Source organism: Vigna unguiculata, chromosome 1, assembly GCF_004118075.2.
Source record: "Vigna unguiculata cultivar IT97K-499-35 chromosome 1, ASM411807v1, whole genome shotgun sequence".
NCBI lineage: Eukaryota > Viridiplantae > Streptophyta > Magnoliopsida > Fabales > Fabaceae > Vigna > Vigna unguiculata.
Window position 1 is genome coordinate 24,729,972 of NC_040279.1, and position 72,089 is coordinate 24,802,060.

The following is a 72,089-nucleotide window of genomic DNA, read 5'->3' on the forward strand; positions in this document are numbered from 1 at the left end:
TTATTTCATCTTATATTATTGTTAAAACAAAAGAAAAAAAATAAAAACTCATACATGATCACCTTCCAAATAATTTTAACATCAATTAACTTAAAAAGATCACATTAAATCCTTTTAAATAAAATGGAAACTGGATTGATGACAAAAGATTAAAGAATCACACTAAATAAACGCCACAAATATTGAGAAAAACCAAAATACCTATTAAACCTTAATTAATTATGTTTGTGAATAAAATTGTTTGGAAAGTTGAACTTCATGTTAAAAAAGCTGCGTTTTCAAAGCATGAGTACTTCAACTTTAGTTTTTGAATTTGAAGAAGTCATTTTACATGAATGACTTTTAAATATATATATATATATATATATATATATATATATATATATATATATATATATATATATATATTTTGCTATATATATATTTTGCTAAGGTCATCTTTCACACAATTCAATTTGATTAATTATTTTTGTCATATGTTAAAGTTTATATAGTAAGCGTGATTTGTAATTGTATATATTTTACGCTAAATTGATGCATGACAAAAGTTACTTGTAATTTTTTTAACTAAATCATGTATGACAAACATGTTGTATGTTTTTTATGTTTGAATTAAAGTTAAGTGTGACAAATATGACTTTGTTGTATTATATTTGAACCAAAGTCTTACATAACAAGCATGACCTCTAATGTTTTTTTAAAGAAAAAAGTCATGTATGGTAAGTTTGACTTTTTCTTACTATGTACAACTTTTACTAAAAAATACCAAAAAAGTCTTTTTTTTTTCATGCACGACTCCAGTTCAAACATAAAACAATAAAAGTCATACATTTGATATACATTTTCAGTCAAAAAATAAGTTGTGTTTATTATACATGATTTTTATTTTAAAAAAAATATTAGACGTAATATTTGTCATGTATAACTTCAATTCAAATATAAAATAAGTCGTCTTTATCATGTATAATTTTAGTTAAAAAAATTATAAATTTTCTTTGATATACACGAATTTAATGTAAAAATATGAAAATTATGAATCATGCTTGCTATATACATCTTCAAAAGAAAGAATTATGACAAAATTAATAAAAGCAAAATCATATAGACTAACAACGAAAAACATTCAAATTTAGTTACACCAAAAACGATTTCTTATTGGAAAACAAAAGTTGAACGTATGCATGAGTAACATAAATGTTTTTTTTTTCAATACAAATTATGCCTTCTAAATAAAGACTTACCCATTCACATAAATTTAAATTTCCTTATTCAAGTAATTTTTTGTAAAAATTTATACCAGAATTCCAAATTTGCAGCAACAACTCTTTCTCATGTTATACCTTATGCATGTATTCTTCTACTATAATACTAAATACAAATAAATCAATTTTCAAACTATTCTAATATAAGTTATAAGTTAAGTGAGAGTTTACAAAGAAATAAATTTCTTTTAAAATCAATTGATAAAAAATAACCCATTTAACATTAATGTGTTAATATTTTAATCATATCTTTTTTTAATTTAAATTAGAGTATAGCGGGTACGAGTATCCACGAGTACGGATACCCGCACTTTTTCTGTTAACATGCGTTTATAAAAAATACGCGTACTCATTATCCACAAATATCCATTTACAATATTCATTTATATCCCTAGGTAAAACAAGTAAAACACTTATTTTTTTTGTCTCCAGAAGGCCTCAAATTATTTTCTATTATTCATATTTCTCAATTAAATTAATTATAAAATTATGTTAAAAAAAGTTTCAGAATTTTTTTAGTATTAATATATTTCTATTAAATTAATTATAAAATTATGTTTAAATAAAACCAATTTCCAAATAATATTTTATTATTAATACGTTCTATTAAATTATTATAAGTTTATGTTTTTTTTATTAATATTTCTCTATTAAATTAATTATAAAATTATGTTTAAGAAAAAAAAAAGTTTCAAAAATTTCTTTTAGAACAAATATACTTCTATTAAATTAATTATAAAATTATGTTTAAATAAAACCAACCTCCAAGCAATATTTTATTATTAATATAACTGTATTAAATTAATTATAAGTTTATGTTTGAAAATAAAATTTAATTAAATTATTATTAGTGTCGATTAATTTTTATTGGTATTAAAAATGATAATTAATAAGTTAAAATGTTTTTTAGTAATTTATAAATTTTTTTACAAAAAAAAAGATAATGGTTAGTTATCTTTATTTTCTTATTATTAATTTGAATTATATTTTTTTTATCTTTTATCTTTATGTGATTTCTCTTGTCTTCCATTACTTTCTTTTCTTCTAAAAGTCTTTTTGTAGGATTTTGGCATATTATATTCCTTGAATATCATATTGTTTGTGTGTATTAATTTTTTCATCTTCATTTTTGATTACTATTTTTTGTTCTTCTATTGTATTATTGTTGTTTTAATTCTGTTTTGAACTTGTATTAAAATTAGAAGTACATTTCTTTTGCCCCGTTTTGTTTCTCTGTACTTTACGATTTATGGGTTTCGAAAGTTTTTGTGCATATACCTTAAGGAGGATTTGAAAATTTTCTACAAAAATATTAATTATATTATTAAGGTTTAGTCTTTTGGTGGATAATAGATTAATTGGAGCATAATTCAATTTGGATTTTTTGTAAAGGAACAATTCAAGTTGGATTATTTGTGGAAAATTCAAGTTTAGAGAAGATGAATAATTTTTTTTAATTATTTTAATTAATGATTAATCTTAAAATAAACTCTGTAGGTTTTTAAAAAAGCTGAAACTTGAAAAGAAAAAAGAAACTTAAGACTTCAAGATACTACAAGTCTACTATCGAATTTACTTTATTGACAATTAGAACTAGGTTTTATTATTTTAACTTATTCCGTTTATATATATATATATATATATATATCTTTAGCAGTGTTTTATATATTATATTTTTTTCATAAATATGTGAACTAGAAAATTTAAATCAGATTATTCAAAAATATGAAAGAAGAGAAAATTTAGGCTTTAATTGCATTATATAAAATAGCTTTGAATAAATTTCTAAAAATAGATAAAAAAATGAATTAGAAAATATTGGTATAAAAGGATCTATTAAAATCATTGATAAAGATTTTTCTAAAAATATATATTTTATTTTAGGTATTTTACTTCATCAAATTACATATTACCTAATAGAGAAAAATATGAAAAAAATGACTAATTTTTTCTAAAGATTTAAATAAAGTATTCTTCCTTTGACACACAAAGATCAGCAACTATCTGTGAAATAAATTAAGAATATTTAAACTAAAAAGAGGTGCATCCACAAAAAAAACAACAATCTAACTAAATCAAACCCAAATCAATTACCACATTCTTCTCCAAACTACTCTTTAAAGCACCGTCACCCACTTTAATATTCATCCTACGCAACAACCTTGGAAATTCATTGCCAATGCGTGCACCCTTTCTTCTCACAAATACAAAGTGATCAAAACACCAAAGCTGAAAGTCCACACATAAAGCAAATGTAAATCGACATAAATAATTACTCATCAATGCTTTTGTAATCATGATGTAAGTAAATACAATTTACCTGTAATAAATAAACACAACCCACAACATGAAAGTGTTTCCTATGGCTTTCCATCTTCAAAAGCAATGAAGCATTGCACAAACTCCCAACCAGGTACTCGTAAACTGCACGACCCCAGTTATATTGGCATAAACTTTTCAAGTCATCAACAATCTTGAAAAGTATGGGGAATACGGTTGCATTTCTATTAGGCAAAAGAAACTCGGATATGCCTATTAGGATGTATAACCTGCAAAAATCATCTACAGCAACACATTCCGAGTGGTTCAAGAGATAGTTATATATGACCCCAACAGTAATCTTCTTCTCACTAAAAATATTCCTACATACACTTTCAATAACGACTTCATCCAAATCCACTACATCTCCGACAATCCTCAATCCTAAGCCTAAACAAACATCTAATAACTTAAATGGCACAATTATAGAGTTAAGTAAAAAACCACCTCTTCTTTCTACCCACAATTTGCACAAAACACCAAGAACGTTTCTACTTATCTTAACAGAATCATTCAACAAAGTGAACCACCAGAATGGTGTTCTTTGAATACAAAGCTTTTGTTCCTCACTTAAGTTCTTATTCAATAACGATAAATATGTGGTCCTACAAAAATGCCTGAACATAATCTGCAGAATAAAAAGAACATAAGACCACAATTAACAACATATTGTTTGAAATCAATATGAGTAAACATTGTTACCATTACTATATCTGAACAACTTACCTCGGTACTATCACTAAACTCTCCCACATCACCACCTTCACTCCCTTCACTATCATCACTACCATTGTTATGTTTACTTGGACCACTATCGTCACTCATGTCTTGTAAAAAAATAATAAAGAAACTAATGAAAGGTATCAAATCAAAACATTACAACACACATCCAACAAAAAATAAAACAACTACAGATATACCTAAATGAATGCAAGGGGACCACAACGAACAAATGAACAACGACGAAACAAATTATGTATCGTTCCACCTCCCGGGTGATTGGTCTGCATCGATAAAAAAAACACAACGGTCAGTTTTGGACACGAAAAAATAATCCTCCAAACCCTAGATTCACAATATAAAACTCATTTAATGAAATCAGATAATGCACGAACGCGATTGCTTTAAGCGAAAAGAAAACACAACCTTCAAAACGAACTGCGGACGTCAACCTCGATCTACGGCTACTTCCCTTGCCAAGTTCGGATTTTTTGTAGGGGTTCCTTCCTCCACCTTTGAGCAGGCACACGAACAATGCGCAAATGACGACGAATTCAATTTTTTGCACCAACCCTCCTCACTCTACCTCTTCTTCCACTGCTGCTGTTTTCTTTTGGTGTTGCTTCCGCTACCAACTGGTTGAGTGAAAATATCACCGCTTTAAAAACGCTGACGGCACCGCACCGCTTTGAGTGGGTTCAGACCTGGTTCGGGCGTTCTCAGAGAAAAGCGTTCAGTGAGGGGTGAGTGAAAAAAATTAAAACTTTGGGTAAGTGAGTTCGAGATCGCGTGTTGACTCCTCACGCGCACCGCAGGACGTTTTCTCTCTCTAGCAGTTCCATCAGAAAACTGTCAGAACCGTCACCTCCTCCCTTCATTTTATTTTATTCAAAAACAATTTTTTTTATCCACGTGTGATTGCCACGTAGGCGGATAAAAACCAGGTAAAAAAAACCAGGTTAGAGTATATTTTTTTTTTTTACAGATAAATCAGCCTAAAAATGTAGTACTAATTACAGAAATTTTACTACTCATTAGAGAATTTGCAGTACTAAATTGAAATGTTGTACTGATCGGAGAAATGTAGTACAGTTTGTGCCTCTGCTGTCAACTGATCCTGTCATCTCACAAAAGTAGAAAGAGCCACCATCACTATCATGATTATGATATATGGATCTCACTTATTTATTATTTGAATTTCTTAAAAACATTTTTAGGAAGAAAATTAAAAATAAAAATGATTTTTATATAAACTAAAATTATATCTTATACATGAAATAAAAGTAATAGTTTAAAAGTTTAGTAAAATTATAGAGAAAAACTTTTATAAACTAATCAGACTTTATATATAAGTTGAATTTCATTTTCTTTTATTTATGAAAATTTTTGTCGAAATATGCATTGTATATCAGAATAGGTATGATATGAAAGTAAAGTATGGTGGTTGATGTGTGATTTTTCTTCCAATTTCATGATTATGAAAACTGATACTGGGAGAAATAAATATAATAAAAACCCTGTTGAATTGATCAATAATACATGCTTTTAAGATAAGAAGAAAAGAGCGAGTTCTCAACGATATGGAACAAGTCATGTCAAAGTTGTCATCATCACAACAGTTGCAACCTGAAGATGTTAAAACATCCCTCAAAAGTTGTTGGGAATTTTTAGGGCTTTTGAAAATATGAGAGATATGAGATATATGAGAGATATATGTGATATGTTATACGGAGGAACATGTTTTTGTATTTTATTGATATACTCTATATATAGAGCAAAATATAACAAATATCAAGTATAAAATATTTATAATATCTCACTCCTAATCTAAAATAATAACAAATTTCTAAAACTGACACATATCTCTAAAACTGAAATATTTTCTAAAAACTAATTTAAATAAAAAAGATATTAAGTAATATTCTCAACATTCCTCCTTGCTTAATATCTGTTTATTTTATATCTTCAGATTTGATTCTCCATCTTTTGATGCTTGATTTTCTCCTCTTTTTGTGTTTGCAATATTTGTTTTTCTCCTTCTTCCATGGCATCACATCTTTCTTCAATTTGGCATCATCCTTCATATTTCTTCTTATATCAGCATCATCTTCTTTTTCTTTGTTCGGTGTGGATTTCATTGGAGTGGCATTGGACCTTTTGTGAATATTAAAATGTGAACCTCCATCTACTTTCTTCACTTGGACATCTACTTTCTTCCAAAGATATTTATCTTCTAATTTTGATCCTTCTTTCATGTTCACTTTCTTTGTATCAAATTCCTCCTTCATAAAATCCAGCGCAAATCTTTTGTCTTTCATGTGGACTTTAAATACCTCTATGTTGTTTGCATTTTTGATCACACATACTTTATTTTCAAAGGAGACCTTATAACCTTTCTCTAACAATTGAGCAACACTTAACAAATTCTGGGTAATCTCAGGAACATATAAGACATCAAAAATTAATTTGATACCTGAATGAGTTTTAATTGAAACTGTTCCTGTACCTTTCACAGCAAGTTGTTCTCCATTCCCAATTCTTACCTTGGAAATATTTGATTTATTCAGCTCCTTGAAAATTTCTCTATCATGAGTCATATGGTTTGTGCAACCACTATCTATAATCCAATCTTTTGAAGATTGGTTGGTTGTGACACATGATGTTGTAAAAAGTAGATCTTCCTCTGATTTATCCTCATCTGATTTATTCTCCACAATTTGAACATCTTCTTCAGAATCTTTAGATTTGCATACCTTTTCCACATGTCCCAATTGACCGCATTTGTGACATTTGACATCTGGCCTCCACCAACACCAATTGGGTTGATGACCTTTTCTCTTGCAATGGGGACAAGATGGAAAAACCTGTGTGTTGTTGTATTTGCTCCTTATATTTTTCTTGACTATGAGAGCATTATCTTCCGTGTAATTTAAATTACCTTCAACCGCCTCATGATCTTCTCTCATCAATCTTCGTTGTTCTTGTGCTTGCAAGGCATGTATCACCTCTGTAAAGGTGATTGTAGACAAATCTTTTGTATTTTCTAAGGAAGCAATAGATGCCTCATATCTTTCCAGCACCGACACCAGAATTTTCTCAACGAGTCTGGAATCTGAAAACTCCTTTCCCAACAATTTTATCTTGTTGGCAATACCCAACAATTTGTTTGAGTATTCTTTAATCGTCTCTGACTCTTTCATTCTTTGCATCTCAAACTCCCTTATCAAGTTCAAAACTTTCATGCCTCGAATCTTCTCGTTCCCTTCATATTCTGCTTTCAAGTATTCCCAAATTTCTTTGGGAGACTTTAGAGTCATGATCCTGGTCATAATCATTTGTGAAACACCTGCGAACAAGCATGATTTTGCCTTTGCCTTTCTCGTTTTCTTTTCTTTATGCGCTTTCATTTGAGCCATGGTGGGATTTTCAGATAAGGGAACATCATCTTCCTCCACAACTTCCCATAGATCTAGCCCTTCTAGATATGTTTGCATCCTTACCGCCCATAGATCATAGCTTTCACCATCAAAGAGTGGAATAGCGACGTGTGACATATTTCCTTCCATTCTATTGGCAGTAAGAACAATGGCTCTTGATACCAGTTGTTGGGAATTTTTAGGGCTTTTGAAAATATGAGAGATATGAGATATATGAGAGATATATGTGATATGTTATACGGAGGAACATGTTTTTGTATTTTATTGATATACTCTATATATAGAGCAAAATATAACAAATATCAAGTATAAAATATTTATAATATCTCACTCCTAATCTAAAATAATAACAAATTTCTAAAACTGACACATATCTCTAAAACTGAAATATTTTCTAAAAACTAATTTAAATAAAAAAGATATTAAGTAATATTCTCAACAAAAGTCAACACAACTTTTGTTTTGTCCGAAGGGATATTCATGCATCAGTTTGTTTTATTTTACGGATAATAATAATAAACTAATGTACTATTTTTTTGCTGTCGTTTCTAGAAATGGAATGCGTATGCTTCTTATTTTTGTATTAAAAAAATAGCACTACTAAAACATTAATATACTAATAGTTAATATACAAGTTAACATAAACAAGGAGGAACATATCTTAAATAACACAATAACATCTGTCTCTCATGAACCACGTTTTTTTCTATCAACAACTCGTTTTATTGGGGGTGTATTTGAATACATATAGTTTAAGTAATAATTTGGTTAGCTTATAAATATTGTTGCAGCTAAAGATAATATTAAAGTTAATAAATAAAATTATTGATACCAAGTAAATAATCATTTTACCTACTTTTCATCATAATAATCTTTTAATTGATTGAAAAAATCTTACGTTTTATTATAATTTTCTTTTCTCCTTATACTTAATTGTTTTTTTTTTCATATTCTTTAAGATAAAACATTTTGATCATGGAATCTATACCCAAAATAAATCATTAACCTTATGTTTATTTCCGTTAATTCACTGTTCATCAAGATGAATTTGAAAATAAAAATAAAAAACAAAAACATATAAAAAATAAAATAATTTTTAAGAAAAAACATTTTACAAATAAAACAAAAGAAAAACTGTGAGAGCCTAGAAATCTTGTTCTAAGAGAGAGTCATTGTTTTAAATAATGAGTCTTTAGTAATATTTTAATAATAAAAACTTAAATATAAATAGAAATTTCATAAAAATATTTCATTATCTAAAAAAAAATTATCTATCTTTTTAGAAAATAGTTTTAAGAATTCTCTCCCTTCTCTCTACAATATTTGATTGTGCGTTCATCTGTTTGACGATCAGAAACTGCTGAGGCGATCCCTGCAGAACGCTCTCTGATTCTATCCGATCAATTTCCTTCATGGAGTAAGTTGATTTTCTACCTTTTTTCTCCATCAAACGTTCTTAGGTTGCATGTGATCCATTAGGGGACGCATGTGGTTTTTGAGTCTTCTTTTGGATTCTCTGTTGATCAGTGGGTCTAATGATGTTCCCTGATCATGTCAATTTGATTTGTAGGTTGAGTGGTACGTTCTTAAGTGGAAAAAGGGATTTTTCCATTCTAGGACGTTGAGACTTGATCAACCAGGTAAGGGGAGCTAATAATAATAGATTTTATTTGATGAGTTCATTTGATGCAATTGTGTGTAATTAGAATTGACAACTTGACTTTTGTGAATTTGTGAATTGATTGATGATTTGTATGAGTTGAGATGTGAATGCATTGTATGAATTTGGGTTAAACTAAGAAAAATGGATTCTTGAGTCATAACTCTAATTGGTATTGTCTTTCTCAGTTTAAGAACTATTATGGAACCAAAAACCTATAATGGAAGTGCCAATTAGAGTCATGAAAAGAAGTAGCAGATTTCTCAAGAAAACTAAACATGTGTTGTCTACTAGTGTGACGCTAAGCGTCAGAATCGGCACTGAGCACTAAAAAATACGAGACGATTGGCGCTGAGCACCGACCAAGTGGTGCCTAAGCGTTGAAAAATGCGAGACGATTGGAGTTGAGCGCCGGCCAAGCAGTGCCTGACGGGGAGCACTGCAGGTTTGGAAGAGATTTTAAATGCAGGCACTAAGCAGTGACTTTAGCGCTAAGCGATGAAAAATGTGAGGCAAACGACGATTAGCGTTGGAACCTGACATTGAGCGCTGGATGCCCTATTTTACATGATTGCTTATTTTGGCATGTTTGAATGTCTTGAATGATTATAAATGGATTCTATGACCTTATCACTTTGATATGTATGAAATCAATGGATATGAGCCTGTTTTGTATGGATTATGGAAGAATTTCATGGAGAAATTCTAAGTATTGATAAAGTAGTGTATGCTTGGACATAAGGACTCAGTTTTGGTTGACATCCTGACACTCCAAGAATCATTAAGGCTCACGTAAAGCATAATGAGTTATGTCATGAGGAGTAGCAGGAGGCCTTAGTCACTAGACTCGATCAATTGTTAAGAAATTGATATGTATTGAAAAGTTTTCTATATGAGTTTGTAATAAGAAATTGTTAATTTGATTTTTGATCTAATTGATCTTTTCTTTAATTATCATTAGCTTACCTTGTGTGGTTTGTGTTTGCTTGATTTTGGTTTATTCTTTACTATGATCACTTAATTGTGTGAGCAGAGGAAGCTTCAGGTGAGAATGCTTTACATGGAGTTGTTAGAAGGGCTGAGTAGTAGTACCTCATTATGTTTTAGATAAATCTGTTTTGGGAGTTTAGAATTAGAACCTATCTAACTCTCCTTATAGTAGAGTTGTACATATAGTTATTACTATAATTTTTGAATGACTGTATTAATACTCTATATTAACCCATGCTATTAAATGAGATGTTACAAAAAAAAAAATATATACATAATAAATTACTCTATTTTGTGTAATATATTATGTATATAAACAATAACATAAAATATTTAAAATATAATTCATTATGTTATTTATATTTATATTATTTGGGTTCGTAAATATTTTATTATCATTTAACCTTGCATTTGTTATAAGATACATATTAATAAAATTTGACTAATTATATCATTAATATTTATTATTATATGTTTATATTGAAACAAAATAAATAATAAAAATAAAAATAAAAATGCAGAAATAGTTAACTAAAATAAACCTTTCTATGGTGGATTATTTTCAAAATAAAACTAATTAACTTAAGTGTCACCACGTATATGTGTGTCTGTGTTGACATTGTCAACTTTGACAAAAAGTAAAGTATCATCTTTGTGTAGTACAAATAGAAAATCATTATTTATATTATAATGAAAATTCTAAATTAATATTGTTAACAACTAAATCTAAAATCCACATTTTTATATTATTAAATAATATTCATTTTATCGTGATTTTATTATTTATATTTGTTATAAAATCTATAACATAATTTCTAATGAAACAAATATTCATTGTATTTAACCTAGGGATGTAAAAAAATCCATATCCAGATATCCGTATATAAAATGGATACCCGCAGATAATAGGTACAAATAATTTTTATACTGCTTGTTAATGGGGTGGGTTCGAGTATAATAGTATTCGTACCCGTGGATACCCGTACCCGCTATATTATGATTTAAATTAAAAAAAATTATTAAAACATTAACACATTGACTTTGAATGAGTTGTTTTTTACTATTGATTTTAAAAAATCTCCATTTATTTGTAAATTGTCATTCAACACTATTTAAATGGGTCATTTTCACTTTGTTTAAAATTTATAAATATTATGCATTGTATTTTTATTTGAATTTATTGATAAAATTTGTTATTAAATATTAAATATTTCTTTTGTAAATATCGGCGGGTACCCGTGGATATCCATAAATATTAAAACAGTATACATGTACCCGCATAATGGATACCCGCATAGATATAGATACGGGTAAGAGACGAATATTTATCCAGTGGGTAGAGTACGAGAGAGCTACTACTACCCGTACACTACCCGCCCGGTGACATCCCTAATTTAACCTTTTATTCTAATATTACAAAAACTAATTATATAAATTTATGAGTATACACCAATTTAATTATTATTATTAGAATTTTATTATTTATAAATATATTTATAATTAAATATTTTTACAATAAAATTGATTAATTATTTAATTTGATTTATATTATTAAACTCTTCATTTAAATATTATATCTAAAACTATACATAATTATAACACTCATATACAGTTATGTAAATAAATTATTTATTTAAATATAATAATTATATTAATTTTCTTAATAAAAATTTAAAAAATAGAAATAGAAATTGACTAGTTTTGTTAAAAAGCTTTCCATGATAGATAAAAACGAATTTGCAAAAGATAATATTTATTTATTATTATTTTCTTTAATATATTAAAAATGTAAATCTTGATAAAATATTTCCGTCATAATCAAGAATTACAATAGATTATGATATATTAAAATTAACCGTTACAAAAATAAAATATAAATATTTATAAAATTTAACTTATTATATTATTAATATATATTTATGTTGTAATAAAATTAAAATATCAAATAAAATAAATAGTTTAGTATAATATTTTTAATACATGTTTTATATTATAATATTTTATAAATTAATTAATATTTTTTTATTTTAAATAATATATTACACGTTATATTTTGAGTTAATGTAAACTAATTACATTTTATTTGAAATTAATTTTAATCATATAATTATAATTTTATTATTTTATTGATCAAAATAAATTTTTATTACTCTTTTTTCTTCGTTTCTCTTCATTTTTTATTTTTAATAAAACAAAATCCATTTTTTATTCTCTCACTCCTGAAATTGTTCTTCTTTACCCTTTCAAATTCTTCTTTGAATACAAAAAAACCTTAAATCTCTAATCCAATTAATTTTGTGCTCTTAACCACGTATTAAAATTACATGTCTAACTAATATTTCTGTTCTGCCAATGTAGCAGTGCTAACTCATATAATAACCGCCCTTATGTATGTATAGGAACATACATCTCTCTTTAAAAATGTTTCTGGTAGTTTGCCACAAGTCAACACAGTACAGTTAATTGACATGATTAGGTAATAGTAAAATTTAATTTTATTAAATTAAAATTATTTAAGCCACACTGAAAGGATGAAACTCATTTTTGCCGTTTTTTCACTTTAAAATAGGATGTTCTTTATAAAAATATTAAATATTGTAATAATTTACTACAATTATTGCGCTATTTAAATAAGGAGAGGCATTTAATGTTTTCTTATGAATTTTTCTTTTGAAATCAGTTTAACTAAAATAAGAAAAGATTCTACATAAACTAGTTTCGTATTATAGCATTTGAGACTTGAAACAATATTAACACGATCGAAAACAGTCATTTATAGCATATTATAATTGTAAATTAATTTTTAAAAAAGGTGATAAATAAAATAAATATCTCGTTTTAAAGGGAAAAAAGTGAATGATAGAGTTAATATTATAAGATTATAAGATATACATATAAATGAAGAATTAAACAAAGAAAACTAAGTCGCCCCACGGAATTGAAATTGAACCTGCCCAATTTCTGGTTTACAAAGTTTCAATAATTTAAGAAAGAGTATTAAAATTCAAATCAAACATTATTTCTTACAAGCAAATGACGTCTCTGCGCACGTATATAGCATGACGCATCAAAGCAAAAACACAAACCTTTGGAAGCATCAAATGTAATATAAAAGAACCTCTCATTTCCAACCAAAAACAACAAACGAATGAAGCACACAGAATGGTGAGCATTCAATCTCGATACACTGTGTTCCCCTCAGAAACCACCCCCAACGAAACACTCTTCTCCCTGTGCGAGCAAATCAAGCTTCGCACCCATGCACCACTCCTTTACGTCTTCAAGCCACACCCTCATCACGATGCATCAAGTTTTGTCAACATTCTGAGGCATGCTCTAAGCAAAGCCTTGACGATCTATTACCCAGTTGCGGGTAGGTTGAGTTGGATCCAAGGGGGACGATGGGAGCTTCATTGCAATGCCAAGGGTGCCCAAATATTGGAAGCCATTTGCAAAGACGTGACTTTGGATGATTTGGGTGATTTTGTGCCTACCCATTTGGTGTCACAGCTCATACCAAACATCGACTATGATGTTCCCATTGAGGACACGCCATTGTTGGTTGCGCAGCTTACGAGGTTCCCTTGTGGCGGCGTTACCATTGGGGTGGCTTTGTGTCGAGGGGCCATCGACGGAATCGCAACCATGCGGTTCATGAACACGTGGGCCAAGTTGGCTCGTGGGGAGAACGTGGAAAAGGCACCGTGCCATGATCGAAATGTTTTGAATTCGTACAAGGGTAACTCCGGGTTGCACGATCATTCGGAGTTTCACCCTCCTCCTCCTTGGTTAGGTCCCTTGGAGAAAGACACCAAGGTGGCGGTTGCAACAGTGAAGCTCACGGGTGAACAAGTGAAGAAGCTCAAGCACAAGGGGAATCTCGCGAACACTGGTCCTAGTTCACAACAACGTTATTCAACTTTTGAGGTTGTTTCAGGGCACTTGTGGAGGTGTGTGAGTAAAGCACGTTATGCAGGGAAAAGAGAGCAACCTACGAGGTTGACCACTTTGGTTAATTGTAGGCACCGAATGAAGCCACCACTTCCTGAAGATTATGCAGGGAACACAGCATTTCCGACAGTGACACCAACATGTTCTTTCGGTGAAATCATGCAGAGGCCATTGAGTTATGCGGTTGGGAACGTTAGGGTTGCGCTTGAAAGAGTAACCGGGGAGTTTGTGGAGTCTGCACTTGATCACATAGATAGGGAGAAAGACATGAATTTGATTAGGTATAATTTTCACTACCCTGCCCCAAGTGTGCACAAGGGAGCATACAAGGGGAACCCGAATCTTTTTGTTGTGAGTTGGATGAATTTCTCGTTCAAGGATGCGGATTTTGGATGGGGAGAACCCTTGTATTTTGGCCCTGGATTCATGGATTCTGAAGGAAAAGCATTTCTTTTGAATGAGGCTAATGGGGATGGCATCATTGTGGCCATTTCCCTCGAAGCATCTCACATGGATGCTTTCAAGAAATTTTTTTACGCTGATATCGAGCAGGAATCTCTCATTTCCAAACTGTGACGTGTTTGGTTGTTTTTCAAACACTCTGGATAAACAATTTTTGGAAAGAATCATTTTGTCGCTTATCTGCCTAAAAAAATATATCTTTAATGATATTTTATTTCTGAGTTTGTCTGTTGTTCTACCTGAAACTTGGTCGGGGCTGTTTGGTTTGACGCATCTCATCACGTGGATGCTTTCGAAGAGGATTTTCCTATTTCCAAAATGAATACATTATTATTGCAGTTGGGTTATGTAAAATTTGACCCCGCAATTTCCTTTCTTAAACTGAGTTCATGTTTTCAAACAAGGCTTTGTCATAGTTGGTTGGCAAAGAAACTCTGCCAACATCTTTGAATAGAACATAATCTTAGTTAGAAAATTTTCTATTGAATCTTTCCGCAAGAAACGTATTTGTCTTCCTACGAGTGAGTAGGACAATAAGACAATTGTCTATGGTATTATTGTTTAAATATTTATCTGTGATATCACGTTTAATATAAAATCTTATTTTAATACCCAACTTTCGTGAATCTTTATCATTTTATACACTAATAACTTTTTTTTTTATTTAATGTAGACTCTCAACACAGTCTTTGACATTTAACAGTTTTTATTATTCCTAATTCGCATTTATATGCTTTCAAGGAATGCAATGAATAGAATGAGAAGTCATAACAACAAAAGAATATATGCAATCATAGCTTGTCGCCATTCACGATGATCAAGTGTTTCATTCACATTTTTAGGAATAACAACAAAAGACATTGAGGATAAAAGTTAACAATAGAAAGACGATAATCTGTGATAGCTAAGAAAATTAAAAATGGGATGTGGATTTCGAGAGGAACGAGTACCTTTTTTGAGAGCAATGAGCCAACCTAAATCACCTTCACCAGGAGTCATGGTATCAAGAGACGAGGGAGAAGAATCTGAAGTAGGGGATTCACCATGTTCCTGGAAAACTGGACTATTCGTCGGGGTCCTATGTTGGAGAGAATCAATATATGGAGATGATGGCTCATGAGGACTTTGATCGAGACTTGGATTGACAAAGACATTGGGAATATTTTACTCAACCACGAGAATGGGGAGGACTTGCTGTATGACATGAATATCTTGAACAGATGGAGAGAAGTAAGAGGTCTGTTCAAATAATGTAACATTGGCAAACATGTAATATTTCTTGGTTTTAGGATAGTAACATTGATACCCTTTTTGAAGTCGTGAATAGCCCAAGAAGACACATTTGAGAGAGTGAGTAAAAAGCTTGTCTAACCCTAGAGACATGTCATGAACAAAACATACACAACCAAAAACCCAAGGAGAAGTGTGAAAGAGAGGATTATCTGGAAACATAATGGAGAAAGGGACCTTATGATTCAGAGAGGAAGATGACATCCGATTAATGAGAAAACCTACAGTTAAGATGACATCTCCCCAATGATGGACAAGAACATTGGCACGAAGCAAAAGGGTGCGAGCAATTTCAACCAAGTGTCTATTTTTTCTTTATGCTATACCATTTTGTTGTGGCGTATGAGAACAAGTAGACTGATGCAGGATACCATGGGAACTCAAAACATTAGAAAAAGCAGATGAAAAGTACTCTTTGGCATTGTCACTTCTTAAGATTTTGATTACTTGACCAAATTGATTCTTGATTTCATTCAAAAAGGATGTGAAGATGGATAACAATTCATAACGATCTTTCATAAGATAAATCCAAGTACATTTCGAATATTCATCAATGAAAGTAACAAAATACCTAAAGCCAAAAGATGAGACACGACTAGGTCCCCAAATATCGGAATGGATGATAGAAAAACTAGAAGTACACTTTGATTGAGACCTTTTAGGAAAGGTAGATCTAACATGTTTTCCTAGTTGACATGACTCACATTCTAAGGTCTGGAGACGACTAAGTTCAGGAAACATTTTCTTTAACTTGGACAGGTGAGGATGGCCAAGCCGATCATGTAACATTTTAGGATTGGGAGCTGCAACACATGACACTCGTGGACGAGATCCAAAATGGTATAATCTGCCCGCTTCATATCCTTCTCCAATCTGTCTCCCCGGGCCACGCTCCTGTATAACAAAAGATTTGTTATCGAAGGTTACCGAGCAATTCAATGTTTTGGTTAACTGACTTAAGGAAATTAAATTGAAGGGACAATTAGGGACAAAAAGGAAAAAGTTTAGATTTAAGGAGGGAGATAGGGTAGCTTGACTGACTCCCTTTGAGGATGTTTTAGAACCATTCACAATCACAAGGGTTATAAAATGAGATTTTTCTTGAAATGAAATGGTTGAGAACAAGGAGGTATTACAAAAAATGTGGTCAGAAGCACCAGAGTCAATTACCCATTAATTGTGACCTTCCATGGATTGAGAGATGCAAGCAGTTGATGTACTTGGAGCTTGAGATGGCTGTGCCAAGCTGTTGGACTTGAGTCGTAGGTATTCTTGATACTCGTCCTTAGTGAACTTGGAGTCAGTAGTATCTGTCTGGGAGACACTGGTTGTTTTGGCAGGAAAACCATGTAAAGTGTAGCAGTTTTTCTCGGTGTGACCCATTCTTTTACAATACGTGCATTGAGGACGCCCGCGACCTCCGCGTCTACCTCCTCTAGTTCCACGTCCTCTTCTTCCTCGAGTGACGACCATGACAGATGGTTCCACAATAGCAAGAGTTTCTGAAGTTTGAAGAGTTAGAACACGTATCATGCGGGTGATCAAAGTGTCTATTAAAGGAACTTCATGCGAGGTCAAAAGTTGATCTCTGATATGATTAAAGTCTGGATTTATAGCGCGGAGGATCATCATCATATAGTACTTGTCATGCTTTTTTCTTCATTTCATCTAGAGAGTCGACTTCCAAGAACATTTGAAGTTCTTCCACAACAAATTGAGCTTCATTCATGAACGAGATCATATCATAGTTAGTCATTTTTAAAGATGCCAACTTATTCGCCAAATCATAGAGGTGCTAGATATCATTTGCATAGATATTCTGAGCCCTCTTCCAAAACGAGTGGCATGTTTTGAAGGCTCGGAGGGACATCAAAAGTCGTGGTTCCACCGACTGTCACAATAGAGCACATAGTTGGAAATCTGCTTGTTTCCACTATTCAGTCTTTTCAGTAGGAACGTGGCTGCCATCCTTCTCGAGGTGGTCGTGGTGTCCTTGACCAAGAAACCACATTTCCACGACAACCGACCAAGATAGATAGTTTTGGCCATTTAGTTTCTATGAAGTTATGCAAGGGCTTCCAGAAAATGAAATAACACTTGTAGTGGCCATTTCGGATCAGGAAGATGAAAAACAGCTGTAGATGTGAAGAAAAAACAAGAGAAACCCTAAGCCCTAGGGTGATTTTCACAAGGGAGGCCTTAGGATCTCACTCAAATTGGCTTCTAGGGGGCTGAACAGATAGAGGAAGCTCCGGCGACCCCTACGGTGGAGACTCGACGAGGTTCCGCATGCGGGAAGGCGACACGTGAGTGTCACGCGCTTGGCTGCAGCGAACAGAGAGGCGGTGCGTGGAGGAGAATCTGCCTTTGGCATCGACAGGTTGGCTGTCGCTCAGAGAGGCGATCTAGATGTTGTGGTCGTCGGACGAAACTGTGTCAGCTGACGGTGACGGACGACGGCAAACAATTGTGGACAGGGGCAGACTGGCATAAACTAGTGTTGGATAGTGTTGGACAACAGTGGGTAACTTCAGATAGTGACAAACCAAGCTAGACAACCGCGAATAGCGGTGACTAGTGGTGGAGAACTTCCACGGACAGCGGTGACAAATGGTGGTGGACCGGACGAGACAGAAACCAAAGCGGGATAGACCCGCTCTGATACCAACTTGAGATTGAGACTGAAAATATGAGTAGTGGACTTATGGAACCACTCTCACTTTCTTCTATTTATAATGAAAGCTTATACAAGTACACAGAAGACTAAGAGACTGCACTAGGACCCTAGGTGCATAATTAGATACAGCAGTAGACGTTTCCCACACTCTACACCCTATGCATAGGGTTAATGATACAAAATATAAGTAATAATTCTAACAATATATATATATATATATATATATATATATATACACACACACACACACACACACACACACATTTTAAAGTTTCAGGTCAACTAAAAATAAGACCAATTTAGAACATATATACTCTAATTACATGCAAACTTTACCTTAAAAATCAATTTATAGTGTTAAATTAAGGGTTAAATATACTTTTGGTCCCTTAACTTTTAGTGAAAATTGGAATTAATCCTCTTCGAAACTTTGGTCCAATTTAGTCTTCAAACTTTTGAAAACATATGGAGTTAGTCCTTTTAACCACATTTTGTTAGGTTTATTTGACGTTTTAAACACGTTTCACGATAACATTTGAGTTGTTTATATTGTTTGTCACATTTCTGCTTCAATGTTAGTTGAAAAACACGTTTGAAACGTCAAATAAACTTAACAAAATTTGGTTAAAATGACTAAATTCAGGTGTTTTCTAAAGTTGGAGGATTAAATTAGACTAAAATTTCGAAGAGAGACTAATTCCAATTTTTACTGAAAATTAAGGAATAAAAATATATTTTTAAATTCCATTTTATAATATATATATATATATATATATATATATATATATTCAAATTACTAATATTAAATTTTTAGCATAATTTAAATTAATAATTATCAATCTTTTAATTTATTACACGTAGTTTAAATTAATATTTTAAAACTAAATTTTATATTTGAAATATTTTTATTATTAATTTAAGTAATGGTTTATATCTTTTTACAAATATTTACGAAAATAGTGGAAGCTATTATCTTTATTAGTTTTAAAAGTATAAAATTGCAATTGTATTGTCACTATTATTATTATTATTATATTATTATTATTATTTTTATTTTTATTATTGTTATTGTTATTATTGTAATAGATGTATTTTTTTGGTTATTTTTTAAATATTTAGGTTATAACGAAATAATATTATAGATTGAAATTTTTTTTATAGATTATAATTTATATCTAGTAGTAAAATTAAATTTTAGGGATACTATTCAAAAATTTTATTAATTAAAATAATTTTTACATTTAAATACATAAATGTCATATTATATTTTTGAAGTTTTACTATTCAGTGGTGTCTAGTTACCGCTTAGTCCATTCTTTTGTTCCGCACTTCACATTTGTTATTTGTACCTCCAGATGTTGAGTTTCTTATTTTCTTTTATTTTTTTAATTAATTGTTAAAAGGGTGGCTAGGGAGCTTCTCCTTGCACTCCCAGACATTCTTCTGAATCCTAAAAATTATATTTATAACCCTAATAAATTTTTTCCTACCACGGTTGTTGAAAGAATTAAAATGCAATTTACTGTGGTTGTTCATGATTTTATTATTGAACTGCTGCACCTCACATATTTACTGCTTTCGATCTGTTTTTCCCATTAATTCTTTGAAACGGATTACGTGATACGTTTCAAGAGAGATCGAAATGGATTTCAAAATCTGTTTAAAAAAATAAATATGAAACTTTATGAAATGGATTATGGAATTTGTTTCATACTTTTCTGAAACGGATCACGTATTCCGTTTCTGAAAAAAAAATTTAAAATTTATGAAACGGAATTTGTAATCCGTTTCAGAAAAGTATGAAAGGGATTCCAAAATCCGTTTCATAAAGTTTCCATGTCTTTTTTTATCAAACGAAATTTGAAATCCGTTTCATACTTTTCTGAAACGGAATACAAATTCCGTTTCATAAATTTTTAAATTTTTTTCCCGAAACAGAATTCGTGATTCGTTTTAGGAACTTATGAAATGGCCAAATTCCGTTTCATAAAGTTTCATGTTTTTTTTTTCAGACGGATTTTGGGATCCGTTGCATACATTTCTGAAACGGATCACATATTCCGTTTCTGGAATTTTTAAATGAAGGGTTCTTACGTGTTATTAACCCTAATCTTTTGTTTTTGTTATGAAATAGAATAATGTTTTTTATGTGTTTATGTACATGTTGATTGTGGATTTAGTGTGTTGGTATTGATTGTGGATTTAGTGTGTTGGTGAGTGAGTGCAATGGTGTGCGTGAGTTTGTGAGTGAGTGTAGAGATTCGCTGGCTGTGTAGGGATGCAAAGGGTGCAGTGCGGGTAAGAATTTTTTTATTATTTTTTCTCTTTCTTAATTTAACTTTTAGCTTGGGCAAAATTGAAATGCTTTGGAGTACAGAAGAAATGTTTTGGAGTACAGGGAGAAGCCCTAGGTGGCTATGGTTAGGCCCATGGTAATATTTTATTTTAATGAAAAAAATAACAAATGAATAATGATGCATCAATTGTCGACTAAGATGAGTTTGACGACGTTAAAAAAATAGGAAAAAAAAACTAATACTTTTAAAAATACATAGATAAAAAAGTTACAAATTTTGATTAAAAATTGTTTTTAAATTTATATAAAATTTAAAGAACCAAAAGTATATTTTTTTTTCTATTAAAAAAAAGAATATTAAAGTATTTTTTAAATCTTAAAAGAAAATGTATGAATGTTATTTAAAAACACCGCCGGAGATAATAATGCAATTTTTCTGTAGTTAAATCATTCAATTTTACTTATATAAAAAAAGCTCCAATTTTCGTATTTAAAAATTTTAATCTTTAGTTTCCATAAGTTTTAGTTAAATTTTAATTAATGTTATTGCCAAATAAGGTAAATTGTATGTTTTAAAAAGCATAAAAGAAGTAAATATTTTTTTAAAAAGTAGGGAGTGTGGTCATTCTTTTATTAGTTTAGTAAAAAAATAACACGAAAAGGTATAAAAAAATGTGATTGTAATTTATCTAACCTATTCGGAGGTACGTGTAACTTTTTCTTAATTTATTCATAAATCTAATTATTAAAGTTTACGAGTCCACAGAGTTAGCCACACTTTTTTTAGTGGTTCAAGTTAGTCGGCATTTGAAGTAAATTGCACGTTTGTTGTACTCCATAAATTATTCTATTCGTTCCCAACAAATCAATCAAGAAACCAAGTCAAACACGAATTGCACTCTTTTCGGTAAGAAACAAAAAATGTCTTCTAAGTGTTTTGTTTCCAAACATCCAATTTAACTTTGGTGTTCATCCCCAAAAGACACGCAACCCACGGTTTGATCCTGAATTTCCTCACTGAAATCAATTCTAGAAACCACTTACATAATCAAAACACAGAACCATACAAAGAAGCCTCGTCCATTGTTCAGTTAAGATGATAAAGGATTGACCCCAACCAAGGATGAAGGCACATGTTTAAGAAGACTAAGCATGTTTAGAAAGAAAGTTCACTAATTCTTCAATCCTTTCATTTATGTTTGTTATTTTTGATTCCCTAAGTTGACTTAGTTGAATCAACTTTAGTTGACTTGTTGACCTTTGACTATGTTTGACTTGTTGACTATAGTTGACTTAACTTAAGCCAACATGCTAATCTATGTTTATTTGCTTTGTAGGTTAATTAGGAGTAAGAAAACAATGCTAGGTGGCGCATGGTGATTAGGGAGCATAAATGATGTGCAGGAGAGAGTAAAGCAAAGGCATAAAGCATAAAGTAAAAGGCATGAAGCAAGTGTACATATGTACCTTTGGTCTCCTTTGTTTCTAGCACACTTTGACCACTTTTTGGAGACATATGAGACACATTCTTTGTCTCCTTTTGTGCTAGAACGAAATTAGCCTTGCACACACCATAGTTAGCTCTTTTGTCTCTCATTTTTGTAACCTTATTTGACCTAGTTTCTAGAAGCTAGAGTTAGGTTTTTGTAGAGACATCCTTAGGTATCTTTTATTTGCTTAGAGACCCCTAAACTCTTCTATATAAGGGGTGCTCCTAGACATGTAAAAGGGTTGAACATTTTGAAGTAAAAACACTCTTGTGTCTCAACCATTTGTGAGAGTTTCCTCCTTTGGGAGTGAATACTTTTAAGCCTTATCTTGCATAGCAAGTGGCGGCACACATCCACTCATCTTCAAGATTGCCATGGCTTCTAGCTTAGCCTTGTAGTGGCGTGCTTCTCACATTTTTACCATTTCTTTCCTTTCCATTTTATGTTTTCTTCTTCCTTTAATTGTTCTTGGTTTTCTATGGTTTATGTACTTTCCCTTTCCTTTTTGTTTTGAATCAATCCATCATCTTCTTCTCTTGAGCTTTGTGAAAGGAACCTTCACATCTAGATAGCTTGCTATCTTAATGTCCAGTGGGAAGATTTCACTTAGCTTTCTTAATCAACTCACACCATATTCAATCATCTTAAAAAGGAACAAGATAATCCTTCATCATTTGGTATCTAGAGCCTAGGTTATCTTGAATATGGTGTTTTTCATGTTCTAACCTTGTCTTGTGTAGCTATCTTTGAATGGTCCACATAAAAACAATGCTGGCAGAAACTGTTCACGATTTTAAAAGATTAAACTGCACCTGCTCAGTGGTCCAAAAATTACGTTCTTGATGTCAAAAGAAAGCTCTGTGAGTCTAGTTTCTAACAAAAAAAGAACCAATGCATTTGGAGTTCTGTGGAGAGAGTTATGATTGAAATAGTGAGCAAAGGTCAGAGCTGCCAAGATCACCGCGAATCAACGTTTTTCAGGTTATGTTGGGCAGTTTTGGCTAATGTTTTTGTTACTCTTCTTACTCCTAAATGTGGTTGGATAACATGTCTTTGAATGCTTAGTCTTTGAGCCTCAAATCCATGAGTTTAAATGCATGACAGCTACATGTTTATGTCTTTGTGTATGTCATGTTGAGTCTTTAAATGTGTCTAACTTTTGCTTGAGTCATATGTCATATGCTTCTTTGAGTTTTCTTATTCTTGTTTCTAAGTATTTGAGCTATTGCATGAGATCTATGCCTTTTGTTGTAGCATGCTCCTTGAAATTGATTTTGACCTAATTTTTAAGGAACTAAGTGTTCAAGACACCCTAAAATATCCTTCTCATCATCTTAAGTACCTAGTTTTGAAAAGAAAAATTATTTTCATGACCAAAAACAGTTTGGCCGAGAGCTAATGTGTTGCTTGGTGAATCCATTTGGCCATTTTTACTAGGTGTTATGCTACCAAATTTTATACTTGGATTTTGGGTGATATTGGCAAATTAGTTCCATGCTTTAACTTGGTTATGATCTTTCTTGGTGTATGCATAATTTGAGGTATAATCTTGGCTTGTTCAAATGCTTTCCATAGAGTCTTTAAAAGTGTTTTTCATTGCTTTAGTCTTGTTCAAGTTTTGTCTTTAAAACAAAATTTCCTTAGAAGTTAAACTTTCTTGTTTTTGTGTTTTTCTTGCTTGTCACTAGGTGTTCTTTGTTGTGTCATAGTAGTTTTCTTTTCTTGAAACTCTTGGGATGTTGTGGCCGAATCACTTGTCTTGCATTTGAAAGGTTTTGAACAAGTTTTTAAAAGTGTTTGCTTCACTCCTTTGGTGGATTTTGAGTGCTAGCCTTGCCTTGTTACTTTGGGAGTGTGATCTAAACACTTGGGTTGCATTTTGGGTTGGATTTGGTCTCGATTTTCATGTTGTCTAACCCCTAATCCATTTATTTTGTCTCAGATTTGAGTGTTTTTGTTGTAGGAATCATGGCAAGTTCATCAAATGCACCTACACCAAACAAAAATAATACATTGATGAGATTGTTTCGGGATTTGGAGTTGTCTAGGAAGGAGGTCTTTGAACAATTGAGAAAGGACAAGGAGCAAAGTGACCTAAGAATCCAAGAGCACATTCAAAGGCTTGAAGCTAAGGAGCAAGAAAGAGAGGCTAGGAAAAGAGGGTATTCTAGGCGCAAACCATCACAAGAGAAGCAAACTCCAAAGATTCCTAAGTTCAAAGGAGAAAATGACCCAAACATCTATATTGAGTGGGAACAAAAAGTGGACCAAATTTTTACCATTCATGTAGTTAGTCATCAAAAGCAAGTAGATTTGGTAGTCTTAGAGTTTGAGGATTATGCCATGACTTGGTGGCATCAATTATGTATGGACAATATTAACTAAGAGTCACTCGCGACTTCTTGGAGGGACCTTAAAAATTTGATGCGCGCTAGATTTGTTCCTTCCTACTATAGGAGGGAGACTCTTTTGAAGCTCCAAAGGCTTCAACAAGGGTCCATGTGTGTGGATGAATATTACAAGTTAATGGAGTCCATGCTTCTAAAAGTAGGACTCCAATTTGAAAATGAAGAGGAAAAAATAGCTAGATTTGTGAGTGGGTTAAGGAGGGACATACAAGATTTAGTAGAGTTATATGAGTACTCCTCTCTCGACAAAGTTTTACATTTGGCCATCAAAGTTGAAACTCAACTGCAAAAGAAAAAAGAGGCCAAGAGGAGTGGTTCATACAATGACTACTATTCTAGTACTTGGAAAGATAAAGAAAGAAAACATGATAAATCACCACTCAAGAGTTCCAAAGACCCACCTCCTAGGACTAATTCGTCTAGGCCTTTTAATGAAACTCCTAATTCTTCTCAAGGTGCAAGGACAAGTTCTATAAAATGTTTTAAGTGTTTGGGATATGGGCACATAGCTTCAAATTGTCCCACCAAAAGAACCATGGCCTTAAACCTTAAAAAAGAAGTAGAGAGTGAACATTCTTTTCCCCCTTCCCCCAAAAGTACTTCTTCCCACACTTCTTCTTCAAGTGAAAGGATTAAACCCCTTGAAGGTGGATTGTTAATGATAAGGCACCAACTAAGACAAGTTTCCAAGGAACTTGACCCTTCTCAAAGACAAAACCTTTTTCATTCAAGGTGTCATATCAAAGACAAACTATGTCCCCTCCTCATAGATAATGGAAGCTGTGTAAATGTGGCTAGCACAAGGGTTGTGGACAAACTTGGCTTGAAAACTATCCCTCATGCCAAGCCCTACAAGCAATCATGGCTTAAGAAAGAAGACATTAAAGTAACTCAACAAGTCCTCATTAACTTTTCAATTGAAAATTTTAAAGATGAGGTGTTATGTGATGTTGTGCCTATGGAAGAAACTCATATTTTGTTAGGTAGGCCATGGCAATTTGATAGAAAAGTCTTTTATGATGGCCATGCTAACACCTATGCTTTCTCCTTCCAAGGCAAGAAGTTCACACTCCTACCTCTCTCACCCAATCAAGCAAATGAGGACCAAAATAAAGTGAAAGATAAGAGAAAAGATGAAAAAGAAAAAGAGCAAGTTACCTCCAAAGTGTTACTTGCCTCTAAAAAAATATTTTCAAAGCAAGATGGACATCACCATTCTTTCTTCTCTTACAAGGCTCAAAAGGAAGACCCAATGCGCAAGCATGAGAAGAATAGTGGTCTAGAAAAGAGGGATGGCCTAACCAAAGCTAGGGGTAGTACCCTTAGAAAAGATGGAACAAGAGCTCATAAAAGGGAGGCGCAAAACCTCCCCCAAATCAAGTCAAGCTCCATCTACAAAAGGCTTAAAGAATTTGTGGTCAAATTCTCTCCAAGAAGGGGAGGATGATGAAGGATTGACCCCAACCAAGGATGAAGGCACATGCTTAAGAAAACTAAGCATGTTTAGAAAGGAAGTTCACTAATCCTTCATCCCTTTCATTTATGTTTGTTATTTTTGATTCCCTAAGTTGACTTAGTTGAATCAACTTTAGTTGACTTGTTGACCTTTGACTAGGTTTGACTTGTTGACTATAGTTGACTTGACTTAAGCCAACATGCTAATCTATGTTTATTTGCTTTGTAGGTTAATTAGGAGTAAGAAAACAATGCTAGGTGGCGCATGGTGATTGGGGAGCATAAATGATGTGCAGGAGAGAGTAAAGCAAAGACATAAAGCATAAAGTAAAAGGCATGAAGCAAGTGTACATATGTACCTTTGGTCTCCTTTGTTTTTAGCACACTTTGACCACTTTTTGGAGACATATGAGACACATTCTTTGTCTCCTTTTGTGTTAGAACGAAATTAGCCTTGCACACACCATAGTTAGCTCTTTTGTCTCTCATTTTTGTAACCTTATTTGACCTAGTTTCTAGAAGCTAGAGTTAGGTTTTTGTAGAGACATCCTTAGGTATCTTTTATTTGCTTAGAGACCCCTAAACTCTTCTATATAAGGGGTGCTCCTAGACATGTAAAAGGGTTGAACATTTTGAAGTAAAAACACTCTTGTGTCTCAACCATTTGTGAGAGTTTCCTCCTTTGGGAGTGAATACTTTTAAGCCTTATCTTGCATAGCAAGTGGCGGCACACATCCACTCATCTTCAAGATTGCCATGGCTTCTAGCTTAGCCTTGTAGTGGCGTGCTTCTCACATTTTTACCATTTCTTTCCTTTCCATTTTATGTTTTCTTCTTCCTTTAATTGTTCTTGGTTTTCTATGGTTTATGTACTTTCCCTTTCCTTTTTGTTTTGAATCAATCCATCATCTTCTTCTCTTGAGCTTTGTGAAAGGAACCTTCACATCTAGATAGCTTGCTATCTTAATGTCCAGTGGGAAGATTTCACTTAGCTTTCTTAATCAACTCACACCATATTCAATCATCTTAAAAAGGAACAAGATAATCCTTCATCATAAGATGAAAATTTTGATCAGAGACTTCTGCTGAGAAAGTTCAACCAAACTCTATTTTGCCCTTTACAAAAGAAGAACACATACACAATCTTCTTAAAACTACATGTCATCTATCACAATTTAGAAGCATGCTTCTCTATATCCTCAAAGAACAACTTCTTCAACACGTCTACATACGATTTCCGCAAACAAACAGCTACAACGAAGCCATCGCCATTTGCGGTGTCCAAAAGGAAAGCCTTGCCATTAGAATTAATGTTTCCAGGAAGCAAAATAACAGGTTTTCCCCACCCAAAATCAGTCTCAAAATACGAAAAATTAGCCCAACCAACCACATTCACATTAGGGTCTTCTCTACCTTTTCCAGCAGAGTTGTAAAACGTGTCTCTCAACAAATCCATGTCCTCCACACGTGCTATGTAATCAAGAGCAGACCTAACATACTCATCACGCATTCTCTCAATCGAGTCCCTCACTTTCCTCACAGCATAGCCAAGAGGTTTCTGCATAATCTCATCAAAGGAACAAGTTTCTGTCACAGTAGGAAATGTCGCATTGCCAAAATAAGCAGTGGGAATTGATGGCCTCAAACGTTTTCTACAGTTAACCAAAGTGTTCAACCTCGTTGGTTGAGACACATCACCTGAATAACGAACCTTGCACATACACCTCCACAAGTGACCACTTATGACCTCAAAGCTGGTAAAACCTCGTACGGGAACCTTACCATGCCCAATTCCAAAGTCACTCGCTCTATTCTTCAGTTTCTGAACTTGCCCTTTTGTGATTACCATCACGGCCGTACCCAGTTCGTGCTGCATCACCTCATCGCGTTTTGCCCAAAGGGGCGGTGGCAGAAACTCGGGATGTTCAAACCGCGGCGGTTTATTCAGTTTGAACGAATCTAGTTTGGTTCGATCAAACAAAGGAATCAAACCGGAATCTATACTCTCTCCTCTGGCGATTTTGGCCCAGGAGCTAACGAAGTTCGAAAGTGCAGTTCCATCGAGGAAAGCGCGACACATGGCAATTCCAAGTGTGGTGAAACCGCTGGGGAACCTGGTGAGCTGCGCCGCCAGCAAAGGAACATCCTCAATCGGGACATCGTAGTTGATCTTGGGGACAGCGTAGGTGGGAGCGAACTCACACAGATCTTGGAAACTGAGTTCAGTGTTGCACGTGGCTGCTACGAGGAGTACCCCTTTGGCGTTGCAGAGAAGCTGGAAGCGGCCACCGTGGATCCGGCTCAAGCGACCGGCGACAGGGTGGAAGACGGTGAGGGTTTTGCTGAGAGAGGTTGAGAGAGTGTGAATCGCAGAAGCGAAGGATGAATCATCGGTGATGCTTGTGTTGGTGTAGATATAGAGCTGAGATCCGTGGTTGGGAAGCTTGATTTGATCGCAGAGGGAGAGTGAAGAGATTGAATTTGGCGTAATCTCGGAGGGCACTACAAGATCGGAACTTTGGATGGTAACCATGTTTGTGGCTGATTCTTGGATGTGTTCAATCAGTGGCTGTCTCCGAATATAAGAACTTCTTACTGGTCATTGGTCACTCCTTCGGTGACCTTTCTTCAAACATGTGTTTTTGGTGCGCTCTCAACATCACTTTACACGTTTATTTTTCTGGTCTTTCTTTATCGATTATTACCTGCATTTCAGGATAAACCTAATTGAAAACATTGGAAAAAAAAAAAAAAACAAAAAGAAAACGTTTCCATGTCTGAACCTGGTCTCACTTTATTTAGAGTTCTCAAATTGTTTACCTGATTTGTGAATTCGATGTTGCTAGTACATCTGTACGCCGATTTCTATGGATGTTTCACGAATTTAATATAGTAATATATTAAATTAATTTCTTAAAACCACATATATTTAATTAATAATTTTTTTAAATTAGTAAAAATATCTAATATAATATAATAATATATAAACATTACTAAAAATGTTCATCATATTATTTTAATAATTTAAAAGACAATAAAAAAAGGTAAAAAATATTAGAAATTTATTTTAATATTGTAAAATATTTTTAGTTCATGAATGATATTAAAAGAGGATAAAAAATAATTTTAATAAGAATAATAATTTTAAATTATCTTGTGATAAAATAAATTAAAAGAAATATTTAGTATTTTATAAAAATGCATTTAGGAAATATAAAATTCATACAAAATTAAGTAATAGTTAAAAACCTTTAAATTATTAATTACAAATAATTGTATTTAGAAATATATGATGAAATGTAAAGAAATTTAAATTAAATTTTCATGTTTTAAATGTAGTATATTCAATCATGTGTTAAAATAACTTTGTGACTTCCGAGCAATCATTTGTGTTTTAGTGATATCAGTTAATATCATGTAAATCATACATGACTAAACCTTCATCCATGATTTTAGGTCGACGGTAGTACAACTTCTTGATTCATGTGTCATAGGGAAGGTATAAAAAGTGCATATTATTTTCTTCAAATTAAAGAGGATACAAAAGAGGATACAATTGTATGACATTTAAAATGGTATCAGAGTCGATGATATTATATAACACAATCTCTCAATGTTTATAACTTATATGATAAAATATATAATCTTTCAATAGCATAAGAGTCGATAGTTTAGGGTGATTAACCACATAATCATAACAAAAAAGGAGTCACTAATCGCATAACCATAACAAAGGGGTCACCATACACCTGAGGGAAAATATACCATATGAAAAAAAAGACTTACCCTTGATGAGAGGTTATTGGGAATAGTTCAAGTGTGAGTCAAAGTCCTACATTAAATATAATAGACAAAGTTAAACATTATATAAGAATATAAAGACCCAAAACACCATTGTCTTAAGGTTTTGAGATAAAAGTGGTGTCAAATGCATTATATGTGTAATATAAATGTCATATATATAGAACCACAATCTCTTAATAACTATAACCAAACCATATGAAAAATATATAAACCCAACAATGATATTAGAGCCGAAGGTTCAGAGTGAATGACCGCACAATCATAACAACATAACCATAACACAAAAAGGGGTCACTATACACATGAGGAGAAATATATAGCATATAAAAAAGAAAAAAAGTGGATAAAATAGACAAAGTTAAACACTATATAAAATGAAAGACCCATAACCACATTTCCTTAAGATTTTTGGTTAAAAGTGATGTCAAATGCTTTATATGTGCAAGACTAATATCATATATATATAGAATCATAATCTCTCAATGACTATAACTCATATAATGAAATATAAACCCAACACAATTGTATGACATTGAAAGTGGATCTTTCTTCATTTTGTGTAGTATGACCATTTGCAAACACAATTGCGGGATAATAGTTGAAATAATTCTTTATGTTTGTAATGGAAAGTTATTTCTTACAAAGAACAATATTATGGACAAGATTGATTTTTTTTAAGGAGAATAGACAACCTAGAAATCAATTAAATTCACCTTATTAGAAGCTTTGTATCTTGTTTATTGTGTTACACCTTTGAGGTTTTAATTAAACTTCGTTGTTGTCACCACCTTCCATCATCTAAAAAAACATGGAAGGTAATGATTATTGGTTATGTATCTTGATTTCTTTGTGGGATTTTGTTGCAAACCTATTAACGGAGATTTAGAATAAGGTTTCATAAATTTTGTAGGTGATTTGGATGGGAAACAAAGTCGTGTGCTAATGTTGGAAGAAGGTAGGTGGAGTTTTTTTCTTTTCTTGGAGAAACACATAAGGAGCATCAACACTTTCATCTATGAATTTGAATTTGTTTTTAAGAGAAAAACATGTTTATTATTTTTACTCTATGAACTTTATGTTGCTACCGATTATTATTGTGTCATGTCTTGTAATAATTAGCAGACTTTAAAACTTGAATGAAAAGCCTTAATTTAGTTTATAAAGTTGCATTGCTTGAATTTTACATATGAATGAATGAAAAGTGGATCAAAATGTTCTTGAACCGCTGGTCAACATCTTGTTCATCAAGAACTTATTTCATTGATATTGATCATTGTAAGCAAATCTAACATCAATCTCTAATATTCTAGACTTGGTCATCCTCTTGATAAAAGTTTTAATCATATTTGTAAATCTTTTCCTAACTTTTACACTGTAATAATATGGTGTGTGATGTATGCAACTTAGCAAAATAACACATGCTTTCTTTTCCACGTAGTGACTATCTTTCTTTATGTAAACTTCATTTGCACAAGGGCTCATTTAAGATCTTTCAAGTTAGAACCTTGTAGGAAATTTGGAAAAAATAGTGAAAAGGTGGATTGAAAAGTTGCTGAAATTTCAGGTTGGGCAGTATTTAAGAAACATTGATATCTCGAGCTATAGAACTCCAATTGAGGTGATTCTAAAACAAGATGAAAGTTCATGTTCTGAACTTTAATTCAGGGGAGTAGAATGAGAGATATGAATACGAGATAAATATGGATAGAAGTGAGTTTATGAATTCAGGTGAAGGAAGAAGAAAAGCTGAATATGAAAAAGTGGAAGGAAATAATCACTCTTTTCAATGGAGGCATCACACAAAGAATGGGAAATTCCTTTGATACATCCAAGGGTTCTTGAACCACTTAAGAACTTAGGAGAATCACTCTCACTAAGATAAAAGAGATAAACTCTAATATTTTTGAATAAAACTCAACTTATCTCATTGATAAAAATGGCTAAGCTTTTATAGAAGCTTTAGCCATCAAAATTACAAAAGATCCATTAATTCAATTACATCTCACTTAAGCTAATAATGATCCAACTTAACCTAACAATGATCTCATTACTTAATGGCAAATTGTAACTGAATTTGTGAAACCAAAAGTCATCCAAAAGCATTCAACTATGCATCCCCTTGGTATCCTAAAGACTTATGCCTAAGTTGCCAATTGGCCCTTTAATGGATTAACCAAAACATAATTTGGTCAACCAATTTTAAAAAAGATTGCGCCTTTATTTACAAACAAACTAATCACTTAAAAGCTAAAGTAAAGTGGCACGTTAGTCCTCCTCCATTTAAGTCATGATGTAATTCACATCATACCCTAATTCTTTAGAAGATTTGTCCCTATTAAGGCTTTATTTTCCTATTAGTTTTAATAAAAGTTTATCATGTCCTTCTAAATGACTTTATTTTTCCACAACCTAAAACTAATTCTCGCTCTCCAGAATCAAATACAACTTGAATAAATTTAATTTTGTTTCTTTCCAATAGTTGCAATATGTGGAACACCTATCTTGCCAACACCCCCTCACCTTCATATGTAACAACAAATAAGTCCATGTGTTGTGTTTCATTATCCTTAAGACTTTGATTTTTTTATCAGCAGATTGGATGCATAATAAAGGACTAGGAACAAGCTTCATTTTCAAACATGGAAGTTGGTGTTTTTAATTCACATGCCCATCCTTTTATTTCTCTAAAATGACATCACAAACAATAGCAGAAAAATCATTGACAAATAAATTTTTGTGCTCTTTTTCTCTAGTACTTTTTCTTTTTATTCATTTTCTCTTCTTGCTTTTTCTCTCATTTTTTCTTCACTCTCTATTTTTTTTATATTCTTTATTTTCTATTTTTTCCTTCAACCTATGTTGATCCTTACTTGTCTTGGTATCATAAATGTCAACTTAATCTTATGTCCCTCATGCCTCAAATAAAGTGAGCATTCATCAAGATTGAGTGTTTTAAAATAAAGCCATGACCATCCTAAAAGAAGATGACAAGAGTCCATGAGAGCGATATCACATAATACTTCTTTCACACACTGCCCAATAGTGAATTTGATCCATGATAAAGCCTTTTTGTCACTTAAAAGACTTAGTCAAATCCAATTTCCCCTTAAAAATGCAAGATAGGGAGAAACTTGGGAATCAATCCGTGGACATGGCTAAAATCAAATGCAATGTTTGTACTTGAATTGTGGTAGAAAAATTTATTCAAAATCTACACTTAAAAATAGAAAACTCAAAATCATCAAATACAAGAAATGTTATGAACTATGCATGAATGCATGACATGTAATGAACAAAATGGTAGAGAATGATGAATTAGCTAATCCTAAATGCTCAAAAAAGGTTTAATGATCAAAACTAGGGTAATGCGATGGTTAAATTGGTTCAAATTCATCAAACTCGAAATCTACCCAAAATCAAGAACATGTTCACGAACAAAGTGCATGGTAGCCTCATATTGGAATCTTTTGATGATACAATTGAAAATGTAATGATGCAGAGTGATGATAAATGATCTCAATTGAATCTAGAAACTGGAATTACTCGATTTGGTGAACTACACACAAAGTTTCCAATTTCATGAACCCTAATTCCCAAATTTGAACAGAAACACGATTTTGATCAATTCGACCAATTCGTGCAATAAAAATGCAATTAAATGTGTAGATAGCTTTGTCATGATGCAGAGAATAAAACCCCCAAATCAATTTACATCAACAGTCAATAAAATCACATAACCACAAAATTATGCAACAACGAAAAACGGGAAGTGAAGTGCGATTTGAACTAGGTAATTTGTGGATGGAATCGTAAAATTGTTGATCCCAATAGTTTTTGGAGTATAAAGAGGAGCTAAAAAAACCACAAGTTGGATCAAAACACGAAAACAAAGCTAAATTCAAATGGAATAGTAACATGGATGTGTTATAAGTACGAAATTATGCAGAAGAATGCAAATTGATGAAATGGTGATGAAAATGATTGTGTGATTTCAAATAGCTTTGGAATCATCCTAGGAGTGTGCACGAATTTACGGAACTCAAAATGATTAAGAAACGAGTGAGAAATTAAATGGAATAGTAACTAGTGGTGTGTTGAACGTAAAAAAGGTGCAGAATTGGGGTTTTGGTGATTTGTTGATGAAAACTCAAAATTAAACTTGCAAACAGTTAAAAGAACTTAAAAGTAATGTGTGTGAAGTGGTGGAATAAGAAGAAACTCGAAATTGTAGCAAAAGTGTAATGAAATGGAGAAATATGAGTGAAATGAGCTTGGCTACTACCATTAGTCTTGAATCCAATCCATTCATCTTGTTTTATCCAAAACAATGATGTATAGAGGTCTTTTTGACACACCAATTCATAAGCATGGTTCGAAAACCTAGATTTGGTAAGGTAGGGTGGAGTTCAAGCATAAAAAGTGCTAGCCAAGGTGGTGGTTTAGTGGAAAATGATGATGATCATTATGAAACCATAGACCAAATGAGCAGTACTGAAAATTTCATTCATTGAGGTTCAAATCCAAATTATAATACTAAAAATGAGTACAAGGAGTTTCCCCAACCTTCCTGTCACCAAGGCTTGAGCTATTCAAGCTTCTAAAAACAAAAATGGAGTGAAAATGGGTGTTTTTAGATGGAATTTCGGGTCTGCTGCATGAGGTGGTATGGTACTGTCCAAATCTGGTTTTCCATGATCCAAGGAATGTGCAGAAAACTTGTTGGAAGGCTGCTAAGTTGTGTCCCTATGCCACCTCACCAAATCTACCCTAAAACCTACCCTACACTAAGCCACCTCTCACCAATTGAACCTAAACTCCAATGTGTAGCCCCCTCTCAATTTTTTGGCAATCCCAAGGCCCAAACCAGTCACATTTAGTGTCCTAAATTGATCCAAATGATTGGCTCTTGATTTAGGGTCCAAATAACAAAAGTCAACTTTAAGGTCAACCATACCACTTTTGCACTCTTTATGCTTTGCCAACAACTTGACCTTGCTACTATTGGAACTTCTAGGCCTTCAAATCTTCAATTAAACCTTGCCTAAGGATAGAGAACCTGAAAATTGATAAAAAAAAAACTCAAATGGAAGGATTAACTCTACCTAGACACTACTTGAACAACTAAGCTAAAATGACAAAAAATGTGAAAACTAATAACTTTGCTCAATTGGCCCTAAACCTCAAATTTTGGTGTTTAACCACTTCCAAAAAGTGTAATTAGGCATTTATAATGATTCTACAAGGTCAAATCACTCAATTTGAAAGAATTTCAAAAACTCAACTCTAAAGTCAACTATGTCATGGTTTAAAGGCTAAATGAGAAAAGGTTTAATTACTCGGATGATACCCACTTTGGTACATGTGTGTCAATCTGGTACCCGCTTTTAAAAAAGTGTCAATTGAATCCCAACTTTTGAAAAAATGCTTCAATTAGGTTCCTTTCAGACGGAGTTGACTAACACCGTTAGTCAACGTGCCACGTGTCAGTCTGTAGTTTTTTTATTTTTTTAAAATTTTTTTAAAAATTTTTTGAAATTTTTTTAATTTTTTTTAATTTGAAAAAAAATTAAAAATGCCATGTGTCAGGTCCTTGTGTGTGACATGTGGCATTGTCAGTGCCACGTGACATTATCAGTGCCACGTGACATTGCAATGCCACGTGTCAGTGTCACTGTCAGATGTCATTGTGTTGATTTCGATTTAGTCCTTATATATGTCTTTTTGTTTCAATTTGGTACCCACCTATGTATATTTAATTCAATTTTATCCCAATTTTTTTAATAAGTAAAATATTTTTGTATATTTTTACAAAATTAAGTACTAATATTTATATTATTTCTCTCAATTTTAGACCAAATTTATTATTTGTATAAAATGTTTTACTAATATTTTTTATTAAAAATGACTTTTTAACATATTAATTTATTAATTACTTTTTTATTAAGTACTCATGTTTTGTTAATTATTATTTTTTTAACCCAAAATAGAACAATATTGTCTCTTAATAATTTTAAACCAAAATTTCTATTTGTATGAATGTTATACTAATTTTTTATTAAAAATGACTTAATAAAATGACTTTACCACTAAATTTTAATATAAATATCAAATACTTAATTTTTGTAAAATTTTTATACTTAACTACTTTTAATTTTATAAAAAAATGGATTTTAATTATTAAAAAAAAATAGGTCAAGATTAAATCACATACACATAAGTAGGTACTAAATTGAAACAAAAAGACATATATGGGGACTAAATCGAAATCAACACAATGACATCTGATAATGACATTGACACGTGGCATTACAATGCCACGTGGCACTAACAATGTCACATGTCACACACAGAGACTTGACACGTGGCACTTTTTTTATCTTTTTTCAAAAAAATTTTAATTTTTTTTTTAAATTAAAAAAAAAATTTTAAAAATTTTAAAAAATTTTAAAAAATAAAAATAAAAAATAAAAAAACCATAGACTAACACATGGCACGTTGACTAACGACGTTAGTCAACTCCGTTTAAAAGTGACCTAATTGAAGTACTTTTTTAAAAGTTGGGATGCAATTGACACTTTTTTAAAAGCGGATACCAGATTGACACACTTATACCAAAGTGAGTACCATCCGAGTAATTAAACCATGAGAAAAAAATGACTCTTAACACTAGGTTTGACTAACCTAAGACCCTAAGACTCAAAAAATGATGCAACCAAACTCAAATGATGTTTAAAAACACTCTACAAACACTAATTCTATGAAAAAACGAAAATGATCCTAAGTGAGGAATCTAACCTAATGATGAGAAGCCTCGAGCCAAGGGACCTACAACAAGAGCCATGGCTAGGAGAATACAAGAGGAATGGGCCTTAAATGCGCATGTAAGGCCCAAGATGAACTTCACATGGGCCAAGGAAGATGTGAAGACCTAGCCTAGGACATTTTTCTTGTAAATACTAGATTAGGATTTTATTTTGGGCTTTGTATTTTGGGCCCAGTAGAATAGGATTTTCTTTGGGCCATGTATTGGGCCTTAGAGGAAATTGGGCTTTAGAAGTAATTTTGGACCAAAAAGGGGAATTGGGCCAAATGGGCCAAGAGTAGTGTGTCTACTCTAGAAAAGCCTAGAAGCTTCTCAAACTTGCTCTCCAAGGATGAGAGTTAGCTTCCCATGGCAAGACAAGTGTGACTTGCTTAAGTGGCAAGTCACACCTTCCACATGCTCCTTTTTGGCTCCAAAATTCAACTTTCTAGACTCCTTTTTCCCTCCACTTTTTGGAGACCCCTTGGTCTCATTTTAGCCTATAAATATAAGGCTTAGGAGATGTATTTTTCAGCTTAAAATTGAGTAATAAATTGCTGCCCAAATTTGTGCACAAATCTCTTTTGAGCTCACCTTAGAGTAAACTCTTCTCTAGTTTACTCTAGTCTTCTTCCTTAGGAGTTGGCCTCACCTCTCTTAAGAATCCTTTCACCTACACCAAACCAAATACCTTAAGCTTCTTTCCTTCATGCTTCCGCATCCAACACCATCCATGGAGCCTCCATTCTTCATGCAAGCTTCAATGGAGACAAGAAGAAGCCATCACCTAATATGCTCAAATTAGCTATTCTAGTAGGGAAAAGTGAACACTTTGACTAATGAAAACTAACAAAAATCAAGATACATCAATACACGCTTGATTCAAATGAGAGTTTGTTGGTAATAGAGTTTTGCCACCAATCTTTGGCTCACAACATTGTTGTCGCTTCTATAATTGTATGCAACTAAACATGGGTGGTCTTTCACTAAACACCTTGTATTGTAAATTTTCGTCGCCATTCCAAACCCAGGACCAAAGCTCTGATACCAAATGATGTAAGGCCCATTTGTAGAAGGACTAACTTACGATCTTTAAAGTTAGAACATTGTAGGAATTTTGAAAAATTAGTGAAAGGTGGATTGAAAATTGGCTAAAATTCCAAGTTGGACGGTATTTTAGAATGATATCTCGAGCTATAGAACTCTAAGTGAGGTGATTCTAAAATGAGGTGAAAGTTCACGTTCTGAACTTCAATTTTGGCTCGTGAATCACTTAATTTGGGCGAGTAGAACGAGAGTTCTAACCATGAGACAATTTTGGACGGAAGTGAGTTTTTGAATTTCGGGTGAAGGAAGAAAAAAAGTTGAATATGAAAGGTGGAAGGAAAGAATCACTTTTTTCAAGGGAGACAACACACAAAGGATGGAAAGTCCTTTGATAGCGCCAATGGGTTCTTGAATCACTCAAGAACTTAGGAGAACCACTCTCACTAAAATAAAAGAGATAAACCTTAATTTTCTGAATAAAACATAACTTGTCTCATTAATTGCAATTACATCCAACTTATTCTAATAATAAACCCATTTAAACTAATAACAATCTCACTTAAGGTAATGATGATCCCATTGCTTAATGACTGATTGTAATTGAATTTATGGGTGGCAACACAGGTCGGCCCAACCCGTTTAGGCCTACCCCACACGTGGCCCGCAAAATGTGAACCGAGCTGGCCCGCCCCGCATTTCCAATGAAGGCTGAAAATTCTGGCCTGTCTCGTAAAAGTGTGGGCCGCAAGCCCGGGGGCCAGCCCGCCTACTTTTTTTTAACAAAAGCTTTTTATGATAAAACTTTCAATGTTCAACAAAATGGGAAACTTTAACAAGTTCACAAAATTAAGCAAAGACTTTAGAAAGTTGGATGACAAATTGATAATTCAACATTTTCATCATATTCATATTCGTATGTTGACATACTAATAATGTCCATTTTTACCTCTTTGTGTGTTTATTGTCATGAATAAATCAACTCTTTCCTAGCTTTTATCTTGTTATATCCTCAAGTTTAGTGTGTTTTGTATTGTTTTGTGTTTTAGTTATTTTATGCTTGTTTTGCCTCTAATCTCTCTTCTAAGTGTGTTAAATAAGTTAATAGGAAGAATTTGTGGTGGAGGAAAACAAGCAAGAACTCAAGGGAGCATGATTGGACAAGAAAAGATTGATTTTGAAGCAAATACTCGCATCGAGCGCCACTAAAATCATGCCTAGTGCTTTAAATACAAAATGTTGTCAAACTGCGCAAGGTTGAGCGGTGGAAAATTGGGGTTGAGCGGTGGAAATTGGGTCGAGCGCCATTCAATTCGTAAAACTTGGCGTTGAGCGCTATTGAGACAAGGTTGAGTGGTGGCGTCGTTGACATGCCAAAAAAATTGGTTTTAAATCTTGTTTCTTGCGAGGGTTTGGACCATTCCTCATTTTGCACGATAGAGAAACACTTTTGGGTGCTTGGAGAGTTTCTTGGAGGTTGCTAGGCATGTTGGGAAACTCTCCCACTCCTCCTTGGGTCTTCTCCTCCATTCATGGTGGGTTTTCCCCCTTTTGGGGTTAAAGAGGAATATGAGTTGTGAATTGGAGATGGAGATGCGAATGAGAGGCGCAATTGGAGCATGAAGCAGTTGCCAAGAACCTTGGGAGAGGGCTTGCATCCTCTCTTTGATTTCCATTTCTTCCCTATCTCTTCAATTTGTTAAACCTAAGTTCTCCACCATGGAGAGCTAAACCTATTTGTTGAGATTAAATGTAATGAACTGAATTCTTGTGTATTGTGTGATGTTAATCCATATGCTTTTCCATTTATGTTAGTATTTGATTTCCATACTTAATGCTTGCTTTGGTTTGGCCCACCATGCATGATTTGTGGTTCTTGAGGTGTTATATGTTAGGTCTAAGGATGGAGTATCACTGGGGATAACAAACAACAATGAGACCTGAGCCCAACCACATAAGGCATTGACACCACTCTTAACCCAAAACCTTAAGGCAATGAGTTTATGGATCTTTATCCTTATATAGTGTTCCACTTTCTCATTTCTAGCCAATGTGGGAGTTAGACTCACACTTGGATTCTTAACAATCTCCCCCTCAAGGGTGAGTCTCTTCAACCACATTGGTCCACTCCCCCTCCAGCGAAAGCATTCCCAACCATGAGTACCCCTTCTCGTATCGTCGTTCATCTTAACGGGACACGTTTACCTGGAACCCTTGCTAGGAAGACTTTTGATACATGGACCTGCACTCGTCTGAACCGGTTTTAACCATTGACTTTGATATCACTGTTGGGTATCAGAGTACTAGCACAAGTACTCACAACTAAAATAAAAGATGAAAATAAAGGAACAAAAAATAGATAATAGGCAACAAATATAATTTATTCAAGGAAAGGAAAAATTACATATCATTCTCTCTAACACTAAGGAGAAAACAATGACAAGTCCTCTCTTAGAAATAGGAAAAACTACAAGGAGAACCTTAAAGGAGAAACAAATATTCTCTCTTAATTCTTCTCTCACTTACTAAAGCAAATAAAAAGAAAGGAAAAACTTTGGGATGCATACTAAAGAAACAATAAGCTCCTTTTTATAACATGAAAAGTAAATCCCAAACTAAGTTCCCACCGATGTGGGACTTCTATTCTCACATTATAAAATGTCTTTTGAACCTAGATTTGAATTTGAATACCTAATGGAGCTTGTATCTAGGGATAAAACATGATTCATTAGTAATCTTAAGACTCCTGAACTGAATGCATGATTTCACTTGTTGAGGATTCAAGAAATTGGAACTTGATGAGTTATTATAGACTCAAAGTCGCTAGGAATAGGATTTGAGTATTCTTGTGAGTTGATTTTGACATGAAATTGGAATTGAGATGTTTGTGAATGCATGAGAATAAAGTGAATGAAATCTAGTCTTGACAATTGTATAATCTACGTTAAATTTCTGTTGCACACCAACTATTTGATAAAATACCAAAAAGAGTTTCTTTATGTTTTTGTGAGCTTTGTTGTCTATTTGAGTTGTGAATTGTGCGATTTGTCATGTGTTGCACAAGTCCTTGTGGAGAGAACGATATATTTATTACTTGCTACGTGCAACCGGTGCAATTGTCGTTTTTCACATAACACACAATGTATTATTCAAATTTAGCACATTCAAAAATACATCATACTTGTTGTTTCTACTCATACAAGAATTTGAAACGTTCATGCAAAAGTCTAGAAGGAAAGTAACTGATATACACAAGTGCAAATTTTTTTTATACGACCAGCGGATCGACCCACTCCGTGTTTTTTTGGTGGGCCTACGGACCGGCCTGCCACGCCAGACCCATATTGCCACCCTTAATTGAATTTGTGGCAACCAAAAGTCACTCAAAAACATTCAATTATGCATCCTCTTTGTCTACCAAAGGTTGATGCCTAAGTTTTCAATTAGACCCTTATTACAATTTGAAATAAAACTAAACTAAAGTCCATTAATTGATTAACTAAAACATAATTTGGTCAGCCAATTTTACAAAGGATTGAACCATTATTTTTAAACAAACTAATCACTTAAAAACTGAAGCAAAGTGGTGTGTTAATCCTCCTTCATTTGAGCCATGATGAAATTCACATAATTTCTTCTAATGCTTTTGATTTAATTCATGCTGATATATGGAGTCCTCTTTCTTATTCTTCCATTCATGGACATAAATACCTTTTATTAACTGATATATTGATCATGCTAGGCGTACATGGTTGTTTCTCATTAAAGGTAAGGAATGCACTCTCATGCTTGTTGTCTGGCTACATTTTATTATGCAGTTAGTGTGATACTTTTTGGGTAGTTTTTATATTTAGATAGTTTGGTGAGAGAAATGTAACCAATGTGCGAGGTTAGAACATAATACTGGGATCATTAGCACTGTCAGCTTAAGAGAAAAGAAAACCAAAAAAAATGTAGGTCCAGAACAGATACAACCTTTAAAACTGATGCAGATAAAAAGTATACATACAAATGAAGATGAAAACTACTCAGAGAAGAAGGCCTTAGTAGGTTCGGTAGTAAGGCCAAACCCAAATGGGAAGAGTGGATCATAGTGAGGATCTCCAACATTCATTGGAAGTTGATCAACAGATTTGAACCATGTTCTTGGAAGCTTTCCAGTGAAACCATAGTCACCATATAGAACATCAGCCACACCTTGGCCCTCACTACCTGGAAGCCATGCAGCAACAAGTGCATCTATCATTCCGACATATGGTTCAATCACCAAAGGACGACCAGAAATTACGATAACCACACATTTTGTCACTCCACACACGTTTCTAATGATCTCAGGACCAGGGTCTGGGATTTCCAACTTCATGTTGTCACCATGCGTTTCTGCATAAGGAGGCTCTCCTACTACAACAATGGCGTAGGAAAATTCATTGGATTTAACAAATTCTGCATCAGGGTTCTCCTTGTAGATCACTGTGGTTTCAGGATCAACAGTGTTTTTCACAGCATTCAGAATCGTAGTCCCTGGTCATACAAAGGTTCGCAAGAATAATAAGAAACAAAAGTTGCATTATATAATTGATAGTAAGGATATAACTAAAAAAGAACAAACAAAATACATATATCTTAACCTTCGAGAAGATTGTTCCCACTGACCCCTTGCCATTGTATAGTCCAGCCACCACACTGATATCCTAGATTATCTGCATGGATTCCAGCAACAAGTATTTTTGGTGCCTTTTTAGGAAGAGGCAATAAAGGCTTATCAACAGATTCACCATTTTTCAGAAGGACCATTGATTTTCTCACAGCTTCTCTGGCCAAATTTCTGTGCTCCTGTCCAGAATTTTGGTAAACATTGAACATTTACAACGTGATCCCTATATGTATTTGTGAACTTGGTGATGTAAAAGGAAGTGCTTGAGGAAAACAAAAATAGTTCACCTGGATTCCCAAATATTTGGTCATACTGTAATCTGCAAAAGGGTTCTCAAATATACCCATCATGAACTTAACCCACAGAATTCTTCTCACCGCATCATCAATTCGACTCATGGGAATGCGCTCACTTTTCACCAACATGGATAGACCATCTATGAATTCTGTGTAAAGCTTTGGAAACATGAACTGCAGAACCAAGCATAGTGTGCAACAATATTAAACGTGTTCTCATTGGTACCAAATAAACCAGTTAAAGTTATATCATGTACTTTTGTCCTAAATAAACTACCATGTCAATGCCAGCAGAAACTCCTGCTTCGATTGAATAATTGATGTTTGCACGATGTGGAGTTGTGATCCTATCAATACCCTCAAAATCTGAAATGACAAAGCCCTGATGTAATCCAAGAAAAGGCAAGGGGTTATATAAAAAATGTGCACATTCGATGATAAACAGGTTTCAAGTAATGTTAATTCAACAAAAATCGTTTTACCTTGAAATGGAGAGTATTCTTGAGGAAGGAAGTAATAAGATCATGGTGAGCATGCATTTTGACACCATTCCAACTGGAATAAGAGACCATTATGCTTGCCACACCTTTATTGATTGAGGTCAAGTAAGGTGGCATGTGAATTTTCATCAGTCCATCTCTATCTATAACAGTGTTGTGCTCATTAATCCCATCCACTGTTCCACCATCACCCACATAGTGCTTAGCACTACCTATGACTTTTTCTCTGTTTACAGCAATATATGAGTATTTCAGAAACTAAAACAATAACTCCAAAATCAGCACATTGCTTTCACCATGTGGAGCAAGAACATCAACTACTATAAGGTTCACAACTAACTGATACTGAAGCAATCATATAAAAATTAAGTTATTTTGTTCTTAAAATTCTTACTTTCCAGAGATAAAAGGAACACCCTTTGGTAAATTATCAGGGATATCTCCTTGCAATCCTGGTATGATTTCGGTCATAGCTTGAACTAGTTCAGGATCTTCACTGTAGCTCTCATAACATCGACCCCATCTTGGATCTCTACACACCTACACAGAGTATAAGTGTGTGCTAAAAGATCTCTACAGGTTGAGAGCATAAAAATTTTATTGTAGTTACTTACTGCTATACAAGGTGCATAAGCATATTGAATTCCTGTTGCTCTAACTTCAAGGGCAGTTGCAGCTCCAATTCTCTTAACTAGTTCAGAGTCCCTAACCAGCAAAATCAAAATATCCACAATGATCACTAGTAACAATAAATAAGAATAAAATAATTGTGCTTGGTATATATCGAAAAACCTGGTAGCTCCAAGACCAATATTGTGAGGAAAAATAGTTGCATTGTAAACAGTGTTGTGGCCGTGAACAGCATCAACACCATAAAACACTGGAATTCCAAGGCGGGTTGACAAAGCACCCTTCTGAAATTCATTCACCATGTCAACCCAGCTTTCAGCAGATGCCTGTGGAGCCGGCATACTCCCTCCCTCACTCATCACACTCCCTACTCAAAACACCAAAGAAATTGAGTGAATATAGCACAGAGAAAAATGGGAAACAAAGAAGAAAGAAAAGGTAAAGTAGTCAGTTACCAATAAAATGCTTGTTGACCAAATCAGCAGATGTATGCTTGCGCTCAACCTGCAACATTTGACCAATCTTCTCCTCAAGAGTCATCCTGCTAAGAAGATCCTCAACCCGAGCATCTATTGACTGGTTAGGGTCCTTGTACTTCATTGGATCTACACTCAACAACCCTGTCCAGTTAAGTAGTAGCCAAAGCACCACCAACAACAAGGAGATTTTAGCCATTGCATCCAGATCCATAGTAAGTACTAACAGAAATTCAGCAGGATATGTAAAACTCAGTCTCCATAAAAACTAAGTCCTCTTTTCACATAACTCAAATGTGCCATATTAACCCTTCAATGATCAAGAACACAGTCTCTAGCACAGAAAATATGTGGTGCTCACTGTTCATTAAAGCTAAATAAAGAACGACAGCAATTATTACACAGAGCATCAGAGTGAAAGGCTTATAGAACGAGCAACATGTAAAAGATAAAGTATTGTATAGCTAAGTTAACAGAGAAACATTCTTTAGCTGTGTCGTACCTCTTTGTGTTTACGGAGGATTCTCTCAGATGATGTTTGTCACTGCAGAAAACGAAGCATAATCCGTAACTGTGAATGGTGGCATATATTGTGAAAACAGGGAAAAGGGTGTCACCAGAAATTAATAATAAAAAATGTTTGGTTTGGTAGCATCATTGGATTGGATCTACTTTACATAATATTATAATGCGAGATGGTGAGATGTAGTCTGCGAGGGAGTTTCTAACTATTTTAAGCGTAATTATTCAAAAGGTATTTTAGAAATATATATTCAAAATGTGTACTTAAATATAGCAATTAAAATATTAATTTAATCTTTCAGCTTTAACACTAGGTAAAGTGACTTTAGACAAATATTTATACGATTAAATGTGTAGAAAAAACGGACTTTAAGTTGAAGTAATTTTAAATAATTTTTACATCAGGTAAAAATATACCTAGATATCTTATACTGCTTGTCTTTAGTGTAAAAATATTTAAACATAATTCAGAAAGTATTATTAACTTTAAACTAAATGTAAATAAAATCCAATTTATAAAAGAGAAAATCTTTGAACAGATAGCCCCACGTGACATGGGAATCTGAAAAGGGACAAACATACAAGAATATGCACGTGAGCATGGTGTACACGCATGTAATAAAATTAACTCAAACAGTATTTATTGAAATAGACATTTAAGCTAATGCTGTAATTACGACATATTTATTATATGGGGTAGTGTTAATTTATATGTGAATTGAAATTTATCTTTTAAGAAGAATTACGACATATTTATATAGAAGAATGCAATCAAGAAATTTCCTTTTTTTATTTTTCTTAAAGTATTTGCAAAAATATTTTAGTGAAATATATTGGTGACATGAATAACGACTTTTTTGTACAATCTAAAATTAAATTATCCATACAAATGCAATTTAAATTTATGTATACTCAAATATACATAAATATAAACTAAGGTTCTATTAAAATATAATAGTTTTTTTACATGTAATGATTACTTTTAAGACAAACATTCCAAAGTTCAAATGGGAAGATCACTCAAAACTCAGGGACATAGAACAAATATTCGAATGTAATAGAAATTCAATATATAATAAAACAAGTTAAAATAATTACTTTTTTTCAGTTGACCCTACTGATATTACTAACAAAAGTCATACAAAAGGGAAAAGAAAAATTTATAAGTAAACAAAAGCTGGAATGATGGATTAAAAATGTTTTCTACATCTTCAACTACGATAATGTGTGATCACGTTTTAAAATAAATGAAACATCGAGAAAATGTTTAAAAAAGAAGAGAGAAGATATTTTGAGAGAAATGACGAAAAGGATAAAAAAAAATAAGGGAGAGAGTGAGAGTGGGGGGTGGGGACAGGGGGTTTTACAACTTTTAAATTCCCAAGTTTACAATATTATTATAAAATTAATATAATAATTTGAATAGTTAAAATTACATTTAATGATAATGTGTAGACGAGAACTTAGGATGTGTTGATGAATCCATGTAATGCATAATAGATTGCGGTTTTTAAAAAGAAATAAAGTTTGTTGTGAAATTGTTTTAAAACTATTAGATTAAACTACTCTTTTGGTCTCTTTATTTGTCATCAAATTTTATTATTGTCTTCAAATTTTTCGTTGTCTCAATTTGGTCATCATTTTTTTAAAAATAATTCAATTTGATCCTCACCGTTAACTTTGACCAAATAATTTTAAAGTCAACATCACGTGTCAATTTCTGATTTTTTTAATTTTTTTTAATTTTTTTATTTTTGACATGTGTCACTTCATAATTGTGTCAAGTGTCAAAAGTGACCCAATTGGTGATGATTCACTAAAATTCAGTAGAGAGGGAGAACTACGTACGTACCACTGTATAATAAATTAGCACAGATTAAATATATTGCATTCACTATTTTTAATATACGATGAAGATAAAGTTTAAAATCTCCACCATCTCTTCTATTTTTAATGAATATAATATTAATTATAAAAAATTATGATATTGTTATTTCTATCATATATTTTATCTAAATATAATACTAATTATAATATCATCATTGTCTATAATTTGTTACATGACATTTTTTTTTAACTTGAGCATTACAATGTGGTTCAGATGTGTATTTTTATTGAACCGTTGCTCATATTATAAAAGACTATGGAGTTCTATTTTCATCACAATCCATAGTTTGGTTTATAAAATTTAAAGGTTTCACCTAATCAACAACTCATCTAAAGATACTTCAGTAGGTAAGAATATTTTAGTATTCATTGAAGACTTGAACCTAAAATCAGAAGGTTAAAAACATTAATATTTAGTTAATGTATGATGTCTTGGTAAAACATAATGCCATGTTTATAAGCATAAAATAAATAATCACTTAATATGTTTATATTGAGATTATTGAGATATTGTCATTATGCTTATTTATTATCATTGTCGTTAGCCATTATATTTAGGAGATATCATTTCTTCTATACTAGGAGTGTAAATATTGTGAGATATTTTTAGTCTAATTATTTAGCCTAATTAGGGGCATGATTAGTGGCTGCAATTCTGTTGGCCTTAATAGGGTAACAGTTCCTTGTAAATGTGTATATATATATTGTTGTCTTGATGAATGAAAAGATACACATTTTTCCAGCAGTAAACCTTATTATGGTATCAGCAGCAAGGGAAAATCCTAGGGAGCATTAAAATACCATTTTTCTTACAGTACCATAAGAGATTATGGCTGAGAATAATGGTAATGGCGAGAAACATAGCGAGAAGAAAGTCGACTTGATATTTTTCCTAGGCCCCAGTGACAGTCCAGGCAACGTGATTACACCAATTCAATTACGTGGTCCGAATTATGATGAATGGGCGAGGGCAATTCGCACCTCATTGCAAGCGAAGAGAAAATACGGATTTGTCGAAGGGAAAGTCCCAAAACCAACCACACCTGAGAAAATGGAGGACTGGATCGCAGTGCATTCGATGCTCATAGCGTGGTTGCTCAACACTATCGAGCCATCACTACGCTCTACTCTTTCCTATTATGATGATGCGCAATCCTTGTGGACACATCTCAAGCAGCGTTTTTGCGTTGTGAACGGGACTCGTATATGCCAATTAAAGACATCTTTGGGAGAATGCAAGCAAGGCAAAGGGGAAGAGGTATCCGCCTACTTTGGTCGTCTATCTCGTTTATGGGATGAACTTATGACTTATGTCAAAAAGCCGACTTGCGAATGTGGACAATGTACGTGTAATATTGCCCAACAAGTGGCTGATTTAAGTGCGGCAGACTACCTGCATCATTTTCTTATTGGTCTAGATGGTGTTTATGCAACGATACGCTCAAATTTGCTTTCTCAAGATCCATTACCAACCATTGATCAAGCCTATCAGCGAGTCATACAGGATGAAAGGCTGCTGCGGGAACAGTCTTCACCTCATCTGAACAGTGACAATGTCATGGCTTTTCGAGTTACACCTGATGCACGGGGTAAATCTAACCGTGTGGACAATTCTGACAAATTTTGTACTCACTGCAACAGAGAAGGCCACGATGCAAGCTCGTGTTTTCAGCTTCATGGGTTCCCCGACTGGTGGGGAGACCGTCCTCGGGGTGGTCGTGGACAGGGTCGTCATGGACCAATGAAAGGAGCAAGCCGTTCTGGAGGACGTGGTAGGGGCACAAACAACACATCTGTACATGCCCACAAAGCCACAGCAGGTACCAATAGCTACGGTGCTAAAGGTGGGCCGTCTCATGCACTACCGAACTTAGGTGAGTCAACAGGAATATCAGGCATCACTCCAGCACAGTGGCAACAACTTCTTGACGCTTTGAATATTCCCAAAACCAAGGATCGCCTTCACGGTATGAATAAAATTTCTTGGATTATTGACACGGGAGCCTCTCATCATGTGACAGGCAATTTATCTTGTCTAATAAATGTGAAAAAGATTACAAACATACCGGTGGGATTGCCGGATGGGAAAGATGCCACTGCTACGAAGGAGGGTAGTGTGATTTTGGATGGTGGTTTGCAGCTTGATAATGTTCTCTTTGTGCCTCAATTAAATTGCAACTTAATTTCTGTCTCTCAATTAATAGATGCCTCCAATTGTATAGTTCAATTTACTAATGCATTGTGCGTAATCCAGGACCGGAGGACGAGGATGTTGATTGGAGCGGGTGAACGGACTGATGGACTTTACTTTTTTCGGGGTGTTCCGAAGGTTCATGCATTGACATTCAGAGATTCCTCAATAGATTTGTGGCATCACCGTTTGGGTCATCCGTCAGAAAAAGTGTTAAAATTCATTCCTCATGTAAGCCAATTTTATCGAAGCAATAATAACACAATCTGTGATGTCTGTCCACGCGCTAAACAGCATAGGGATCATTTTTCATTAAGTGAGCACAATGCCAGTAGCCTGTTTGAATTAGTCCATTGTGATTTATGGGGACCTTATCGCACTCCTTCATCATGTGGGGCACAATATTACTTGACAATTGTTGATGATTATTCGCGTGCAGTTTGGATTTATTTGTTACGCAATAAAAATGAAGTTGAGTCTATGTTTATGAACTTTGTTGCTTTTGTTGATAGACAATTTGATAAGAAAATCAAGAAAATACGCAGTGACAATGGCACCGAATTTCATTGTTTGCGTGATTTTTCTTTAAAGCATGGGATTGTGTTTGAAACATCATGTGTGGGCACTCCACAACAAAATGGGAGGGTTGAACGCAAACATCAACATATTATGAATGTGGCACGAGCGCTCCGATTTCAAGGTAATTTATCCATACAATTTTGGGGTGAATGTGTGTTAGCGGCATGTTATTTAATTAATCGCACCCCATCCAATGTCCTTAATTATCTCACACCTTATGAAAAATTATTTGGTAAAGCTCCTAAATTTGATAACATGAGAGTTTTTGGTTGCTTATGTTATGCGCATCATCAACGCCGTGACGGGGATAAATTTGCAAGTCGCAGTCGCAAGTGTATATTTGTGGGGTACCCCTATGGAAAAAAGGGTTGGAAATTGTATGATTTGGAATCCCACGAATACTTTGTCTCTCGAGACGTGAAATTTTATGAACATGCATTTCCGTTTGCTGTGTCACCACACAACACTCTTTATACTCCTCCTATTACTTATGATATTGAGCATGTTGTTGATGATATTGGATGGGAGACTTCCGCTGCATTACCTACACCAGGGGGTGCATCCAAGGGGGTGCAAGAAGAGCAGTCACAGCCCCACGGGGGATTGTGTGGAAGTTGTGATGGACCTACTATGTTAACTGATGAGGATGTAAGTATGAGTGGTATGGATGGCGAGGTAGTATCTCCACACGGAGTTGATGGGGCTGAAGTTGTGGTGGTGCAAGAGGCTGTGGCGACCGAGGAAGACAATATGGAGACAGACATGGGAAGGGGGATGCGAAACAAAATCCCATCGACAAGATATAAGGATTTTGTCACTCATATCACTCGAAAAGTAAAGTCCTCGGAAAGTTCACCTGCTCAACAACATGCCTCAGGTACTCCTTACCCTATTACTTACTTTGTCAATTGTGAACGATTTTCTGCTAGACATCGAAATTTTGTTGCAGCTGTGACAGCAGGGAAAGAACCTAAGAATTTTAAGGAAGCCGTAAAGGATTCTGGTTGGCGCGCTGCAATGGCCAACGAGATACGAGCCTTGGAAGAGAATGAGACATGGGTGCTGCAGAAACTCCCTCCCGGAAAGAAAGCACTCGGAAGTAAATGGGTATACAAAATAAAATATCACTCAGATGGGAGCATAGAACGTTTGAAAGCCAGACTTGTTATATTCGGACATCATCAGAGAGAGGGAATAGACTATGATGAAACATTTGCACCGGTGGCAAAAATGGTGACTGTCCGTACTTTCTTGGCAGTGGCGGCAATTAAAAAGTGGGAAGTACATCAAATGGATGTGCATAACGCGTTTCTCCATGGTGACTTGGTTGAGGAGGTGTACATGAAAGTTCCTCCAGGATTTACAAACACTGACCCGAATTTGGTTTGCAGGTTGAAAAAGTCATTGTATGGCTTGAAACAAGCTCCTCGTTGTTGGTTTGCTAAGTTGGCCACGGCATTGAAGCGTTATGGATTTGTTCAATCTTATTCCGATTACTCCTTATTTACATTGCACAGGGGCGAAATACATCTCTATGTTCTGGCCTATGTGGATGACTTAATTATTGCAGGGAATGATATTTCAGCCATGAAAATTTTTAAAGCTTACTTAAGTGCTTGTTTTCATATGAAGGACTTGGGCGTCTTAAAGTATTTTTTGGGGCTGGAAGTTGCTCGTAATCCCGAAGGGTTTTATCTTTGCCAGCGAAAATATGCGTTGGAAATCATTGAAGATGCTGGTTTATTAGGTGCCAAGCCGGCGGATTTTCCAATGGAACAACACCATAAGCTAGCCTTGGCTTCTGGTACTCCGCTTGTAGATCCGGAACCCTATCGGCGACTTATTGGAAGATTAATTTATTTGTCTGTCACTAGACCTGATCTTGCTTACTCTGTACACATTTTGTCTCAGTTTATGCAGCAACCTCGTGAAGAGCATTGGGAGGCAGCCTTAAGGGTTATTAGATATTTGAAGAAACATCCGGGGCAGGGTATTCTACTACGGTCTGATAGTAAACTGAACCTAGAGGGATGGTGTGATTCGGATTGGGCGGGCTGCCCACTTACAAGACGTTCTTTGACTGGCTGGGTGGTGCTTCTTGGTCTTTCTCCCGTGTCCTGGAAAACTAAGAAACAATCAACCGTCTCTCGCTCTTCTGCAGAGGCTGAATATCGCTCTATGGCGGCAACTACATGTGAGTTAAAATGGCTCAAACAGTTACTTGGTGATTTGGGAGTCAGTCATTCTACAGGGATGCGATTGTATTGTGATAGTCAATCAGCATTACATATAGCTCAAAATCCTGTTTTTCATGAAAGAACGAAACATATTGAAGCTGATTGTCATTTTGTCCGTAATGCGGTGACGGCTGGCATCATTTGTCCCTCATACGTTCCAACAACGGTACAACTAGCAGACATTTTTACAAAGGCCTTGGGAAAAACACAATTTGAGTTCCTCCTTCGCAAGTTAGGCATTCGAGATCTCCATGCTCCAACTTGAGGGGGGATATTGAGATTATTGAGATATTGTCATTATGCTTATTTATTATCATTGTCGTTAGCCATTATATTTAGGAGATATCATTTCTTCTATACTAGGAGTGTAAATATTGTGAGATATTTTTAGTCTAATTATTTAGCCTAATTAGGGGCATGATTAGTGGCTGCAATTCTGTTGGCCTTAATAGGGTAACAGTTCCTTGTAAATGTGTATATATATATATTGTTGTCTTGATGAATGAAAAGATACACATTTTTCCAGCAGTAAACCTTATTAGTTTATGTAGTAATTCAAACTAAAGCTCAACTTAAGATGGTCAATAAAATAAAATATTTAAAATCAAACCAAAGAATTTAAAACACACACAAAAAAAGAAGAAGGTTAAACTAAAGAAAATAAAGATATTGTAAAAAAAAGATACGCTAAGTTGTTTCTATCACATCGAGTATTTTAATATACGACGAGTGGGTAATAATGAAGTTTAAAATCCCCACTGTCATATATTCTTTTCAATGAATATAATATTAATTATGACAAATAATATAATATCTTCATTTATATTATGTATTTTATATATTAGACCGGAGAGCTAAGTTTATGCAATCCCTTCATTCACCATAAAATGTAAAAGAAAAATTCATATTGTCTATAATATTTTCCATTACATTTTTTATTATTTTGTTTTTTACTTGAGCATTAAAATGTGATTGAGACATGGAATTTTATTCAACCTTTGGAAATATTCTAAAAGTTAGAGTTCTCTTTCAATCACAATCCAGATTTTGGTTTATAAAATTTAAAGGTTTCACCTTATCAACAAGTCGTAAAGATATTTGAGTTTTAGGTAAGAATATTTTAGGATTAATTGAGGACTTGAACTTAAAGCCACAAGGTTATGAATTTTTAATATTTAGTTAATGTATGACGTCTTGGTAAAGCGTAATGGTATGTTTAGAAGCATAAAATAAATCGATACTTAATATGTTCATGTACTATTCAAACCAAAACTCAACTCAAGGAGGTTAATAAAATGAAAATTTGAAGACCAAATCAAAGAATTTGAAAGATAATTTAAAAAAGTACAACATAAAAAAATAGGTTAAGGAGAGTAGAATTATAACAAAATTAAAAATATGACAAAAAAAAAACAGTTTAAAAGACAAAAGTAATATGAATAATGTATTTAAAGTTATTATTAGAAAAATGTAAAACAAAATTTAATTTGTGGTATAAGAACCAATTAGTTTTAGTGTCCGAGTGAAAAGAACATACTTTTTAATGTAGTCGATGTTTAATTGTGGTAAAGGTCCTTATGTCTACCTTGTGTTTTGGCACCAAATGAGATTCATTTATTTTTCCAAGAATCTTCTTTCACGCGTCACTTTTTTTTCATCCTTTCTTCTAACAGAAATGATACAAAATCATGTTTTAACTTTTTTGTTGTTAAATCAATCAATGGCCGACCGTGCCGATCACATCTAAAAATGAAAAAGAAGACGACGATTTTAGATGGGTGAATGGCAGAAAAAACAACTAAATATTAGTGTGAAAACATTTTAGTGGTAACAAAGTTTTCCAAATCAATCAAAATAAATGTATCTAATTAAAATTGTAAAACGTGGGATCCATTTGAATCTTTCTTTTTAGAATTAAGTAATTCAATTCAGTTTGTATTTGACATTTTGGAATCCATCAAAATCGAATTAAAATTAATTATTGAAATATTATATATTATTTTTTACATATAAGAGTTGTATGTATAAGAGGAAGAAAAATTAATTTATCTAATTTGATTCTTCTCAATAAATTTGTGACAAGAGAGTAACTTAATATGAAGGTTATTACGACAAGAGTAATTGGTCATAAATAATAGGAATAAAATTTGTTATTAGTGAACATATCGCTTATACATGATATATGATACTTTTGAGGATATTGTTTATTGTATTTTACCACTTTTAATTTTTATTTATTTTTTATTTCAAAGGTCTATGTATGTTACTACAACAAATGCTTTTAATTTTTGATATTTTAGGTTTTTTTACGTATTATAATTTGGATGCTAATGTGGGTGACAAATTTAAAATTGAAAATTGTAGTGGTACGCCCAATATTATTGGATTCTAATTAGTAAAAGATCGACTTAATAAGTATTTGCAGAGAGTTACCCACAAGAAGATGCGAAGAACTGAAGAATAAAAGTTGGAGAGTAAATATGAGGCATTTTTGTATTTGAGGGTTTTTTTCTACTCGAATTTGTACAAATAGATCCGTTGAATTTTTTTTTTGTAAAATAAGAACAAGTCGTCAGGGTGGAGGACGACATTACAGGTGGAGTCGTCCTCCTCCACCCTACCGATTTCTTTTTTAAAAAATAAAAAATAAAGTTGTCATCTATAAGACCAGTTTCTATTAGTTTAAAAAGTGAAGTGTCCTAGTAAATGACGACTTCACTTTTATTTTTATTGTTTTTTATGTTGCAGTTATAATTTGTTTTTATAAGATCTGCACTTAGTCTTGGTTACTTCTAAACTTCCACTGGAGGTGCTTCACATGAATCACCAAGTGCCCATCAATCCTTATCTCCATCTTTGGCTGAACCCCACTAAGAGACTCCCCATTATTATTTCCCTTGTTCTTGCATTCGATTGAAATCTCGTGCCACCTACCCTTCTCATGAAACTTGGCTCTTGTGGAGAACTTTTTCTTCCCAAAAATATTCTCTTTCTTCGAAACCAAAATAAAAATAAAAGTGAAGTCGTCATGTACGAGGACAACTTCACTTTTTAAATTAATAGAAACTGGCTTCTCACATGACGATTTTTCTTTCTTTATATAAAAAAAAAAGAAACTGGTAGGGTGGAGAACGACTTCACCTTTAATGTCGTCCTCCACCATGATGACTTGTCCCTATTTTACACTGACCCATTCTTACAAATTCGAGTTAAAAAAGACCCTCAAATACAAAAAAACCTAAATAGTATGATGTACTTTTATACCTCTCAGACTGAGTATGCTTTATTTTTTGGATTTGCATAGTTGTTCTTTCGTTTTCTATCATGAGGTTGTGATTGGTCCCTAATTTTTCAACTTTTTCTTATCTATTTGCATTGTTTTGGGTTGGTTAGAGTTTTTTTAATTCTTAGTTTTTCGCTTAGATTTAGTTTGGCTTGAATATACATTTGGTCTCTATTTTTGTTATTTTTATTCGATTTGGTCCTCATTTCCTGTGTCCAATTAGGTCCTCATTTTCGTCAAATTTTAGTCAATTTAGTACTTTTCGCTAATAGTGTTTAAATAGTTAACGTTTTTGAATAGTAATTGTCACGTGTCAGCTCTTGATTTTTTTAATTTTTTTTAATTTAAAAAAAAATATTTTTAATTTCAAAAAAATTGTCTACGTGTCAAGCTAGTACCACGTTTCAGTTTGTGATTGTATTATTTTTTTTTGCTCAATTTAGTCTTGATATTCATTATTTTTGTTCAATTCAGTCCCTATATTCGTTATTTTTATTTGGTTTAGTCCCAAAAATTGTTAAAATGGAACAATTTAATTTTTAAAATTGACATTATTATTAGTTATTTTTGAAATTCAATTATATATTATAATATTTAATTATAAATTGAATAAAATTTTTAGATTTAATTGTTAAATAAAATATAATTATTTAAATATTATTAAAATATAATTATTAAAATTTTAAAAATATATATTAACATTTGTAAAATTGAAATTGAAATATAAAATATTTAATATTTTTATTGCATTTTAGATATTAAAATCTAAAATATTTTATATTTAAATGTTAATTTTACAAATATTAGTTTACTTTTCTAAAATATTTTGAATATTTAAAATATTTTTAAATATCAATTTTAAAATTATTTTAAAATATAAATATTAGAAAAAAATTTAATAATTATATTCTTATAATATTTTAAATAATTATATTGTATTTAGCAATTAAATATAAGAATTTTATTCAATTTATAATTAAATTTGATAATTTATAATTGAATTTAAAAGATATAAATTCAAATGTCAATTTTTGAAAAAATATTAATATAATTTGTATAAAAGATATTAATTTTAGTGTCAAATGGAAAGGGACAAAATTGCTTTATTTTAACAAAAATTGGTACTAAATTGAACAAAAATAACGAATATAGGGATTAAATTGAACAAAAAATAATAACACTACCACAAACTGACACATGGAACTAGCATGGACACGTGACACAATTGTGACTTACACGTGGACAATTTTTTTGAAATTAAAAAAATTAAAAAAGAAATTAAAAAAGTTAAAAAAATTAAAAAAATTAAAAACAAATATTTAAAAAAATTAAAAAACATAAAAAAAAACAAAAAAAACCAAGAGCTGACACGTGACATGTACTGTTGAAAAACGTTAACTATTTAAACACCGTTAGTAAAAAGGACCAAATTAACCAAAATTTGACGAAAATAAAGACCTAATTGAATATAAAACGAAAATGAGAACCAAATTGAATAAAAACAACAAAAATAGAGACCAAATGTATATTTAAGCCATTTAATTTAGGTCTTCTTAATTTGTGTTAATTAGCTCTTTTTAAGTAATTTTTAGTGTAAGTTTTAATTAATTTTAGTTAATAGTAGTTTAGTCTAGTTATTAGTTTGTTTACCATTAACCTAGAGTAGAATAGTGTAGTGTAGGTCATAACATTTACTAATTTCAGCATCATACTTCTATAATCAATTTGAGTAGCTAGTTAATCTTAGTTTCTAATTTCTGTTTTGTTAGATCTGTAATTATGCATTAATAGGATAATTATAGTATTTTTACAGGTATAATTACTGATTTGGTAGTTCAACTTTTTGGTTAAGTTTAATTTGGTACCCATACTTTTAGTTTGTTTAATTTAGTATCCCAATTATCTAAAGAGATTCAATTTGGTCCTCTTCGTTAAGTTGGAGTTAACACTGTGTCCGTACAGTACACGTATCAAGTCATGAAATTTTTAATTTTTTTAAAAAAGATTTTTTTTTCAAATTTTTTTTTTCAAAAAATTTAAAAACTGCCACGTGTCAGTTTATCATCGTGCCACGTGGCAACTTACAATCATGACACGTGGCAGTGATAATAGTTATTTTCAATTTAGTACCCCAATTTAAATTTTTGGTTAATTTAGTACCCCAATTTTTTAAAATGATCAAATTTCGTCTTTTCCAATCTGAGATCAAATTAGTAACTAAGTTTAATTATAACTTATATATACATGTTAAAATAATTGTTTTGAATTTATACATCAAATCACTACACCTAAATATTCAAATTATTTTACTTTTTACAAGTATAAAAATTTTCATGTGTAAAAAATTATAAAGGTTAAAATGTAAAAAATAAAATAATTTAAGTATTTAGGTGAAATGATTTGATGTATATGTTAAAAAAAGTTATTGTAACATGTATATATAAGTTGTAATTAAGCTTATTTACTAATTTAGTCTCAAATTGGAAAGGACGAAATTTGACCACTTTAAAAAATTGGGGTACTAAATTGAATCAAAAATTTAAATTGGGGTACTAAATTAAAAACAACTATTATCATTGTCATGTGTCATGATTGTAAGCTGCCACGTGACACGATGATAAACTGACACGTAGCAGTTTTTAAATTTTTTGAAAAAAAATTTTTTTTTGAATTTTTTTTAAAATTAAAAAATAAAATAAAAATTCCATGACTTGACACGTGTTCTATACGGACACGGTGTTAACTCCAACTTAACGGAGAGGACCAAATTGAATCTCTTTAGATAATTAGGATACTAAATTGAACAAACCAAAAGTATGGGTACCAAATTGAACTTAACCAAAAAGTTTGGGTACCAAATCAGTAATTATACCTATTTTTACATCTAGTTAGCTTAAGTCTTTTAGTTTAGACTAAGGATACTTTGTATGCATTTGGATAGTTTTATTGGATAATAAATTTGGTTGAATAGGTAAATTGTAGGTGCAGACCTGGTTTGTAGTTTTTAGGAAATTTAGTCTAGTTAGTGACCTAGCTTAGTCTAGTTTGAGTAATTTTGAATAAATAGTATTTGTAACTTTTGTGGATTAGTGCAATAAATGGAATATAGGCAAGTGTTTTAAAGTTGATACAAGATTGATAATCTAAGAGAACAAAGTGAAACCAGTCAGCAAAGAGGTAATATCTGCACTAGTTTTGACAAAAATCTATGATAGTATTTTTTCTAATATTCTTTTGATAATGTAATTTTTATGGTTGTTGTAAAGATTTAAAAGAATATAAAATCTTGTAATATTCAAAAATTTTGACCAATATTATCCTTTGATATTTATTTATATACTTAAATAAAATAATTATTTAAAAATATCAAATAAAATATATAAAAATATATTGTACCAAATTATCTTTTACCATAAAGATATATCAATTATCAAAGTCTTTTTGTAAAAAAATAGAAAAAAACGTATAGTCATATTCTTATTACCTTCTTCATGCAATGCTTGATTTGAATTTTGTGATTTTAATTATTTATTATTCATGGATTTGTTTTTTAGATGTCATAAAGTTCTAATTAATTTATTTTCACATTTCTATTAACTTAACAAGTACACTAAAAATCTTCAAAATATCCAAAAAATATTTATTAATAAAAAGTTACTTTTAACGTATTTTTTATCTTACTAACAATAAATCTAATTATAACAAATTTTAATTAAAATAACCTTTTAAAGCAAAAAAAACTAGTTACAAATCCAGAAGTCAAAAATTAAAGACTAAGTGAGGACATAAGGAGATAAATATGCACCCAATATATGATTTAATAACCCCAATTGAAAGCTGCCAGGAAATGAAAAGAAGATTTTTAAGGAGATTCTTTCAAGCAACACGAATATCTATCTTAAGAAGAGAGATTAAGAATATCGTACAACTTGAGGAGGAAAATCCGACAAATTATTGGAACAGATTCAACAGCCTCTACTCGTAGTGTTCGAACCACCAAATCCCTCTGAACCACTACCAATATAATACTTTTATGAAGGGCTGCAACATTATGATAGATTGATGATTGATATAACAACTGGAGGATCATTGATGAATGAAACACCAAATGAGGCAAGAACTTTAATTGTTGCTATTGCTGATAACCTGTATCAATACAACTTTGCTAACAATAATGAAGGGCAGAATATGAACTCTGCGAAAACTACTTTCATTGATTTGAGAGAACAATTATCTGAGTTGACAATGATGTTGAGAAAGTATGACATGATATTTCTGAAGCGCAACAAAACAGTGGAATCTATAAATTAAGTGAATCAGTGGCACTAGGTTCTTTGAATCTTCAGCCAGTTGATATTTCTTCCACCAATAATGTTAAAGCAGAGACAGGTCAAATTGATCCAGTAAGCTCTCATGGAAGTACTTATTTATCAGCAAAATGGAACTTTGACAATGGAATTTGGAGATAGCAAACTGAAAATTTGCATTTTCGATGCAATGAAGCAGCCTGGGGAGGGAGATTCTATATTAAATAACCATTCTGTATTTGAATGTGATTTGATGAAATGTGAAGATGCTTTGGCTTATTTGCCTGTGAATAATGAGTTAACATAAGATGGAATGGAAGTAATGCTTGCTGAATTATTTGGGTTGTTCTTTCAAAAGAATAAACCAATACCACACAATTCAAGAGTTGATGCGTCAATTGAAGAGCTCTGTTTTGACAGTAATAAATCTTTGAGTTGTTACCATATTGAAGAGACAGTGAATGGAGAATCTGCAGAAAAATTCTTTGAACAGCCGCCTAAGTTGGAGCTGAAACCTCTTCCTGCACATTTGAAGTATGCTTTTCTGGATGAGTAAGGCGTATAAGATGAAGTAAAATTACTTTTGAAGGCTAGAATGATATATTCTATTTGAGATAGTATGTATGTGTCTTAAGGGCAATTTGTGCCAAAAAAGTCTGGAATAACCATTATGCGAAATAAAAATAATGAGATGGTACCAACTAGAGTGATAAATAAATGGAGAGTGCATTGATTATCGGAAATTTAACTAGGCCACCAGAAAATATCATTTTCGATTGCCTTTCACAGATCAAGTAGCGGAGAAATTAGCTGGAAAACCATTTTACTTTTTCCTTGATGGCTTCTTGGGATACATGCAAATCCATATTTCTTTTGAAGATTAACATAAGACCACGTTCACATGTCCATTTGGCACATTTGCGTATACTTGAATGCCTTTCAAATTATGTAATGCACGGACCACATTTCAAAGGTGCATGATTAGCATTTTTTCTGAACTAATAGAGGATTGGATGGAAGTATTCATGGACGATTTTGTTAGGTAAACCTAAATGGAAGAAAATTAAATGAGTTGTTTTATGGGTAGTTAATTTGTTTAGGAGTTTTGTGTGTTTTAGAGTGCAAGGTTCATGGGTTTACTGTATTGGTTAATAGGTAATAATTGTGTCTTGATTGCAGACTTTAAGGCCGAGAGAAGAAAAGCCAAAATATAGTCTATAAATTGTAGTGTTTTGTTTACATAAAAACTACAAGGAAGTGAATAAGTTTATTCACATAAAAGTTTATTTGCTAACAAAGTGGTATCAAGATTCATTTAGCTTGAGTGTTTGAGTGGGAAAAAAAGAGATAACTAGAGAAAGTTTAAGTGTTTGAGCGTTTGAGAAAAATAAGAGTGAGATGACCGGTCTTACAAACAGTATATCCCTGTCTAAGTTGACAAAGGCGGTCAACAATGACAATTGGAACCTCAAGATTAAAGCTCTTCTTGGCTCCCAAGAAAATTGGGAGGTTGTTGAAGATGGTTTTGAAGAACCAACCAACACCACGAATTGGTCAAATGCCCAGTTGAAAACATTGAAAGAAGCGCGTGTGAAGGACAAGGCAGCTTTATACATCCTGTACCAAGTTGTGGATGAGTCCGACTTTGAGAAGATTGCAAGTGTCAGATCTTCAAAAAAAAGTGTGGGACATTCTAAAAAAGGTGTATAAGGAAAATGATTGAGTGAAACAGGTGAGGCTTCAAACTCTCAGAAGATAGCTAGAGAGCATGTGAATGAAGGAGACAGAAGGAGTAGTCGAATACATTACTCGGATTGAACTCGTGACGAACCAACTCAGCAGAAAAAGTTGAAGAAGCTACGTTGATGATGATGGAACATAGCTCGGGAGGCGAGCATAAACAATTGGAGAACTCAGCAAAACAGCCAAGTAGTGTGGTGAACACAGCAAAACAACTGAGTAATGTAGGTCGGTTAGACAATTGAGTAGCTCAGAGAGGGACAAGAAAAGCTCGGATGGCCCAATGAGGGGCATGGAAAGCTCGGATAATCAGAGGAGTTGCCTTGACAACTTGCATAACTCAGTAAAGCATGTGGACAACTCAAAAGGAGATTGGTATTGTGATATAAACTCAGGTAAGAACAAGTTGAACAATAAGATAGTAAAGAACTTGGTTAAAAACAAGATTGTCGCTGAAAATGTGAAGAACAAGTATGCTACAATGAGAGCAAGTCAACTACGAATATAATGAAGGACCCGAATATTAATGAAAGTAGTAAGCATGGTGCAAACTGCATGTGACAAAGTCGGGACGAAGGGTAGAAAAACTTATATAAAGAAGAATTTAAGTTTAAGGGAAAGTTTTGTTAGATAAACTTAAATGGATTAAAATTAAATGAGTTTTTATATGGATAGTTAATTTGTTTAGGAGTTTTCTGTGTTTTAGAGTGCAAGGGTCATGGGTTTATCGTATTGGTTAATAGGTAATAACTGTGTCTTGATCGCAGAGTTTAGAGTTTGGAGATGAAAAACCAAAATATAGTCATTTACATTAAAAATACAAGGAAATAAATAAGTTTATTCACATAAAGGTTTACTTGCTAACAGGTGTTTGGATCCTCATTTGAAAGTCGTCTGAATAACCTGGTGAATGTCCTACAGAGATGTGTAGAGAGTGATTTGTTTCTCAGCTTTGAAAAGTGCCCTTTCTTGGTTCGAGAAGGAATAGTGTCAAGACACATTATTTCAGATAGAGGTATTCAAGTGGATAAATCTAATGTGGATGTGATATCTTATTTTCCGTATCCTACATCTGTGAGAGGTGAGATCTTTTCCTGGTCATGTTGGTTTCTACTGCCGCTTTATTAAGGATTTCAGCAGTATTGCTCTACCATTATCCAATCTACTGAAAAAGGAAGTCAATTTTGAGTTTGATGATTGTAAAAAGGCATTCGCAGAACTGAAAAATAGACCCACAATGGCATCTATTATCCAACCTCCTGATTGGAATTCACCTTTTCAACAAGTTTCCCACGTTATTGCTTAAGCGTCAAGGACCTTAGATTCATCTCAGATTAATCATACCCCCACTGAAAAAGAGTTGTTGGCAGTTGTTTTTTCTCTTGATAAATTCAGACCCTACTAGCTTGGAACAAAAGTGATGGTGCTCGCAGATTACGTAGCCTTGAAATACTTGTGGAACAAAGCTGAATCAAATCCGAGACTGATTAGATGGGTATTGCTCATGCAAGATTTTAATCTATAGATTAAGGACAAAAGTGGCATGCAAAATCAAGTTGCAGTTCACTTGAGCAGACTTGACAGGAATTTAGAGGTGCACATCTTGAATAGAGAATTTCCTGATGAATTTGTGTATCTAGTGAATTCAAATCAGACCACACCTTGGTATGCTTTTATTTTCAATTACCTTGTTTCATCCACTGCACCAGCACATATTTCTAAAACACAATAACACAAGTTGAAATTAGATGCTAAGTATTATGTATGGGATGATCCCTACTAGTGGAGATTCTGCAATGACCGAATTGTCAGAAGATGTGTATAGGATAATGAAATTGATATCATATTTAGATTTTGTCATGATACTTCAATGGGAGGACATTTTGGGGGAAAAAGATCAGCTACAAACATTTCGGATAGTGGTTTTTATTTGCCAAACATTTTCAAAGATGCTCACAATTTTGTCAACAATGTGAAGAGAGCCAAAAGGATACAGGAAATATAACTAAAAGAAATGAAATGCCAAGGTAGAATCTATCTTTCTGTGAGGTCTTTGATGTATGGGAATAGATTTTATGGGACCTCTACCCAATTCAGCGGGATATAGCTACATTCTAATTGTTGTTGACCATGTTTCAAGATATGTGGAAGCTAAAGCAAGTAAAACAAATTATGCAGAGACAGTGGAAAATTTGTTGAGAACAAATATTTTTCGCAGATTTGGTATTCCTAAGGCTGTTATTAGTGATTAGGGGAGCCATTTCTGTAACAATGTCATTGCTTCATTATTCCTCAAATATGGAGTGGTTCACAAAGTTTCTACAGCATATCATCCACAAAGTAATGGATAGGCAGAAGTTTTTAATAAGGAAGTTAAGAAATTCTTGCTGAAAGTTGTTCAACCTGAGAACAAGAATTGGAGTCAGTACCTTGATGAAGCACTATGGGCACAGTGACCAACATACAGTTTCGGCATGTCAACATTTAGAGTGGTTTTTGGAAAACCCTTTCATTTTCTTGTGGAAATTGCACATAGGGCTTACTGGGCTGTGAAACGTTGTAATCTGGATCTGGAAAAAGCAGGAAAAAAATAGGAAACTAGATTTGCAAGAGTTGGAAGATATTAGGCTGGAAGCATATGAAAATTCCAAGATATATAAATAAAAAACGAAGAGGTTTCATGATCTGAAAATTTTGAGAAAATAATTAAGAGTTGGACAGAAAGTGTTATACTATAATTCAAAGATGAAACTACTAGCTGGGAAGTTGAGATCCAAATGGGAGGGACCATTCACAATTGTGAACGTGTTTCCCCATGGTTTAATAGAAATCAAGTGGCCAAACAGTGAGCAAACTTTTAAAGTAATTGGCCACCAACTGAAAATTATCCAAGAAACACAACCAATGGGGGAAGATGATGACAAGTTGATTTTACAGGATCTAGTAATTGAAGAATAATTGTGTTTTACTGTTGTCAAATTTCTATTTAGTATTTAATATACAACTATTAACTCTTGCTAAAATTGCATTTGCTAACCTTCTATTTTGATAATTTCTTAATTACTCTAGTCTACTAAGGTTACATTTTCATCTATTTTGGTTTAATTCTGTTTTGCAGGTTTGTCAACAAGCTCCGGTCACATATATTGTTGTTGCCTTTGTAGATACACTACGATTTTGCTTTCTAACCTTCTACTTTCTTCTTCATCATTCTGTTCCGTAACAATAGTTGTGTACATAATTTTGTAATTACTGTTTTATCTAGTCTTGTGTTGTTTGTTCTGTTTTACTAAGATGTTTCTAGATGCATAGTTAGATTCTAAGTTTTTGTTTTTGCTTTAGTAAATACTTGCATATTTGGTTTTGATTGATGAATTTGGACATGTTTAGTGACTCTTTTTGGTTGATTTTGGTAGTGTTAGGTCTCTTTTAGTTTATAGGCTCATTCTAGCTATTAACTAGTATAATAGTTTAACTTCTTGGGTTATAAGCTGGACCAATTTTAGTCTATAGGTAGTATTTTGAATTTTCATTGTTATTATTAGTTACCTTAAATTTTACTCTCAGTTTTCTCTTTTAAATTTGTATGAATTCGTTTTGATAGATTACAACTTTTGTTCCATGCTTAGCTTATTTTGCTTTTCAGTTTTTGTTGTTTAAAAAAATTGCATTTCTAGCTTCTTATAATCAGATTTTGCTTTGTTTTTACCTTTCTTATACCATTTTGAATGTGTTTAGGTAGTTGCTTAGCATTTTCGTTTATTATTTTAGTTCAATTTTTAGTTTTAGCCTAGTCTTATAGTGGTATTTTAGGTTTTTAGTAGTGAAATTTTGATTTCCTTGTAGAATTGCATTTTTGAGTTGATTTCTAGCTTTCTTTTGTTGTTTAAAACTTGCTTGAATAGATTTTACATATGTTTTAATTGATTTTTACAGATTTGCATATTTCTCATTTTACTAGTTTTAGTTCTTGAATGGTAGGTGATAGATGGAGTGTCTAATTTGAGTGGATAGCTTTGTGGTCATATTTGTAAAGTTCCATACATTGATTTAGTGATTTTTATATGATGAATTGCAAAGAACAATTTTGACAAAAAAATGAACCATGAGAGCTTTGAACCTGAATTTTTTTTTCTTGTGTATGCATTAATGAAAATGGCATTCTAGGCCTTGCATTATTTCTCTTCATAACTAATCATTGGATGTGCATTCTTGATGTGATATAGGCCATTTTGAATTGAGTCACTTGCCAAATATAGCCTACCTCGGACAATTTTTCCTTGCACCTGTTTTTGTAGCCTATTTTGATATTTTATTATGAAATTTTAGCTTATTGGCACTCTTGGACCTGTAAAACCATGTTTATACCCTATTCTAGAGATGTGAGGTGAATTAGGCTAAGTTATGGGACATTGTCGAGTTCAAGTGTGGGGGTACTATTGATAAAGAGGAATATGTGACTGAGTTGTTACTGATTAGCTTGTGAATTAGTGAAAATGGGAGAAAAAACTGGAACAAAATGAGAAAAATCTGGTGAAGAAGAAAAATAGGATAAAGATGGAAAAGTGAAAAAAAATGACAAGAAAAGAAAGTGAAGATAAGAGGTGATGGCAGTATAGAAAATAAGTGTGCTAGATTTTGTTCTACACTTGAACTCGCATTATCCCACCTATGTAAGATCCACTAAATTTAATTAATTAATTAATAAATGCGGGTAGTAGGAGCCTTTATGACATTTAATGTTGGTTGTGACGTGGAAAAGTACTAGTTCAAATGGTTGAGAATACTTGATTGTTTGAAAAGACTTGGGTTCAAGTCCTATGTATACCATTTATGTGTTATTTATTATTATTTTAATAATGTGCTGGATCATGATGAGTGATAATATAATCCTATATTTATAGGAATTATCATGAAACATGAATTGGTGAAATGGTTGTGCATTAAATTGACATTTGCATGGTGATGGGTTTGAACCTTACTAGAACCAAATTAAGTTTTCTTTTTGCTAAAATTAGTTTTGGCATGAATGTGAAAGGGCAGAGAAATCCTAGCTGACAATGGGCAGCCAAGAAGGGCTAGAAAAATAACCAATAATGAACTTGAATGACAATTAAGGTTCAACTTAATGCCCATTTTCGTTTTTCATTCCATCATTGCTAATTAAGGTACAATTTACTGAGAATTAAGGGTGAGAAAATGGGTTTATGCTAAGGCTGCCATAAGTGCATTTTGAGAGAGTAAATCAAAGTGCAAAGAGAGAGAAGTGAAAGTTGAGAAGGAGTTCTGAGGGAGGAATCAAGCTAAGGCTTATTGGGATCAAGGACTCAAAAATTTACGCACTTTTGGAGCAAGGGAATCTAGGTTAGGGGAGCTGTTCATCGTGTTTCTTGATTTTAAATTCATAATTATGAATTGTATGACAAGCATGAATGTATTGTACGCGTGATTTTATGGATTGTGATAAGTTTCTGGAAATTTTCTAGAAATCGCCTGGCGGGCCTTCAAAGCCACCAGGCAACTCATATTAAAAAACCCAATTTCTGGGTTTTTGTTAAGAACCGCCAGGCGGTGAAGAGCTGCCGCTAGGTGATGCGTGCTAGTGTTCTTTTCATGAAAAAGTGTTGTTTTTCAGACTTTTCGCGCAACAGGAACCGCCGAGCGCTAGTTTTATACCGCCAGGCATCAAGTTCCTGATTTCTGGGCACTAGGCGCCACCATTTTTCTGGTTTGCGCAGTTTTCGTAAAATTGTATTTTTCGATTCATTAACCGTCCGATTTTGATGAAATTTTGACAGGTGGTCCATAACAGGTAGTTCTTCACTTTGAACGGTAAAGGTTTGATTTGGAGGTCAGTAGCTAGAGATATATGTTACTCATTATTATTGGTTTTGAAGTGTTTAAAAATACATGAATAAGCTCTTGGTAATTTCAAGTAACTTTTAATGAAGCATGATTGGCTTATGTTGCAAGTCTCTATGAATTTGAATGTTCCTTTAGGTTAGTCACATGTTGAGAATTGGTTTATTGGTGAATGCATTTGTGTCAATATGAATTTGCATTGGTGCATAGGATCATGTACTTAAGTTGTCAAAGTGCTACTACTTATATTTGTTTGAGCACACATTCTTCATTAGTTGGAATTGAATGACAACATGGATTTCAAGGGTGGAATATATATATATATATATATATATATATATATATATATATATATATATATATATATATATATATATATATGAATATGTGGGGATTGATGCATATGATATATGGTGATACTTGTGTACACGTATGATGAAGCCATCTAAATTGAGATAGTGCATTGGAGTCATGTTGATTTTTGTAAGCCTATATTCTTGATTGTGGATATGCATAATTATAAGTAGGATTGATTTTACTTTGTTCCGGGTGCTTAAAACCCAATACTGCACAAGTACTGGTATAGCGCTAGGTGATGGTGTTTGACCGCCAGGCGATAGCTACAAAACCAGTGGGGTATTGAAGAGTTTGGCTACTGACGGTAAGGGTTGTCCCGCCAGGCGATACTTGCAGAAACAATAACATCAAAGACGCTTGGTGCCTGGTAGCACGTGTCCCCCGCTAGGTGGTTTGGAAGTGAGTTTCGCATGACGACTCCAGAGTAACGGCAGGCGATCATGCATAGGCATAAGTTTTGTTTGTTTTTTATGTGCATGATCTAAAAAGCTTTGGTGATACCTCGAAGGTTGGCTTTGGGGGTTCCTTGAGTTGTGGCTCAGAACGTATCCCTAGAGTTGTGGCTTGGGATAAGAGTTAAGCATGTGACATTTCTTGAGTTGTGGCTCAAAATGTCATCTCTTGAATTGTGGCTCAGGATGACGAATGAACACGAGGAACTCTTGAGTTGTGGCTCAGGTTGGTAAGTGTTGCTAGTGTGAGTGTGCACGTTGTGGTATGTACGGAGGGTCCAAATAGATTGCCTTCCTCAGTATTAAGCTAACGAGTTTGGTAGTCTTGGGACGTTATGAATGTTATTCGTATTGGGAACTCTACCTGGCATTGCAGAGTGTGGTCCGTAGCATGGTTTCCCGCACGTGCTCTACCAGTTGCGGCTGGTAGGTGTGGTAGCAAGACACCTTGAGGTACTCATCAGAAGACGTAGAACACGGTTAACATGGTGGTGGCCATGTGGGATGAAATCAAAGGATGAAATTCCTTTGGTGTGATTGTAATGTATATATGTTGTATATATGATTATTTTGATTATTAGCTCACCCTATCTGCTTATGTTTGGCGATGATCGTGTACGCAGTACACGAGAGCAAATGATGTTGCAAGTGGATCTGCTGAGGCTTAGAGCCGGAGCGAGGCTAGTCTTGGAAAGAGAATTTTATCAAACTTTATTATGATTTTGATTAAATTGTAATCCTTTACATTACTAAACTTTGATCTTCTAATGGAGTTTTTTTATAATTTTGGATTTGAGGTATCTCATGCTGAAGTAATAAACTTTTAAATTTCCCGTGTTTTTGGGAAATGAGGTTTCATTTATTGACTCTAAATTATTATTTCTTTATTTTATTATTTAAACTCATAATATCCGGACAGGAAGTTACAACCTACATTCATCTCACTTTTCTAGGAATTGAGCCTTGGTTCCCTTTCCTATGTCGTACCTTCACCTTAGCTTCATTACAAGACCATGAAAAACTGCTATTGATCTTGGATTCACATATGTTTTGATTGTTATTGATTAGAAATTTTCCATGTCCATTGAGTGTGCATTTGATTGAGATGTTGAGAGTAAACACAAGTTGATACACTTAAGTGTAGAGTGCAAACACTAATCTAGGAGGTTGAAGTTGTTTTATGCCAATGAGTTTTAATTGTTCATTACTTAGTATCATTGCTTGGAGTTGTTTTTGATTGACCGGATGTTTTGTAGCTTGAATTAGAGCATTCTGCTGTCATATGTAGTTTTTAGTTAGAAAAGTAGAATGAGTCAAGTGTGCAAAATTTTTATTGAGAGATTTGTTTCTATTTTTAGAAAGTGAGTTGATTTTCTTTTTATTTTTCCCTAAGTGTGCAATTGTTCAAGTGTGAGGGTGTGATAATTTTCTAAATTTTCCACTTTTTTTGTCCATTTGCATTCGTTTTGGGTTGATTAAAGTGTTTAATACATAGTTTTTAGCTTAAATTTAGTTTGGAGTGTCATATTCTTTGTTTTTCTTAATTTGTGTTAATTAGCTCTTTTTAAGTCATTTTTAGGGTAAATATTAATTAGTTTTGGATCGTATTAGTTTAGTCTAGTTGTTAGTTGTTTAGCTTCATTAACCTATACTAGAATAGTGTAGTCTAGTATTGGTCATAACATTTACTAATTTCAGCATCCTAGTTCTAGAATCAATTTGAGTAGCTAGTAAATCTTAGTTTCTATTTTTTATTTTGTTAGTTCTATAATTATGCATTATTAGGATAGTTATAGACTAAGGTTACTTTGTTTGCATTTGGAGAGTTTTATTGTGTCATAAATCTAGTTTAGAATAGGTAAATTGTTGGTGCTGGTTTGTAGTTTTTAGCAAGTTTAGTCTAGTTAGTGACCTAGCTTAGTCTAGTTTGAGTAATTTTGAATAAACAATGTCTCTAACCAGCAAAGAGGTGAGGTGAAATGGAATGTAGGCCAATGCTTTAAAGTTGATACAAGATTAATGATCAAGAGAACAAAGTGAAACCAACCAGCAAAGAGGTGAAATCTGCACTAGTTTTGTCAAAAATCTACATAGTTGACTTTATAGTTGACTTTTGCATTGAAGCTCAAATGGATATGCCAGCAGTGGGGGAGGCTAATGGACATCAAAGTACATTTGTGCTGAGTTATAGCTGTCAAAACACACCAGTCTTCATTTATACTTGAATAGTTAACTAGCCTAGTTAGACATTAGTTAGTGTAATCTTATTTTCAAAGTTTTAGGAATTAGAATAGTTAACCATGTAGTTTTACTTGAGTTTTGTAGTAATTTAGATTGTTTTACTTTTAATTCTATGTTTGAATTGCATTCTGCTAGTTTAGGTAGTCATTAGATGCATTAGATTAGCTTTATAATATGTTTTAGGTGGTTTTGCTTTAATTATATATTACACCTAAATAGATTTTGTTAAAATAGATTCAGTGTGTAAGTTAGTACTCAAATTTGATTATAAGGATCTATAAAGTTTGAGTCATTTGATTGTTTGCATTGTAATAGTGATTCTATTTCCGAAAATCCCTTTAGTTTAATTCACTCTGACATTTTGGGTCTTTCCCCTATTCCTTTAATAGATGGTTTTTGTTATTTTATCTTGTTTGTTGATGATTACTCTTGATTTACATGGATATATTTTTTGAAGCGTCGATATGAGTTATCTCAAATTTATATTACATTTGCAAATATGCTAAAAACTCAATTTTCTGGTCATATTAAAATTCTTCGAACAAACAATGCAATGGAATATAAAGATTCCTTCTTACTCCAATTTCTAAGTCATCAAGGCATTGTTGTTTAACTTTTGTCCTCACACCTCTCAACAGAATGGTCAACGTAAACATCGTCGTATTCTTGATTCTGTTCGTGCTCTTTTGATCTATGCCTCTTGTCCAGAAAAATTATAAGGGGAAGTTGCTCTTAATGTTGTTTACAATATTAATAGACTTCCTACCTTGGTTCTCCAAAATATCTCTCCTTTTGAAAGACTGTTTGGTAAGCCTCCTAATCATTCACTTCTTCAACCTTATTGTTGTGCTTGTTTTGTTCTTTTTACACCCTTATTAGCATACAAAATTAGAACCTCATTCTCGTCTATGTTGTTTTCTTTGTAATGACATTGAACATAAAGGCTATCGGTGTTGGGATCCCATTTCCAACAAATTGCGCATATCTCGTCATGTCACATTTTGGTAAAATACCATATTCTCTTTTCTTTCAAAGTTTCATAACTCTGTCACCTCCGAGTCTATATTTTTCACTGATTCTTCCTTTGAGTTATTTCCAAGTTCTAATATGGGTATTTATGATGTATTTAATATTGATCCTCCCACACGCGCTCCTGTTGAACTTATCTCAACTATTATTTCTACACCATAAAATGTTTCTAAACCTCAATGTTCCACCCAGGTACGAGAAATTCCTCATTATCTTAATGATTATCATTGCTATTCTACTATTGCAACAATCCATGAGCCTTCCTCTTATCGTGAGACAAGTACAAGCCCCCTTTGGCAATAAGCTATGAATGAAGAAATTCATGCTTTAATTGACCTTCCTCCTAACAAGAATCTGGTTGGTTGCAAGTGGGTTTATAAGATCAAAATCCGTTTTGATGGAACTATTGAGCGTTATAAATCTTACTTAGTAGCAAAAGGGTATACTCGAGAATATGGAATAGACTATGAAGTGACATTTGCCCAGTAGCCCGAGTAACCTCTGTTTGTAGTCTCTTAGCTATTGTTGTGGTTCGAAAATGGAAACTTTATCAAATGGATTTCCAGAATGCCTTCCTTCTTAGAGATCTAATGGAAGAAATCTGTATGCATCCTCCTCCTGGTTTTCATTCACCTCACAAGGTTTGTAAGCTTCGACAATCCTTGTATGGTTTAAAACAAGCTTCACAAGCCTGGTATGGCAAATTTAGTTCCACTCTTATACAATTTGGCTTTCTTTTTAGTCCACATGACTCTGCATTTATTTGAAGAATTGACAAA

General features: G+C 33.0%; 3 protein-coding genes across 5 annotated transcripts; 1 reads left to right on the forward strand and 2 right to left on the reverse strand.

The window, feature by feature from the left end:
- Positions 1-13,483: 13,483 nt before the first annotated feature.
- LOC114176021 (spermidine hydroxycinnamoyl transferase-like) lies at positions 13,484-15,412 on the forward strand. The gene has a single exon (XM_028060918.1). It carries the CDS (start codon positions 13,551-13,553, stop codon positions 14,913-14,915), a length of 1,365 nt encoding a protein of 454 aa, XP_027916719.1. The 5' UTR covers positions 13,484-13,550; the 3' UTR covers positions 14,916-15,412.
- Positions 15,413-27,443: 12,031 nt separating this feature from the next.
- LOC114163969 (spermidine hydroxycinnamoyl transferase-like) lies at positions 27,444-29,181 on the reverse strand. Its single transcript, XM_028048392.1, has one exon. It carries the CDS (start codon positions 28,948-28,950, stop codon positions 27,586-27,588), a length of 1,365 nt encoding a protein of 454 aa, XP_027904193.1. The 5' UTR covers positions 28,951-29,181; the 3' UTR covers positions 27,444-27,585.
- A 12,760-nt stretch (positions 29,182-41,941) lies between these two features.
- On the reverse strand, positions 41,942-45,388 carry LOC114195897 (beta-glucosidase BoGH3B-like). 3 transcript variants are annotated; one of them, XM_028086344.1, is made up of 10 exons: positions 45,126-45,388; positions 44,603-44,767; positions 44,310-44,514; positions 44,132-44,222; positions 43,912-44,057; positions 43,500-43,743; positions 43,295-43,399; positions 43,009-43,191; positions 42,696-42,900; positions 41,942-42,588 (listed from the first exon to the last, which is right to left on the reverse strand). In XM_028086344.1, exons 2-10 carry the CDS (start codon positions 44,745-44,747, stop codon positions 42,092-42,094), a joined length of 1,821 nt encoding a protein of 606 aa, XP_027942145.1. In that variant the 5' UTR covers positions 44,748-44,767; positions 45,126-45,388; the 3' UTR covers positions 41,942-42,091. The 3 variants fall into 3 exon arrangements, with proteins under 3 accessions (XP_027942145.1, XP_027942154.1, XP_027942135.1); XM_028086353.1 differs by having other exon boundaries at positions 44,603-44,752; positions 45,126-45,268; XM_028086334.1 differs by lacking the exon at positions 45,126-45,388 and having other exon boundaries at positions 44,603-45,013.
- Between the last annotated feature and the right edge of the window lie 26,701 nt (positions 45,389-72,089).

Bases quoted from the DNA above. Each gene is read 5' to 3' on its own strand.
- LOC114195897 (XM_028086334.1), bottom strand. From the start codon at position 44,837: ATGGATCTGGATGCAATGGCTAAAATCTCCTTGTTGTTGGTGGTGCTT. The intron at 43,744-43,911 runs GTAAGAATTTTA...TGCTGTAAACAG, and splicing joins GTTCCTTTTATCTCTGGAAA to AGAAAAAGTCATAGGTAGTG. The intron at 42,589-42,695 runs GTTAAGATATAT...TTGTATGACCAG, and splicing joins TGGGAACAATCTTCTCGAAG to GGACTACGATTCTGAATGCT.
- LOC114176021 (XM_028060918.1), top strand. From the start codon at position 13,551: ATGGTGAGCATTCAATCTCGATACACTGTGTTCCCCTCAGAAACCACC.
- LOC114163969 (XM_028048392.1), bottom strand. From the start codon at position 28,950: ATGGTTACCATCCAAAGTTCCGATCTTGTAGTGCCCTCCGAGATTACG.